This window comes from Hydra vulgaris, chromosome 01 (assembly GCF_038396675.1).
Source record: "Hydra vulgaris chromosome 01, alternate assembly HydraT2T_AEP".
Taxonomy (NCBI): Eukaryota; Metazoa; Cnidaria; class Hydrozoa; order Anthoathecata; family Hydridae; genus Hydra; species Hydra vulgaris.
Window position 1 is genome coordinate 71,602,501 of NC_088920.1, and position 59,171 is coordinate 71,661,671.

General features: G+C 28.3%; 3 protein-coding genes and 2 long non-coding RNA genes across 5 annotated transcripts in view; 4 read left to right on the top strand and 1 right to left on the bottom strand.

Annotated features, from left to right (window-relative positions):
* The window catches only part of LOC136075577 (uncharacterized), a 24,952-nt gene extending 11,031 nt beyond the window's left edge, over window positions 1–13,921 (top strand). Inside the window, exons 5-6 of the long non-coding RNA XR_010636025.1 lie at window positions 6,645–6,692; window positions 13,630–13,921. This is a non-coding gene — a long non-coding RNA (uncharacterized LOC136075577). The remainder of the gene's footprint in view (window positions 1–6,644; window positions 6,693–13,629) is intronic.
* LOC136075068 (uncharacterized) lies at window positions 9,147–12,057 on the top strand. Its single transcript, XM_065787304.1, has 6 exons — window positions 9,147–9,439; window positions 9,578–9,720; window positions 9,970–10,179; window positions 10,300–10,523; window positions 10,735–10,899; window positions 10,973–12,057. Exons 1-6 carry the CDS (start codon window positions 9,147–9,149, stop codon window positions 11,777–11,779), a joined length of 1,842 nt encoding a protein of 613 aa, XP_065643376.1. The 3' UTR covers window positions 11,780–12,057.
* A 37,996-nt stretch (window positions 13,922–51,917) lies between the features above and the next one.
* Window positions 51,918–52,893, top strand: LOC136074973 (uncharacterized). The gene is made up of 2 exons (XR_010635619.1): window positions 51,918–52,098; window positions 52,749–52,893. It is a non-coding gene; the product is annotated as an uncharacterized LOC136074973 (long non-coding RNA).
* A 2,050-nt stretch (window positions 52,894–54,943) lies between these two features.
* LOC136074693 (zinc finger MYM-type protein 1-like) lies at window positions 54,944–56,407 on the top strand. Its single transcript, XM_065787034.1, has one exon. It carries the CDS (start codon window positions 54,944–54,946, stop codon window positions 56,405–56,407), a length of 1,464 nt encoding a protein of 487 aa, XP_065643106.1.
* A 2,092-nt stretch (window positions 56,408–58,499) lies between these two features.
* Window positions 58,500–58,910, bottom strand: LOC136074694 (uncharacterized). The gene has a single exon (XM_065787035.1). It carries the CDS (start codon window positions 58,908–58,910, stop codon window positions 58,500–58,502), a length of 411 nt encoding a protein of 136 aa, XP_065643107.1.
* Between the last annotated feature and the right edge of the window lie 261 nt (window positions 58,911–59,171).

Sequence of the window (59,171 nt, forward strand, 5' to 3'; positions counted from 1 at the left end):
AGCAAAAACTAAAATATTAGGGTTCAATTTTATATTATTAATGTCTAATTTTAATTGTTTTTGGAATTCATTATTTATGTTTTGGAATTTTATAGTTTTAATTAAGTGTAATAAATCATTTTCAAAATTTTCCAGGTCAGAAATAAATGGTGGGGTATTAAGCTCCAAGTTTATACTTGTTGAGCACTCTTTAATTGTATTTTACCTAACCTAAACATGGAAACTAACAATTTCACTTACTCTCTCAAAAATATCCCGATCCCAGACAAAAAAAGTTATACTATTTCATTAATAGACAAAGTAGAACACTTTATTAAAAGAATTCGTTGGAAAGCCCATTTTTTCTTAAATTTTTTTCACCATCGCTGGATCATCAGGAAGAGTTACTAAATCTCAAAAAAAATTCAATTTATAGAAAAAAATATCTGAAAAATCTGAATTAATTTCTAAATGTAGGCACGAAAATAAATACCTCTTAAAAAATTATAAAAACAAATGACCAAATTAAACTATCCCCATTCCAAAGAAAATTATTTCATAATTACTTTCTGTAACTTCCCGTTAACAAAAAAATATAGTAATTAAAAATTTTTTATAATAATTTATAACTTCCTGTAAAATATTTTTTTCTATAAATTGAATTTTTTTTTGAGATTTAGTAACTCTTCCTGATGATCCAGCGATGGTGAAACTCCGAGTCGAAGATAAAAGTTAGATAAGTGTTTTTTACTAATTATTGCTCTGTTCTTTAAGAACATTGAGCACTCTATTTGTAAAATACACTAACATAATTTACATATATATATATATATATATATATTATTAATGGATCAGAAAAAATAATCTCCAATATTTTTAAAAATTTGAATATTTAACGAAATAAGTTTTGTCAATGAATCATAAAATATTTTTTCCAATTTAAAAAGGAGTTAAATTTTATTTGGTAATTTTACACAAAAGCTTTTTGATATTGTCTTTATGTTGCAAAATGCGTGTAGAGAAAAAACATTTTTTATTTGAAGACTGAGGTATTGTAATATTAGCACATTTGTAATGATACCATTTGACTGGACAATGAAAATTAATACACTCTGTCAAAGGAAAAAATTTTGAACATTTACACATGCAGAATAGCTGTAGTTGATTTGGATTCAATTTTCTTGTTACAATTTTTGTCAATGTAACTTTTTCAAAAACTGTTTTAAGTTTATCTTTAATCATATAACAGAATTTCTCAGATACAGAGTTTATCATTTGTCATGTTTCCATTACTCCAACAGACAATATTTTGTTTTGGTTACCATCATTTGTTGTTGTATTTGATAGTAATACTAGTGATTAGTTTCAATTAGACCATCTTTATTAAGTGGATAATTTTGGTCATCTTTCTACAACTCTAAGCTGTTTCTATATTTATAGAGAATTTCATTTAAAAAATACCCATTTCATGAAAATTTTTTTTTTTAATTCCATCTAAACTTGCTCTTAGAATAATCAACATCAATGTACAAACCCGAGACAGAAATGGAAAGATTTATTTGTTGTAGAGACATTGCATTCAAAAGTTTATATTTTGCAATACTTTCCATTTTAAGAATAATCTGTTGGAATATAGAAAACAATTTCAGATTATTACATTATTTGATTTATAAAGACTCGTGAGGGGTTATCAACATTTACATTGTACCCCATTTTATGAACAGATTCAGTATTTTATAAACAGATGCAGTGTTTTTCCTTTAAGTTTTAGAAAATATTTCCATAGTATTAAGTTGATTTTGATGAGATTTTATAAACAATTTTTGTAAAACTTTTGATTTTTCTGTAATTTTATCTTGGCTTTTGTTAATAAGCAATGGCTCATAATGAGCAGTAATTGGTTTAGCCTGATATATATATATATATATATATATACACTACCGTGCAAAAGTCTCCGCTCATGTGTAATATTTGCAAGGAACAGTAAATGCAATACATTTTAGGATGATTTTAAATATATAAAAAGAATAAAATGTTAACATAAAAAGTTGATGAGGCCAAATTATAATTTTGCATACTTTTTCCTTTTCTTTTTGTTTACCTTTGTTTTGTTGAGTTCTGCTGCTAAAAACATGGCAGAAATTTTTCTATATGAATAACCTTTTTCACGTAAAATACATATAAAGTTCTTCAGTATTCTTAATTAAATTTAAAACTGCACAAGGTTATTCATATAGAAAAATTGCTTCCAGGTTAAAAATATCCGAATCAGGTGTGAGATATGCTCTACAACGATTGCATGATATTGGTTCCAACAGTGACAGATCACGTTCTGGAAGACCAAGAGTTACATCACGGCAAGAAGATACGTTTATTGTTGTGTCCAGCAAAAGAAATAGAAAAATTCCAGCCACAATTTTAACAGCAGAACTCAACAAAACAAGGGTAAAGCCAGTATCAACTGATACTGTAAAAAGAAGACTAAGATCAGTCAACTTAATTGTACGCGTTGCTGCACGTAAACCTTTGTTGAGGGCAGTAAATAAGGAGAAAAGATTGGAATGGGCAAAAATGCATAAAAATTGGGGATTAGAAGATTGGAAGAAAGTTCTATGGACAGACGAGAGTAGGTTCGAACTTTTTGGTACCCGATGTCGCGTGCATGTTAGTCGTTTACCTAATGAAAGAGTGCTTCCTCAATGTATACAAAGTACTGTAAAACATGGAGGTGGTAATATTATGCTTTGGGGATGTTTTGGCAATGGGTTAACTAGAGATTTAGTTAAAATCACATCTACCATGGATAAACACATGTACCATAATATTTTGGTTAAGCACGCGATTCCATCTGGTATTTGTATAATTGGGAAAGGATTAATCATGGAGCAGGACAACGATCCAAAACATGCATCTGGATAATGCAAAAATTATTTGAAACTAAAAGAAAGGGGAAAAGTTTGCAAAATTATGACATGGCCTCCTCAATCACCAGATCTATCACCCATAGAAAAGTTGTGGGATGAACAGGATCGGAAGATCAGAGAAGCAGGTGAAACATCTTTTATTAATCAGCAAATGCTATGGGAACGTTTGCAAAAAGCTTGGAATGAGATAACAGCGGAAACCATGAATAAATTATTAGCCCGAATGCCAAGATTATGTGCTGCTGTTATACGCTCCAAGGGGCCTCATATTGATGAAAAAAAAATTTAACATTTACAACTTTGTATATTAACATTTTATTGATTTTATATATTTAAAATCATCCTAAAATGTATTGTATTTACTGTCTAATTCATTGTTTAATAAACAATTAAAAATAAACGCAATTTTCTTGCAAACTTTTGTTACTTTATTGAAATATTACAAATGAGCGGAGACTTTTGCACGGTAGTGTATATATATATATATATATATATATATATAATTCTAAAAAAATTAATATATATATATATATATATATATATATATATATATATATATATATATATATATATATATACAGCTGCGGACAAAACTACGTGAACGATTGCAAATAGTTTTTTTTAATGAAATTTTCAATGTCTTAAAATAAGTTTATAGTTTAATACTATATATGGTTGGATAGAGCGTTTTTTGCTCTATAAGACTGTGTAAAGTGTATTCTCTAATAATTTGTTTAAAATTAAACATATCTAAATGTTCAAAAAGCATCAAATATTTTGCGCGACAAAACCACGTGAACGATTATACAAACGTAAAAGAATAATTTTACTAACATCAACAAATAATAGATTCTAAAAAAAAAAAAACATTAATATTTAGTTGCATAGCCTTTAGAATCGATAACGGCCTTGCACCGTCTTGGCATAGATTCTACAAGAGTTTCTAGTAACTGTTTTGGTAATGCCTCCCATTCATACTGTACGGCTCGAAAAAGTTCATCCGGTTTTTGAAATTTGCGACCTCCCAAGCGTCGCTCAACTTTAATCCATAAATTTTCAATTAGATTTAAGTCGGGAGATTGGGCAGGCCACTTCAAAACCGTTATGCTATTATTTATGAGCCAATTTTTTACAGTCAAAGCTGTATGTTTAGGGTCATTATCATGTTGATAAACCCAATTGTGAGGCATTTTTTCTAAAGCGTGTGGCAACATTTGATTAGATAATATTTCACTGTACTGTAGTTGGTCCATTATACCGTTTACACAGTACAACGGACCAATTCCAGCCCAGAACACCCCCAAACCATTATATTGCCACCCCCAAATTTTACAGTTCCTATTGTATACTCTTTTGCAAATCTTTTACCTACTGGACGCCTAACATAACCTCGACCGTCGCTGCAAACCATGTTAAATATACTTTCATCCGACCACAAAACTGTTTTCCAATTTTCAACCGTCCAGTTTAAGTGATCTTTAGCGAACTGTAGGCGATCTTTGACGTGCCTGGGCTTAAGGAATGGTTTCTTTGCAGGTCTGTGCCCATAAAGACCTCCTTCGTTTAAACGCCTTTGAATCGTTCGTGTGCTTACGTTTTCCATGCCTGTTTGCAGACGAATTTCAGGGGCTGTCAAATGTGGATTCTCAAGAGATTCTCGCACAATTTTTCGATCAGTACTAAAAAATAAAATGTTAAACATTAAAATTAACATTAACATTAATATTATTAAGATTAAATATTAAAAAAAATAAAATTAAAGGAATATTACCGCTTATCCGTAATACGTGGACGACCACCTTTCTTAACGATCTTTTTGCTCTTTTCTCGGTGTATAATTTTATGTATTCCACCTTTTGACATCTTCACATGAGCTGCAATTTGCCCAATGGACCATTTTTCTTCTTTGCGCAAACGCAAAACCAAGCTTTCAATTTTTGAATCAGTTTGACGAACCATTATAGTTTAATTTTTTTAATTTTTTGATGTTAAACAGAATAATCTTGAGAAATTTAAATGATTGTAAGTTCTTAGAATACCAAAACCACATGAACGATTTTTAAAAGCACTGATTTCGATGTGAATATAATATAATTTGCATCAAAAATGACGCTTTTATAAATCGTTCACGTGGTTTTGTCGCTCAAAATTTTCGAAATTATTTTAACGTTTATACATGTATGATTTTATACGTATTATTAAAGAATACACTTTACACAATCTTATAGAGCAAAAAACGCTCTATCCAATCATATATAGTATTAGAGAAAAAACTTTTTTTAAGGTGTTGAAACTTTTGTTTCAAAAAATCTGCAATCGTTCACGTAGTTTTGTCCGCAACTGTATATACACACATATACATATACATATACATATACATATACATATACATATACATATACATATACATATACATATATATATATATATATATATATATATATATATATATATATATATATATATATATATATATATATATATATATATATATATATATATATATATATATATACATACACAATAACTTAACTTACTGGATTCTAATTACTATTTTGAGTTATTTATATATGTATATATATATATATATATATATATATATATATATATATATATATTTATATATATATATATATATATATATATATATATATATATTTATATATATATATATATATATATATATATATATATATATATATATATATATATATATATATATATATTTAAATATTCCTTCAGATTTTGGTTGATAATATCAGTATTGTGGTTACTCATCACACTGGTACTCTCAAATATTGCAACATTAATATGAAGTAGTGCTTGTAACTAGATATTGGTGCTTGTAACCAGATAGTGTTGCTTGTAATTAGTTAGCGGTGCTTTTCTAAAAATCGTCTTGATTTTGCTTCTTATTTCAAAAAAAAAAGTGTATTAAATTTACGTAAACTTTTTTGTTTTTGTTTTTCTCAACGTTTTTTTTTTTTTTAAATTAATTTAAATGCTTGTATTTATTTGAAAGTTTATTTAGAATAAAAATTAATAATGTTAAATTTTTAGAATAAAAATTATTAATGGTAAATTATTTTTCAGTTTTTTTATTTTAAAAAAAATCAAGCAATCAAATTTTTATGCTTATTTAAAATATTGAACCCTAGTGATGAATCCAAATGATGGGTTGTATACTAATATATTATATAATGTACAAATATTGAACCCATTTGATGTCTTAATGAACTCAAGGGATGTATTAGTTTATTATATAACAAATATGGTATTGGTGTAGTGGTAGAGCGCTCGCTTCATAAGCGAGAGGTTCCGAGTTCACGTCCCTGGTAGTTTGGCGCTTAACTTGTTTCTCCGCCGTGGCCTTGTTCGTCAAGGTTTGTGTTTCAGAGTTATAGAGTTAAGAGAGGGCTATAACCACAAGTAGCCTCCTTATCTGTAGTGGCCTTCTCGGCCTTGGGGAGGTGAATTACAAAAAGAAAATTAAAATAAATAATGAACTTAGCCATTATCACTTGGGTTTTGATTTGAACAAAATATAAAGTTTATTCATGTTGTTTATGTAATTATATTGAATATTCATTTTTATTAAGATTTTTAACTAATAATTTTTAGGTATATTAGATTTATTATTTGCAGTTATTAACTTAGGAAAATACTCTAGCATGTTAGTTTAAATTATTTTTTTCTGTTTTATAAATTAAAAATAATTTGATGTTTTTTATGAATTTATAGCTGCCTATAACAATATATGAGTCTATGTTGGATATTGTAAATGAACAGGTGAGATATAACATTATATGACTTTTATAACATTATATGAATCTATATTTTATATTGTAAATTAACAGGTGACTTATATAACAATATATGAATGCATGGTGGATGAAATGAACAAGTGATATTCTCTTGGTTATCAAATAGAACAAATAGAAACCGTGTAAATGTTCGTTACTTTGGATCAAGTTTCTTAGTCATACAACACACCAAGACTTACCATGACAACACACCAAGACTTATTTACAAATTTTAAGGATGTTGTTAAAAATTTGGATACAACAATGATATACCAAATATCAATGGACAGTCTATTTTTGTCTGACTTGAACTATTTTACATTTTCTTATTAATGTTGGAGCTTGCATATTGCCCATAGCAGTTTAAATTCTTTTAGAGTCTGTCACCTGTCACAAAAGAGAGACACAAAAGAAAATGGAATCTAAAAAATGTTTTGAATGTTGCTTATTCTATTTTACATGATGTTTGCTTATTATATAAATTTTCTCAACCAGTAACAGAAAATTGAGAAAATTTATCTACCCTCCTAACTTCTTTAAAACTTCTGCTTAGCAAGGTAACTTCTACTTTAGTACTAGCTCCATTTAAAGTTCACAAGCAATGATGAAGAAGGATCAAGTTTTTTACGTGACAATAAGTTACTGGCAATTACAGTTAGACAGACAACATTCTTTGTGAACCATCTGACTTGCTGATTGATATAAAAGTATTGACAAGAGAACCAATATGAATAGATATGATTCAAAATGTTTCTAAATGGTTCTTGATTTCTATTTTAGGCGGTTTAAAAACAAAAAAGTGTTTACCTTTTTTCTTTTTTTTTCTCAACATCTTTGCTTCCAACAAGGCTGCAAGCAACCACTATTAGAGTTGGAAGTTACTGGAAGAGAAAAAATGAAATTTGTAGAGCAAGATAACGATTGACAGACAACTTAAAAGATTGCAAATTATATGAATCAGGAAAGCAAGATGAAGGAAGTGAATTCCAAAGAACTGATGTTCGAGGAAAAAAACTGTGCGAATAAGAGTTTTAGGATCAGTCACAGAAAAAAAATGAGACTTTAATGAATGATGAGTAGCACGAGAATGAGTTTTAGTAGATGGCACAAGAGACGCTAGCTCTTTAGAGCAGTGTCCATTATAGTATTTATAAGAAAGAAAGAGAAGCAACACTAGAACGATGTGACAATGGTTGAAGGCTGGCTGCAAGAGCAGGTCCAACTATGTTTAAAATGGAAAAATTTGGATTTTATCTAAATTAAAGTTCACCAGCCACTGTGAGTCCCATGCTGTAGCAGAAGTGAGATCCATTTCAAGCTCAAAACCCCCCACGAAGAGAGTGTTGGCTTCTTATCATGACTAGAATAAATAGTAGTATCATCAGCGAACGCCACCTAGATGTGAGAATTTCTTAAGGATCGTTAATGTAAGTTAAAAAGAGTATAGGGCTGAGGACAGAACCTTGAAGAACCCCTGAAGTAACAGGATATGAAGGAGGGTGCTGTCTGTCGGGTACAACTTTTATGCTGTGATTGAAAAGAAAGAATTCAATAATCTTAAAGATGTTACCAGATACAACATAAGAAGAAAGCTTATGGAGAAGATCAGCATGCCAAACTTTATCAAAAGCTTTAGAAATGTCAAGAGCAATAGCCATTAAAAAAAAAAAAACTTCAAGATCATTTAATTGCTTCTTAAGTTATATTTCCTTGCTATTTTAAATATATTTGAACCTTTTCTGAACAAATACCTTACAGTCTATCCAACAATTCCATTTACTTTGATGTAAAGAAATGATAATAAAGTTGCTTTAAGTTATTGCAAAACTAGTTGTCCTGGAAAAATGCAGAAATGCTGGAAAATGTTGAAATCTCCACCAAAATAAAAACCACACACATATGTGTGTGTGCAAGTGTATATATATATATATATATATATATATATATATACATATATATATATATATATATATATATATATATATATATATATATATATATATATATATATATATATATATATATATATATATATATATATATATTTGGGTGGGGCATAAAACACCAAAGTCATTAAAAAAAATACCATAATAATTTTTCTGGTTCCTTTTGATATGTGTATTAAAAAAATGTAACTTTTTTTTTTTTTATGGGTACCCCTATGGTTGGTCCCAGCAGTCCAAAAATTAGAAAATTTATAATTTTTGTAAATAATAAGGGGGCAGGGTCACTTACAAATATTTTAAAGATATCTTAAGTGTTATTTTTGTAGCCTGATATATCTATTTTTAGATTATGTTTTATTTTATTGCAAAAGATGATGGAAATGGTCAGCCTACCCATTAAAATACATGATGTTTATATTTGGGAGGTAGGGGGGAGGGTTAATTACAAAAAATTGGTAATTTTTAAAATGTTTATCTTAGTGTAAATAAAAATAATGCAAACAAGCAATAGTTATGGAAAAATATCTCATCGTGAAGTTTTTCTTGTTGGAAAAAGAATTGGAACAATATTGCAATATTACCATTACAGAAATCTTATGCTAAGAGCTGATTTTCCAAACATTTCCTCAGTTAGTATAGCTTCATGTCCTCTTGGTGATTTCTTTATTGCGCAATGTGCTGAATTAGGCAGTTGTCTCCAAAAATGTTTACCATGCGTTGTTTATGAGGTGAAGAAAATATGGCAAAAAGCAGGAATTCATTTTATTAATACTGACAAGCATATCAGGTTTTTATAAATTTAAAATTTTTAGTTTAATCCAATTTCAAATTTATGTTATATAAGTAGCAATTATAAAGTCATACAATTTTATATACTTATAATAAATTACATTAATTTTAATGCATTCTTCTACATTTGTTTTAGAGACAAGATTGTTGACTTAGAAAAGAAGAGAAAAGATTTAAACAAACACAGGAACCGTTTAAGTACAAATTTAGTTTTAAAAAGAGAACAGTTTTCAAGAATGCTAGAGAAGGTATTTGATGTAAGTCAAAAGAATTGTGAAGGTATTATTATGAAAGATAAAACTAAAAATATAAAAACTAGAAGAGAAGATGCAGATTTTCTTAACGACCAGAAAGGAGCGCTTGTTTAGAAAATGTTGGGTAAAGATAAAGTTTCACAAAAATTTGTAAAAAACAAAACAAAAAGAGAAATGAAAATAAGAAATTAAAGAACAAAAGAGTCCGTAAGAAAACAGAAAGAGTTGGTTACTGAGAAATATGAAAACACAACAAAAATTTTTAATACTTTAGATGATAACCAAGATGAAGAGTATCTACAGCCTTCTAGAAAAATTAGAAAATCTAATGTTGTTCCTCATATCATTCCAAAAAATATAGGAAAAGATTTAGCTCCAACAGCATCACGATATGGAATAAGTTCGACTGCACTGAGTGCAACTCTTGCTTCTCTTATAAATAATCGTTCTGGAACGACAGATGATTTTTCTATTTCTAAACAAAGTATTTTGAGGCAGAAAAAATTAAGTATAAGAAAAACTGCGTGTAATATTAAAGACAACTTTATTACATTGGCTAAGGGTAAAAGTCTTACTGTGCATTTTGACTCAAAAATTATGTAAGAAATGAAAGAACTTGGTAAAGAAAAAGTTAAAAGAGTAGCTGTACTAATCAGTTCACCAGATCTCTCAGAATCCCAACTTTTGGGTATTTTAATTGTGAAAGATGGCGCTGCTGAGTCTCTTGGGAAAGCAATCAAAAAAACTTTACAAGACTGGGAGCTATTTGACTATGTTGATTGTCTTTCTTTTGACACCACAGTTACAAATACTGGTTGGCTAAAAGGAGTCTGTACTCTTATTGAGCAGTGGAGAGGAAAAGCTTTAATTTGGATGGCTTGTCGTCATCACATTTAAGAATTACATATACAGGTAAGTATTGAAAAAATCATATAATATTTTTATATTTATTTATATATTTAATTATTAATATTTCTTGATGAATTAAATGCATTATTAATAAAATTTATTTAAATGATTTGAAATAAATATATTTTAGCACTTTTTAAATGTTCTTACTGGTGGTAAAACAAGTGGACCAAAGACTGAGTTATTTGATAGGCTGAAGGGTAATTGGAAATCGATTCTTGAAAAGAAGATAAATTATGATAACCTAAAGAGATTTGACTCAGAAAAAAAAATTATATCTTTTTTGGAAAAGCAGGTTGGTTTAATTATCCTATTTAGATTAATGTGTTTAATTATAAGTTTTAATAATTAAGTTTTTTGAAATTTAGGCTTCTGAATCATTAACATTCCTTCAAAATTGCCTAGATAATGATATATTTCCAAGAAATGACTACCAGTATTTTATACAATTAGCAGTTCTTTGGTTAGGTGGCAAAGTAACAAAATTTCAGTTTAGATTTCCAATGGCTTCGCATCATGCCAGGTTTATGGTACAGGGAGTTTATTATTTAACATATGATCTTCTTCAGCCACATTTCAGTAACTTATGTCTTAACATAATATCATTGCAAGAGGGAAAGCTGATTTATGAAATTGCTTCATTTACAGCACTATTTTATGTTCCATGGTTTGTTAAAGCTCCTATCCCTGCCATAGCACCTTCTTTAGATCTAAAAGCTATTAACGAAATGATACAATATTCTGAATTCAGTTTCAAACCAGCAGAAGCTGTACTGATATCACTTAAAAAGCACAATTGGTATTTAAATGAAAGATTTGTGGTTATGTGTCTTGCTGATAAATGTTTACCTGTAGATCAGCTACAAAAATTAGCTCTTAAGTTAGCTCAAACAGCGAAGCCCACCAGTTATAAGATGGGAAAACTGAATTCCGAAATTTTTACTGACAATGAAAAAAAAATAACTAAAAATATTAAAGATTTTATTGGTCCTGAAAGCTGGTTTTTATTTGATTTAATAAAAATGACATTACATGAGACAGAATGGCATAAAATCAGTTCATCAAACTGTGAAAAATTTTCGGGTTACATTAGATTTAAAAATGATGTCACTGGTCGCCTTGTTGTTAATGATAGTGCACAACGTGCTATTAAATTTAAGTCAAGACTTTATTGAAACTTTCAGAAACGAAGAAGATAGCCAAGCTAATTTATTAGTTGTTGCAGATCATCAGGTAAAATTTCAGACAACAGAAAAAAAATCTTCATTAAAAACTTTAAAATAATCTTTCTTTAAAAAATAAATGCAAATGTAAAAATATTTTTTATTTAAAATATGTAGGAAAAAATATATATGCCCCCCCCCCCCTACCTCTCAAATATAAACATCATGTATTTTAATAGGTAGGGCTGACCATTTCCATCATCTTTTGCAATAAAACAAAACATAATCTAAAAATAGATATATCAGGCTGCAAAAATAACACTTAAGATATCTTTAAAATATTTGTAAGTGACCCTGCCCCCCTTATTATTTACAAAAATTATAAATTTTCTAATTTTTGGACTGCTGGGACCAACCATAGGGGTACTCATAAAAAAAAAAAAAATTACATTTTTTTAATACACATATCAAAAGGAACCAGAAAAATTATTATGGTATTTTTTTTAATGACTTTGGTGTTTTATGCCCCACCCTAATATATATATATATATATATATATATATATATATATATATATATATATATATATATATATATATATATATATATATATATATATATATATATATATGTATATATATATAACAAAATATTTTGTAATATAATTATTACATTTTTAAAAGATTTAATTGTTCAATAAAGTTTTTTAACAAACATTGAAATAAAAGACTTAACTTAGAAATATTAACAAACAAAATATACATAATAAATCGTTAAAAATGACTTTATAAAAAACCAAAATCAAAATAGAATAAACTAGCAGTTTAATTAGAGAGATAAATGTAACATAAGTATAATGAGTTTATTATGTGATGGATTTTTTATTTTAATATGGACTCTTTTACCTTTTATTTTTGTTTGGTTGGAGCAAAATGTAAAAAACCTCAAAAGAATTACCGTTAGGCAGATTTTTGCAATTAATTAATTGATTCAAGTTATTAATTGATGCATTTATATACAAGTTATTAATTGATGTTGATAGAATTTTTTTTTATCAGTTTTAAGATAATTTATAACACAGATTTACAATGACAAAAAAAAAAGATTTTTTTTGTCTTTTAAATCCCAGCCAAGTATTTTTGCTCAATTAACCAAACAACATTTACGACCAAGTTATATATAGAGTTAATCGTAAAAAAAAAAAATTGATTATAGCAAGAGGGAACAAAACTAAAACGTTTTGTAAAAGACTTGGATTAGTCTTTTATAATAAGCTAATGTCAAAAAGGAACTGGATTTTTTAATAACCACATCTGAAAAAAGGAAATCTGGTTCTTTTTTAATTGTAACTTTCAAATTTTATGTTTTTAATGAAGATGATTTAAAAGTTCTTGGGATACATTCAGAATCAAAGATAACAATTATGTCATGCACATATTGTTTTTAAAAAAAATGTACAAACAAACATAAATTAAAGGTAAAAGAAGCGCTTCACATTAAATGAGAAAATCCTTTACCTAATAACTTTTATTTAATTAAACTGCCAGTTTAGTTTATTTTGATTTTTTTTATATCGATTGGTTATTTACCAAGTCTTTTTTGTAATAATTTTTATTAGTTTGGTATGAATATATTTTGTCTGTTAATGTTTCTCTGTAAAATCTTCTATTTTTAATATCCAGAGTTTTTATTTAAGATTAAGTCTTTTGAAAATGTAATAGTTATGTTAAAAAAATGTCAAGAATAAAAAATATTGTGTTATTTTTAAGTATATGAGTGTTTATATAATTATTTTTGTAAATAGTTTGAATGAAATTTTATTTGTGTATCAAGTGTCTGTTTTTATTATATTTTTATTATAGCCTCGAACGTCATTCATTGAAATAAGTTACACTTTGGCATCTGAAGAAGCAGAAAGAATCGGTGTTGATCATGTTGCTAGGCTATCATCAACTGGTCACTCAGATGTATCTCAAGGTTCTAATAAAATATATATATATTTTGATTTGTCATGCTAAATTAAACAAACTTAGCGTGAGAATTGATATGCAAGACTTACATTATAGAGGAATAAGTATGCAGTTAGATAAATAGAAACATGATATTAGACATGAGAATTGTCCTGAGATAAGAAGATTTCATTCTGTTTGTGAATTACTGTCCCTATTTTTATTTTTTACTGTCAGTTGTGTAACCTCCAGTTTTTTCCTGGTCGCCCTTTGGGTCACTGAAATAATGTCTTGAGTCATTCTTGAGTCTGATTTTTTGGTAGTTTATCTTAAATACGGGGAAAAAATTAAAAAAAAAAGTTAAAATAAAAGCCTACTAAAATACACCTAATATAATAAAATATAACTAATAAGAAACTGTCAAATTAAAAACAAATTAATTATATTTATTTTAATTATATATATTAATTGTTTAATAGTATTGCAATGGAAAAAGCTATGTGTAATGTTCTTACTTTTATTTATTTTTTGTCATAATTGATATCTGTTTTTTTTCTAGTTTTTATTTTGTCATTGACAAAATAAAAACTAGAAAAAAAATTGGGAATTGTTTTTATTTAAAACTCAATGTGTTAGTTTTTGGTTTATGTTTGGTGTTTGCAATATTTATATTTAAGGAAAAAATTATGTAAATTAAATAAATAAAATTTTATACTTGTATCATACATTTTTGTTTTTATTTCTCTATAAATTTCAATATACCGATGGAAATCATCTATTTGTAACAACAATCTAATGTTGTATATAATGTTAGGCTGATATACAACATTTGTTGTTGAAATTTATTATATAGCTGATTTATAATAATATTTGCCTAACGTTTTATACAATATTGACCCAATGTTACAAACAATATTAGGCCAATGTTGTATACAATGTTGGGCCAACGATGGGTAAATGCTGTATACAACAGTGGGCCAATATTGTACACAACGTTGGACCAATGCCTAAACAATGATCAAAGCTTAAAATTTTGTCAATGATCAGAGCTTTTACGGTGAGATCGAGACCGGTGATCTTTTTAGAAAAAGACCGAGAGCTTTTTAGAAAATGAATAAAATTTTACTACATTTTGTTTAATCTTCAATCACTGAATCATTTTACTTTAATATGCAAAAACTTCTTTTTTAGTAAAAAATTTCCATGTGCTTCATTAATAATGCTCAAACTTTTGTTTGACAAAGTTTAAATAAAAATTTATTTTAACTATGGCAAACAAAAGTTTAAGCATAATTAATGATTTATGTGCCCATTATCATGATTTAAAATGCAATGATAACATTTAAAAAAATGAGTTGTTAGCGCTTTTAAATTTAAAGAAAATGTTATTTTGAAACACAATTTGAATTGAAAAGAAAATGTGCTTCAAATTTCGACTACAAGATTTAAAAAATTATAGTCACATTTTGAAGCATTCTAAATCGCACGCATGTCTAATCTAATTCAGCTTATTTTTTTTACAAATTATAATTTGTGCAATTAATGCAACTTGGTATTCAGTACCTACTATTTATTATTAAATAATCTTTTATAAGTAAGAATTGTCTAATCGCCCTGTCTGGCTACTTGCTGGTATTTTTTCTAAATTTCAGTTGCCCTTGCGAGTTGTCCCGTACTGCCTGATGACCATGACATCTCTGCCTGTTGCATAACTTTTTGCTACTTTCATCCCCCTGCTACTGGAAATATGTACTCTAGCACAGCCTGCCACATGCCCTACTGCATTGTAGGACATGATTATTTGAGTAAAACTTAAAAGAAATTAACTCTGACTTAAAATGCTTTCCTTCTAGCTTATGGTTGAGTAAAATGTTGAAAATTTCGATTAAAATTTAGATAATCTTTAAATAATGTGATCATCGTTAAAACAATCAAGTTATAATATATAAGATCATCTTTAAAATGGTTTCTTGAATTGGAATAGTTTCTTAGAATAGAATTTTTTAAATCTTGTATTTTTACATTTTGTGTCACTTTATAAAAAATATTATAATTTGGTTTCAAAAAAAATATGCTTTACTCGAATATTTTAAAAATGTATTTAATTTTAAAATTTTTTATTTTATTTTTTTAAAAATTATTAAAATATGTTTTTTAACTTTGATAAAAAAATATTTAAATACATTATGTAATATAAAAGTAATCGCAATTTTTTTAAATTAATTAATTAATAAAAATTGTGAACTAAATTTTTAAAATAACCACTTAGATTTATAAATTAAACCGAATATTTTTGTAACAGAAAAATATGCAAATTCATGAGCTCATAATTCATAGGCTTATCATCATCAATAAATTCATAGGCTCATAACCGAAAATCTGAATAATTAATTTTTTTTGAATGTTCAAAGTTTTCTTATATTTATTTTTTTATTACTTTTTATTTTTTTATATTTATTTATAAAATAAGGACAACTTTTTTCGGCACTTAAAATTCTTTTTGTTAAAAAGTAACTAAAACATTCATGACTTAATTATTTAATTGTAATTATAAGAGGAGCTTTTACTAAAATAATAAAATGCAAAACAAAAGTATATTTAATTATTTATATAAGTAATTACATTTTTATTTACAATCAGCAAAACGTCAATTGTTAAGAAAAAGGAACATAATATATAGCTCTTTGCACTGTGACCAGACTGACCGCCAGGTTTGAAGTCTTCCCACATCCAATTTTTTGTTATTAAGAAATAAAACAGTAGTTAAATTAAGTAAGGGTACTGAGAACCTTCATAGAAATTCGTAAGCAAGAGGTCTCGAGTTCAATCCCCACCACATACCTGGTAGTACCGTGCTCATCTTGTTTCTCTGCGCAGCGGCCTTGATTGTCAAGGTTTGTGTTTCAGAGTTATAGAGTTAGGAGAGAGGATTATAACCACAATTAAGTAGCCTCCTTGTCTGTAGTGGCCTTCTCGGCCTTGGGGAGGTGAATTTAAAAAAAATGGTTAAAATAAAAATTTTACACATTTTGACTTTTGATTTAAAGGGGAGGGGCAGTACATAGGTAATATTATTTAAGTTCATGTATTTCATGTAATTTTAGGAAAAATAAAATTTATCACATGCCTTAACCTAATTTTACTCTATACTTGTTTATACTTATATTATAAAGCATTAAAAAGTGTTTGAACATATATTCTCTAAAAGATAACATAGCAAAAAAGTTTAAGTAAAAAATAATAACAAAATACAATAAATGGATTTAATGTGAACAAATATCTTGACTAAGCTTTAGAATTACATAAATAGTATTAAATTTTATTGATACTTAATCTTACATGCTATTGAAATACTTAGGAAGCAACACTTTTTGATTGTGGGTCAACAATATATTAACTTAAAATATAAACATGTTAACTATTTATTAAATGTTGAAAATTTGACAACACTTGACTTCAATCATTTAGCATAATCAGAGTGGTTTTGTCGTGTCTTATACTTAGACCATGTTTTTTTATACTCGTAATGAACAGATTCACCTGCTTGTTCTGAGTAAATTCCAAGCCCATTATCAGTATTGGTACTTTTTAGAAATGGTACAATATGTTTAATTGCAATTTGAACTTTTCATGTTATATTTAAAAAAATATTCTCTAAGTAATGATTAATATACTCCATTAAATTAGCATACGCTGTCTTAAATTCCATAACAGCAGATTCCATATCACCAATAATTTTTTCTTCAAAGGTAGCTTTACTGCTTTAACCTTTCTTAAACATTCAATAACTGGAAATAAATTAAGTTTTCCTTGATCAGCAATATCAAGAGCAAGAACATCTAATTTATCTAAAAGTCGGTTGGCATTATTGCCATCAAACCCAATGCCATGGTAACTTCTAAAAATATATATAATTTGAGTTTAACCATTGTTCAAAGCCAGACCATAGTTTTGATAAAAACTTTCCAAACGTTGTGACTATTCCAATTAATATATGCAACTCAGGTACTGGAACTAAATTTTCTATAAATGTGTCTGGATCTTCTTCAAGATATAAAACTCTTAGATTAATTACATTTTTATAATCAGCCATCTTTGGTTTTGGTTTTCCAGCTTCTAAGTATTTACTGCATTGATAATCAAGAGAACCAAGAGTTCGTTTTACTCTACAATCCAAAAGACTTTCCTTCACACTATGGATAACTATATTTTCCAGCATGGCTTGTAATGCCAAACATTGAGTTGGCACACTTTAAATCGAATGCAACAGAATACTTAATATTTTGAAGATTAAGAGGATCAACTAATTTCCTAGAATTTCCATTGTGTTTTAAGGTATTCATTGTACAATAGAAAATAATAAAACAGCGCTTCACTCCAGCATCATCAAGGTCAGGTTGGTTGCTAGTTTTATCATGCAGATTAAAAACATTCATTGTGACTTTTAAAAAACCTTGACCCAAATCCACAGCAACTCTTATAATTGTTAAAAGAGGGCAATATTTCTTTCAGTGATTATAACATGAATAAATTCATCAATATCCTTTATATAAATTCTTCAATAGCTTTGGTTATTTTATGAAGCTTTGATGACTTTTTACCAAAGGTTTTAAAACAAACAGCACATATATTGCTGGCGTCTGTTTAATCACACTTTAAGTCGTTGTGCACCAGAGAATGTTTAAAAACAAAATCGCTGACAAATTAAAGTTATTTTGTTGAAAATGGCGGATAATTATATAATTAAAAAGTATTAATTTTTTGATTTTCATGCATTTTTCCACTCAACTGGAGGTTTTAAGTAAACAATTATTATTCTATATGTAACTAAGTATATATAAAATAAAATCTGATGTGGGGAGATTTCAAACCTGACTGTTACTTTGGTTTACAGTGTTTGAAAAACTTTGTTTACAATAAACTAAACATAAATTGTTAACAAATAGGAACACAATTATTTTCAACAAAATTTAGTTACAATTAAATATTTACATTAATTTAACATTTAAAATTATTGAATAGTATATAATTTCCTTCTGAGTTGTTTTCCAGACTAACCAAGTCATTTACTTTTGCTCCTTGATTAGTTTCTTGTCTCTGATCCTAATTTTTGTTCAGTTTCATTATGTGGATGTATTTAACTAATTTTAAATTTTCCAGAACTTTGCAGAGTATCTACAAAAACAACATATCAAGCTATGAGACTTTCATAACTATGACAAAGTTGAAATTGGGTCACCAGCTTCCTTAATAATTTTAGAAATTAGGGGAATGGTTAATGCTTTAGTGTTCTTCTTATTTCTGTTCATTTTCATTGTATTGATTTTAAAATAATATCAACCAACAAGGCAATAAACTGATCAATTATTTTTGAGAGGTTTTATTCAGCTTTGTACCAAAGTTTTTTTCAAAAGGTTTTATCAAATCAATTTTTTTAGTTTTGGAAAGTAACTAATTTAATTTATGTAAAAATAATGAAGTATGTTTTAAAAAAATAACAAGATTCAGCAGCAACAAATGAGTAATAGTAAGATCCCTTCTCTTTATAAAACGAATCTTTCTAGACTAGAATCTTTCTAGATACATTTCATAATATAACAGTCACGTGGCAGGTGCACAGTTAATCCTCTCATCTGTACAAACTACGAAACACACTTTCATCCTACATACATTCACTTGTTAGCTTTCAAATTTCTATATAATTCTGGATTAAATGGTTTAAGGGGGAAATTTATTAGTATTTTCTGTTTGCATACTTTAGTTGCTTTAGTTTTGTTCTGGTGTTTTTATTAGAATTTTAATTTATTGTGCTTAGTGTTTTCTACCGGTGGTATGGTTAGTGATTTATGTCGTTATTGTTATGTATATTGTACAGTAGATCTACACTTTACATATCATATCATAAAAAAAATATTAGTGTTTTACAAATTTGGGTGTGGTTGGGTTTTGGCTATTTGTAGTGAGTCCTTTTTTACTGCAGTATGGAATAGGCGTAAGTCGCGGGGTAAAGCATAATTGGCGATGACGTTTGTCTGACGGGATAAACTAGTTATTAGTGCTGATCCTCATCGAAACGCCAGTAATAATAGAGGCGACTTTGAGGAGATGTTTATTACTTTATCACTGCACAAAATATGTTTACACATCAGCATTAATGGTTTTCTTTTATTCTGAGGCCTTTCATTGTTGAATGCATACTTTTTAATCTATTTTTTGTTTTATAAGTTTTTGTTTGCTGATATATTCGTTGTATATTCTCGTTAACAGTGTCTATAAATAAATTTATTTTTTATTATTGTAAGTACTGTTTAGGTGTATTGTCTTTCTTATTTATTTTTAAATATTCCTCTATTAATCTTTATTTTTGTCTTGACAACTGTCAAAATATGCTTTGTTTGAATAATAATTCTCCTTTATTCTAATGTACTTCATTAGAATAAAGGCGTTCACTGCTCGTGTGTGACCTTTTGGCAAATTTATATGCCAAAGCTTTTAAATATTATTATTGTTGTTATTTATATATTTATACAATAATGCTTTACTAATAATAACAGGAGTTGCATCTCAGTTGCTACTCAATTTCGAGATTTTTTAAAATATATTTATATATATATATATATTACAACAATAAATAGCATGCTATATTTTTTACATTTGTAAACAATTTACATTTTTAAAATACATTTTTTGATTAAAGAAATTAACAAATACTTATCGTACAGTTTATATGGACAAAAAATAAAACTAATCATGAAGTAAAAAACTTTTTTTGTCTTAAGTTTTGCAAGGTGTTTCAAAAATAAAGCGGTTTTAATTGTACTCAGAACCTGATGTACAATTGCTAATGTGGCCATCCACATCCAAATCCACAAGACCACATCCATAAGTGTTCTTGAAAAATGGGCAATCGAACGTATTTTTTGATAATCTTTACTTTAAATCCAGTTTTTGAAATGTAATTCTATTTTAATTTTCGAGATTATTTAGTTGTAAAAGTTTTTTTGTTATGTTGCATGTTATTTGACTACTAGTAATCACGTCTAGCTTACTTTATACCAGTTTAAATGACTTTCAACCTATTTCGTAACTCATACTAATAAGACAAGCTACTACAGTATGCACACACATGTACACTACATTGAGAGTACTTAGAACAAGTTTAGAGTTAAGAACTTAAAGCAGTTCACAACTCTCACTGACCCTCGTTTTCCTGCAACAAATCACTGCACTTACTGTTGCTAATGTCAAAAAATTACTTACAATTGTATGCAAATTGAACTGAACGCCACTAAGTGTCCTCTGGTCTCAATGTCAATGCAGAGGTTTGTGGCAATTGTCCTGATAGGATACCCTGAAAATATTCCTTTTGGGATAACACAAAGGGATACTCTAACAAAAAGATACCCTAGTGTAAACCCAGAGTGGAACTTCTTATGGGATACCAGTCTCGGATGAAAGTCTTCTTATGTTCATACAGTACTACAGGTACTACAGGTATTTTTCAATGTATGAAACTAAAATTGAACTTTGATGTTCTTCATCAAAATTGAAGTTCTTCCTTGCCCTAGAAATAGTCCGGATCTTAATCCGATTGAAAATTTGCGGAAATAGATAATCTTGATAGAACCAAACGTACATCTACAGAATCCTTGAAGGATGAAATCAGACGAGTTTAGTGTCTGGAAGCTAATAAAGATCAGTGTTCAAAGTTGGTTGAAAGTATGCCTAGAAGATTTCATCTGGTGATTAAAAACAAAGGATATCCATGTAAATATTGATATAAATATTTACATTGCTTTGTTTTAATGTATTTATTAAAAAGTTTAAATGTTTAAAATGTATTTATTTTCATTTGAATTCGATACATTTGTGTGTGTTTGTTTATTGATCTCTTAATGTGTATGCAATTGAATGCGGTGTAAATTCCTTTAGGTTTTTTATTAAAGCATGTCATATATAGATATTATTTATCATCAAAGTTCAATATTAGTTTCATACATTGAAAAAATAATGAAATTACGCAAAATTGTTAAGTGGTTCTAAACTTTTTTCGGTACCTGTATAAGACGCGAATCCATTCCATTATGGAGACGCCCATAAAACACATATACTTATAATGTATCACCCTAATAATACAGACCACATGGTAACTACTTATAAAACGAATAATTCTGCTCCATCACTGACACTGTCTATACATCACATTTACGCTCGACACTAACAACTTTTTAGGAGCACAACAATTAAGGACTCTAACTTTCCTTAACTATTGTTTATTGTTCCTGTTTATATTTACTCCATTTTACTTAGATCAATTTTTAGTATTTTTCTATTAAGAGGTTCTTTGTTTTCCACTGGACATCTGTTCTTTTGTTCTTTTATCTCACTCTGCTATACTCTTTTTAACTTATTAGCATCTTTACGAAAAAAGTTCAATGCGAAATTCGTTATTTTTAAGCAATACAACGATGTTTCATTGATGTCATATTTTGCTGTTATTACTAAAGGATGTAACATTTCTAACGAGGTTCTATTTTTCAGCATATTACTTTATTGTTATTGTGCAGTAACTAAAAATAACTTATAATTTTTATTTTTACTTGCTATTTTTAGAGGATTGCAAAATTGAATGCATTACCTGACCGTCATGGAGTTGGAAGAAGAGTTCGAGGTTTATTGTTTTAAAAAGTTTCGAAGAATAAAGTGGATTCGACATTTAAGACTCATCCGGATAAAAAAGACAATTAATCCGGATAAAAAAGACTTTGTGAATAAGCTTTAAAAGCAAGCCTTAAAGTTTATGCAGTTGTATTTTAAATTATCTAATTTGATATTTTAATAATAGTAATTAACTATCTTAATTGTCCTAAAATTGAAATATTGTAAAAGGTAAGACGCTTAACATTGGTGCAACAACCTAGGTTATTCTTTGGTTAGAGCTTGGTGGTATAAACTTGTCAAATTTTATACCACTAAATAAAAAAACTTAAATTTATGAAAATGAGGTAAAAACGGAAGTTGAAAATGAGCCCTAAAAGTAATTTTTCCGGATTTCTTTGGAATTTATTTACTTTTTATGTAACGTTTTACGCTGCATGCTGTTTTTATATGCAGCTTTGATAACTTTTTATGTCAACATAAAAGGTTAAAGTCCTTATAGTTAAAAAAAACATTTTTTATAATAAACATTAACGTATATCCGTTCTGCAAAATAAAATCAAAAAATGTGTTAATTTAATTTTAATTCATAAGTAATCAACTCGGAAATCTCATTGATAAAATTAGCTTGCTTATTCATTAAGGGTGAAGTACCTCATAAGTTAAGTAAAAATTTCTGTTTCCAAAGTAAAATTTATTGTAGAATACAGTTGAGATTTTGTAACTAATGTCCGGAAAGTTAAGTAATTTTATTTTTTTGAGTCATTTATCAAGTTTTACCCTAGCAACGCACATGACAGCAATAGAGTTTTTTCTATTCTGCTCTCATGAAGTTAAAAATCTTCTTGTTAAAAAAAAAAGGCTTTATCTACTTGTTTTTACTTTAGTTACCTACTCTGATTAAATTTAACTTTTTTAACTGTTCTAGAATGTAAGTATTTACTTTGTTTATATATGAGTTGCAAAGGGAAAGAAGAACATATTTTAATAAAAAATTCTTAATTATGGGAAGAAAAGATAGAGTCAAGCAAAGAACTAAAGTTACTGGAAAGAAAAGTTTTTTTGGTAGTCAACTCACTTTATCATCACTACCATCAATAAAAAACTCCAAAAAATATTTAGACATTTATACTAATATATTAAAAGTTCCAAATAAAAATGATGAAATACTAAAATTGAATCTTTATGTTGTCCACAGCGTATTAGTGATAATAGCTTGGTATTGATAGAAAACTTAGTGAAAAAAAAGCTTCAAATTGAATAGGTTGCAGAAAAGATATACGTCTAAAGTTAGTGATCACTTTCACGATATTATTCTTCGTATTGTAAATAGCATGAAATCAATTGGGTAAGGGTATTCATGACTTGAAAAGTTGTATTGGCTCAGCAAGAAGTATGAAAGGGTGCACCCAAACGAATACTTAGTAGGTCTAAAAAACTTTTGTGGCCATGAAAAGTTAACAGTCTTATTGATAAGCTTCAGAATTAATATGGAATTGCGGTAAAATGTAATAAAGCTAAATAAATCTTCAAGGCATGAAGAATACCATTCATGCTACACTTTATTGTTACTTCATCAAAAGAAGATAACTCAAGTGTCAAAACACTGCAAGGCGGTGTGATATGGTTTAAAGACATTAGTACAATCAGAAGAAAATCAGGAAGTGGAAGAAAAAAAGTTTTTGTTTGACGAGGTCTTGTTTAAAAAGTGAATGATGTCTTAGACAGATACCCGGAGGTTTCTGTTCAAACTTTAGCAAATAATTTTCTGACATGGGATTTCCACTATTTTTTATTTATTTATTTTTTTGCCGTTTCATATATTTACAATAAAGACCTATTGCATTTAAAAAAATTGGCCGGAGCAAGTAGAAGACATTGACCGTCTTATCACCGAGCCCCGTTTACATATTGTCCGAGTTTATAAACAAAAATAAAATACACAAAAAACGTTATAAAATACATAACTTTTTTCAAATAGTAAAATGACTTTTATATTGATTTAAAAATAAAGAAAGTTTTGTATATACTAATACAAATATATATGAGATATATGTTTGACAATATATATATTTAGTGCTAATAGAAAGGTTTTTTCTATTTTAAAATCACCTTTTAAAAAAAATATTGTAAGTCTATTGTATTAAAATCTAATTGAAGTTAGATTTTTTTAGAAACTGTTTTAAATTTTTCTAGTGAGTAGTGTTCTTGATTGAACATTTTAATAAAACTTTTCCATAAAAAAGGTCCTCGATATTGAATTCGATAAGAACTTATTTCTAAATTAATCCTCGGAACAATAAAGTTTTTCTCTGAAAACTTTGTTGGATTCTTATGAGATATTTCACTAAAATAAGATTAAAATCTAAGTGGAGATATTCCATGCGTTATTTTAAACATCAAAAGTAATATTTGGCAATTGTTTAGTTTATAAATATTTAAGGCCTTGAGACTATTTAATAGTGGTTCGCAATACATATTTCTATTTGCCCCAAATAAAATCCTTCAAGAATAAAGGAAAATTCAAAAAGTTTTTTGAATTTTCCGTAATTCGTACTTCTCCATGCCATGTTGCAGTAAAAAAGATAGCTGTGAATAAATGAAAAATAAATTTTCATTAGAGCTCTAGTATTTAAAATGGTTTTGTTTTATAAGGTACGGAAATATTATAAGAAATTTTACTTTCAATAAATTGGATGTGAAACTTCAATCACAAGTTTCCATCAAGAATTACTCCTAAAAAGTTTTATCTGCAGTTAGTGAAAGGCGGTTACTTATAAACCATTCATTTACTTTAGATAATTCTTCATTAAAAATTTTTAAAAGATTTTGTATATCTTTGTGTGAATAAAACAGATTGGAGTCGTCAGCAAACAATATATGATATAATTTTTTAGATGCTCAAAATAAGTCATTTATATACACTAGAAACAATGATGGTCCTAAGATAGATCATTGGGGAACCCCGCAACTTATAAATTTTTTTTTGGTTTCATTTGTTTTTTAGGTTATACATTGTTTCCTGTTAGTCAAGAATTCTTTAAACCAATGCAAGCTTAAGTTGTTTGCTCTTTAAAGTTCTACTTTTTTTTTATAAGGATTTCATAATTGGCAGTATAAAATGCTTTAGATAAATCGATGGAAACTGCTTGGGTAAAATAATCTTCATTAAAAGCATCCGATATATGGTTTACAAGTTCAATTACCACGCGATCTGTAGAGTGATTTATTTTTAAACCCAAATTGTTTGTTGTCCAGAATATTATTTAATACTAAATGATTATAAAGCCTATTGTACATAATGCGTTCTAGTAGTTTAGAGAAACAAGGTAAGACAGAAATAGGTCTGTAGTTTGAAACATTTGTTTTTTCACCAGACTTAAAAACTGGTGTGATTCAGGCTATTTTAAGTTTATCTGGTACAATACCAGACGTTAATGAGAGATTAAAAATGTGAAACAATAAGGGTTCAATAATATCAAAGACTGATTTTACTACATTGACGCTAGCTTTATCTATGCCTGCACCTTTGTTATTTTTCAGAGTGGTAAAAGCATTACGCAACTCACTTATATTTAAATTTAGTTATGTCATAATATTATTTGCCGTTTTGAGGTAAGTTTCAAATTTTATGGTTCTTAATGGAATTTTAGCCTCAAGATTTGGACCAATCTCAAGAAAAATCGTTAAGTTTTTCAGCTATGGTTTCTTTATCATAAACAAGTTTTTCATCAATTAACAGTTTTGTGGCAAATTGTTTTTAATTGATATATTTTAACCAAATATTTCTCTGATGATATTCCAAGTTTTTTTTTTGTATTTCCATTCGTTTTTTTCCAATAGTTTTTCATAATAAGATTTTTTGAAAACTTTTTGGTTTATTCAAACAAATTTTTGTAGTTTTTGCATATTATTTCATTATGATATATTTTATGTCTTAGGTATTTTTCATATAGCTTTTGTTTTTTCTTTGATGATTTGATTAAACTTTTCGTCATCCACGGATTCAAAATAGACTTAAAATTTAAATTTTGTTTGATTAAAGTGAATGCTTTATTATATTGTTTACTGAAAAACGCGAGAAATAATTCGTAAGCACTATTTGCATTTTGTGTTTTACTAGAATTTTTTAAGAGATGCCGAAAATGTGCTAAGGAGTTTTCATTGATTTGACGTACCAATATTTTTGATTTAAGAGCCATTTTCTGAGAAAACCAGGCGATGCTCAAAAGTGATATCTTTCAATCATTCTCAATTTTACATATTGCGTTGTTTGTAATATTAAAAAGAAGCCTGTATATATATTTTTTTTAATATTTCTAGTTCCTGAGTTATGGTCGGTCAAACTTTTGCCCTTTTAATACTTGGAAAGTCACTTTTGGGGTTTATGATTTTTAAACTAAGATTAAAAGCAATGAGACCACTGCACCCTAAGTTTCTTTTCATATTATGGAAGCATAGGTAGAACTTAAAAAAAAAAATCAAAAAACCTGAGGACAACCCTTCCTTTATCTGAAAATCATAAGCTGAAATCACACAATTTTGAATTTGGTGAAAAAGTGCCTGCGACTCATCTTATTCTTTTTTGAAAAAGTATCTCATTGTTATTTGAATGGTTTAAAGAAACTGAGAGGATATTGTTTACAAAAATGCTTATGAGTCATCAAAGTGTCAAAAAATGTTTTAATTAGCGTTAAAATATCAGCCATTTTGGGAAATGGGAAAGGTCCCAAAATTGAATTTATAAATTTTCTATTACTCCTTATTACAATCTTTTTAATGCAAAAAAAAAAAAGACTTAAGGGGTAATATTACATTGTTGAAATAACTTTACGTCAAAATGATGCTAAATCTGTTTTGTTTTGTTTTTCATTTATACCATTGTGGACTTAATAAAAAATTTTTTCCAGTTAATATTTTTAACTTGATGTTTATTGAACATTTACTTCTGAATTCAGAGGAAGAGGTTGTTGTTGAAAATGTTTGCAAAGTTAATGATGTCAAGTGTGGACCATATCCTCGTTTCAATGAAAAAAGGTTATTCAACTTGAATAACCTTATAATAATTTCAAGATACAAGATCTGACTTTGGATGTCAAAGCACACTTTGTAAAAATTAAAGTAAGAAATGCTCTTAGAAGTTGTAAAAAAAAACCCGTTAGCATCATATAGTAGTGTAAAACGATTGTTGTTTAATTCCCTCAGTTTACATTGCATAATATCTAAGTTTTATGTTTTTAGTTTTTAAAGGCGCACCAAGAGACAGAATGGACAGAAAAGTCTCTTATAGAAAACTGAGGGTGCATATCACTTTCTGATAACGACTATATATGTCCTTACCATAGATTTAACTTTGGTAAGAATTTGTTTACAACCGTATTTCAATAACAACAAAATTTAATTACTAAACCTTTAAAATAAATATTTCAAATTTTCATTTTTGTTAAAATTTAAGGTATTGGCTGGGTTCCTCCGAGAAGATATTGTCATCCAATGCATGAACTAAGTGTTGGTAAAAAATCACCAGCTGTTAGAAGTGTTTCAATAAATATGTCAACAAATGTTTCAAAAATTTACAACAAAATGTTCCTGTAGGTTCCGTATTTTGTCACAATCACCTTAAGTCAGAGCGCATTCTTATTCAAACTAAAACAAATACTGCCACTAACGAAGAGTTAGTTGAGGACACAACTGATTTTGATTTTAAACCTAAAGAAATTTTATTATCTGGAGAAAAGGTTGAAGGTGCTACATCTACTAGTAACAACCTATCAGAAGCACTCCACATCAGCCCTTTTCAGTTTCAGATAAAGAATAAAATGATAGCTGATCTCAGCAATGGAACCAAAAATAATTTACGAAGAAAATTTGAAAGAGCCAAGGTACAGCTTGCAAAGAGGTTCGCTGAAGCTGTTGCCCCAGATCAGAGTGAAGACTTTGTCTCAATTGTTTTAAATAGATCTTTGGAAACTTCAGACAATGATGCAGTACCTGATGATCTGAAAAAATTTGTTAAAATTTATGAAGAAAGTGACTCTATGGGTAAACATATTGTTCTGTGTTTAATTGAACATGAAAAATTTACTAAGAAGTTACTTATGAAAGTTTTCGGGTGCTCCAAATACAAGATAGACCAGGCACGAAAAATGAAGAATGCTAACTTAGGTATAGCTATTCCTGTCGAAAGGAAATTACGCGTAATCAACTAGACTGAAAAAAAGCTGAACATTTTCTCGATTTCATACCTAACAGCAACCTTCTTCAAGATGTTGCATATGGAGTCACAAAAATTAAATTTGACTCAAATGATGTAAATAAAATATCTCGTGCAGTTTTGACAGCTAAAATGAGTCATACAATTGCATTTTATAATGAAGTTTGCAGAGGTGAGAACTACTCTCCTTTATCGGAAAGCAGTTTGTGGCGAATACTTCATGCTGTAAACCATCTCAACGAAAATGTTTAGCGGGACTGGATGATATTACTGCTGCAGCAATGAATGGTTTCTCTATGTTGCAAGATTTATCTTTGAAGTACCAGAATAGAGAGCTGTGTAATTTATTTGAACACAGCAAACGATATTACAAAACTAATTTCCAGTTTAACTGCATTGCGACCTACCCTAATTCTATCTCCCACTGCCCAATATTTGCTTTGAGTGATTTAACCGACAAGCAATTGTAATAGATTTCAATAGCACCTAATGATGAGATTTGTTATGAAAGTGAAAATTTAAACAAATCTATAGTTGAGATAAAAAGATTAGCATCATATAATTCTGCCTACGAGGATACTATTTATGATATTGAAATTGCTGAAAAAGATATCATTGATTATAAAAAACATTTAATGCGTGATTGTCAACAGAAAAAAGCCAAAGTTTTTGCTTTTGAAAGTCTTAATGAAGAAACTGGATTTTGGTTGAAAGACTATTGCCAAAAAGTTCTACCATCCAAATTCAGGGAAGGTCAAAAATAATATTTTGGAAAAAAGGGGATGTCACTGCATGTAGACATTTTCTTCCCTAAGAAAAACAACATTTTACATAAAAAGGTGTATTTTACAGCTCTTTATAGGAGTGAGCAAGGTTTATCGGAAACGCTATCAATTGCCCAATTAGTTCTTCCGAAGTTTGAGCATGACCATTCAGGTGTTAATAAACTCTTTGCAAAATCTTACAATGCTTCATCGTACCATGGCAACTTTATAATGGAAGCTCTTTTTATGTTGAACAAAAATAACCAAATACAGCTTAAGCGCTACGATTATAACGAACCTTGTCGTGGCAAGGATCAGTGCGACTGAGAAGCTGCCGGAGCAAAGTCATTGATTCATAGCTTTGTTGATGCTGGTAACAATTTGATGTGAGTTGAGGACATTTATACTGCTTTACATTACGGACATGAGCTGAAAAATTCTGCTGTTGGTGTTGCCACTATAAAGGGCAAAAGTAAGTTGAGTGGAACAAAAATAACTAAAATAAGTCAGTATCATTCGTTTGAGTTCTTTCATAACTATATGACAATGTGGCGGTACTATGCAGTTGGCGATGGAGTTAAACAAGAATATTCTAATGTTAATTTTGATCTGCAAATGTTTTTAACACACCCATATAGTGATACTGACAAGAAAACAAGAGTTTTTAAAAGCAATATGAAGGAAAAGTTTCGCAAAGATAGATTACTAAATTTGTTTCACTTTTGCTCTGAGCCAATTTGTAATGGATCATTCCATACATCAGAAGAACTAGAAGAACACATGATATCGTTAAGACACAATATCAGCACTTTAAAAATCAGGAATTGAAACTTACATAGTTATAAAACAAACTCACAACAGGAGGTATTTGAAAACGAATGTTCTGACATTAGCAAATATGTTAAAGGTTGGGCTTTCCCTACACGCAGTACCTTCCGGTATAGTATGAGACAAAAAGATATATTATATAAACTCTTTATGGAAGGTGAAGTATCTGGAAAAAAGTCTATCCCGGAGCAGGTGCACCTTTTGATAAGAAAAGAGCTTCAAGTTTCAGAATACGTAACAACTCAGCAAATAAGATCACTATTTTCACGTTGGAGCAGGCTAAAAAAAGACAACATTAAATTAAATGAACCAATTGATATTGGTAGTACTAATGCGGATAACGAAGAAGAAGAAGAGACAGCAGATCAAGGTAATAATTTTTATATCTACTCTCATTAATATATATTTTAATATTATTTTGAAATTATAAATATTTGTACAAGTGTTTGTACAAATATTTATAAATATTCTTGATCTACAAATAGAAAAATATAAATATTTATATTTTTCTATTTGTAGATCAAGAAGAATTAGCAAATCAAGAATTTGAAAAGGAATTTATAAGCATTGCCATTGATTTATCTGGTGCATGGCATGAAAACGATTGGATTGTTGTTATTTATATGGGCAATAGGTAACCCTGGATTATAAATGAGGTACTTCATTTTTATTCAATGTTTAAAATAAATGTTTTTCATTTAAATAAAAACATTTTTTTTTTAAACATTATTTGATCATATTGAATGTGTCACTAAATTTAAACGAAGTTTTACTTTTGTCAAATGAGAATCAGATTTTTAAAACTATTTTTCAAATTAGAAAAATCATTACTCATATTAGGTTCTCAGTGATGGTTACAATGTGAGCTGTATGAAGTATGCTTCTGCAATCAAGAAACTTTTTAAATGGCCAGCTTTTCCTGATGTTATAAAGTACAAAGACAGTAAAATCATTTGTGGAATTCTACCACCTTTACCGTTAGAACAGTCTGGAGACTATAAGCTTATGGATGATCAATTTGAAAAAGCCTAAAAGGCATTTCAACCAACAATGCATTAAAATCAAAGATATAGAATAAGTAAAACTGATTTATGACGCAAACAATGACATAATAAAATAAGGACATCTTATAATTGAGCAGCCGTGGCGCAGTGGTTAGAGTTCTGGCACAGAACTCAGAGGTCCGAGGTTCGATGCCAGCTCTAGCCAAACAAGCGACATTGGTACGGAAGGAGGCGTGAACTTCTGGTTAAATGCTCTCCCGCGGTGCTCTGTGATAAGACCGTAAGGACTTCTGGGAGCACCTAAAATAACTATAAAAAAAAAAAAAAAAATAATATATTGAATAATTCTGCTGCTACATTCGGGTTTTTTTTTAAATATATAAAATATTTAACTTTTAGTGGTGGAGTTATTTTAACAATGAAATATTACCCCCTAAGTTTTTTTTTCGCTTTAAAAAAATTGTAATATGAAGTAATATAAAATCTGTATCTTCAATTTTGGGACCTTTCTCATTTTCCATAATGGCTGATATTTGAAAGCTAATTAAAACATTTTTTGACACTTTGATGACTCAAAATGAATCAAAAAAGCTGAGGTTGACCTCAGCTTTTTTGATTTTTTTTTTGAAGTTCTACCTATCCTTCCATAATATGAAAAGAAACTTAGGGTGCAGTGGTCTCATTGCTTTTAATCTTAGTTTAAAAATCATGAAACCCCAAAAGTGACTTTCCAAGTATTAAAAGGGCAAAAGTTTGACCGACCATAACTCAGGAACTAGAAATATTAAAAAAAAAAAAAATTTACAGGCTTCTTTTTTACCCTATTAGCATTACTGTATATAAAATTGATCGCGATTAAAGGATATCACTTTTGAGCCGACAGTACTTTTGCTTGATTTTATCAGAAAATGGCTCTTAAGGGAGTTATTTTTTAATGTTATTTTTTTTAGGGGTTAGAAAGATAGGAAAATGATTACTTATGTCGGTTTTAATTATGTCTATTCTACCGCAGCAATTGTGAAAATTGTTTGTTACTAAATTATCGATTAATGTTGACGATGTCTTTGTTATTCTTGTTGCCTTATTTATTTTTGGAATAAAATTATGTTGTAAAATATACAAAGAGTGAAGAGAAATTGTTGCTATAAATCTTATAAATAGAAAAAGGTTCCTCGTCGTTAATAGAAGCAAAAAAAATTTTGCAACTCATCGCTCAAAGCTACGCTATAAAAAAATTATGAGCTAATAAATGTTGTTTGATTATTGATGAAACTTGTGCTGCATATTTCCAATTTTTTCCAGGACACCAATATTAAATAGTAATTAATCGCAAGAAACTGAATTCCAAATATATATGCGTTGGAATGCAAAAATTTGCTAAAAAAAACTCTTGGTTTGACAAGCAATATGTGAGTATGGTGTGAGAACATCTTGTTTTGTGACTACGGTAACAATTAACACCAAAATATATATCAAAGAATGCCTCAAGAAGCACATTTTGCCTGTTTTAAGATCTCATACGGGTAATCCGAACATAAAGTTGATTTCGTTAAAAAACACTGCAATTCACCAATTTCAAAAGATATTGGGCTATTGTCTAAGAAAAGCTAAGGTTCAATGTAAAGCGTGTGCCGAAATAAATGTGAAAGAGTAAATGTGTCATTTTTTGATTGGCTATATTAACATACTTTTAATTATGTTTGCATTTTGAAGGCAACATGTAACGATTTCAGAGAAATGTTTTAAAATGTTTTAAAAGAAATGTTTTCCAATTTAACTTGAGATAAGTTTTAAAAATGACAAAAGAAGAAGACGTTAGAAAAAATATTTTGCACAAATATTTGGAAAATGCGAATAAAAGCTACAATTCAATACCAAAAAAGTTGCGAATACATCCCTACACTGTTAATCATATTATTTATTGTTTTTCCCAAGCAAAATTGATCAAACACAAATCTAGTAATGGAAGTAAGGAAGTTTTTCAAGATATAAAGCTGGTTAAAAAATTGGTTAACAGTTTTATGAACAGCCCAATCCTCTCACTAAATGAACACGCAAAAAGATAAGTACTTTCTCATAGTTTTGATGTAAAAGTTAAAAAAAAACATGTTTTTCAAGTTTTCAAACCACAAAAATTGTCTAACTGTTCTGAAATTACAAAAAAAAGTGTAAGTACCTGCTTAAGAAAGTAACACGACAATTACATTTCTGGAAATCTCTGAATCATTGAAGATGATGAAATCTATATGAAGTACGATCATCAGCAAACTCCTGGTGGTGTCTATTTTAATACCAAATATAGAGGTAAAGCATTCAAGAAATTTAAATTATTTTTGCATTATAAACTGGCTATGGGATGATATAAACAAAATGACTTGAAAGTTGTGACGTGTAAAATAGCAAATCCTCCAAACTGTCCAGAATTGAAAATTAATGCAGAGTACTGGGTAATTATTAAACAAAAAATTGAAAAAAAAAAAAATTATGCAGAAATATTAAAGATTTGAAAACGTGATTTAAACAACATCAGATAGTTTCGATTGTTGCTCTGTGCGCAAGCTTATGTGAACCGCCAAAACAAAAGTTTAAAATTTTGTTAGATGAATAATTAAAAAAATTAATTTTTTATTTTTTTTTTATTTTAGAAATTAATTTCTTTGAAATACTTTATTTTCTTACAATTATTTTTAAAACTAATTAGTTCTAAATAAAAGTTGATGAGTACCTTTTTTAAGTTGTTTTTCTACTTTCACACTTATTGCTTTAAAATAAGCTAAATACATCTACGACTTCAAAAATAAATGTACTAGAGCTACCAAGAAAATCGAAGACCTTACAAAAGCTGCGCACAGAGCAACTGAGTGTAAAACCCAGAGTGTTTCTTACGTACACAACTTCATAAACATACTTAAATGAAATTTAATAATAATAATATCGAAATACAATATTTAAAAAAATATCTGTTAAAATATCCGCACATATTTTTTCTGGCACATAATGGAGTTATATACCAGTCACATTACTTATTAAAAAAACTATTCAAACAAATCTACTATAGCTTTGTTCAAAGATACCTAAACTACGGTAATATAGCATGGGGTGGTACCAATACAGCTAAACTAGAACCTTTCAATCGTAAACAGATACATGCTGTACGTGTGATTAATTTAAATTCAAAACCTCTTTTAAAACAAATGTCTTTATTAACATTGTTTGAATTTAATGCATATAATGTTCTAATTCATATGTATAATCGCAAAAAAGTCCTTCAATTTTCTGTAGTCTTTATAAATAAAAACCAGAGTACAAATATTTATTGCGTACAAATAGTATCCTGTTAGAGCCTTCATGCAAAAATAAATTTGAACAATTCAAAATGGCTGATCGTGGACCTCATACCTAGAATAAGTTTTTACTAATTAATTTAAACAATATTGATTTAAAAAACTTAAATTGTTTTTAAAAAACTATTAAAAAGAGTATTTTTAAGTAAAAAAATTTAGTTATAAATTTTTTCTAAATTTATTCTCTGCAAGCTTTTGTGCAGCCGTGGCGCAGTGGATAGAGCGCTTGCATTATAAGCAAGAGATCGAGGTTCGAAACGAGCCTTGGATATATTTACGCGTCACGGTAATGAAGGAGGCGTGAACTTTCTGGTTAAATGCACTTCCGCGGTGCTCTGTGACAAGACTGTTAGGTCTTCTTGGGGCACCTAAAAACAGTATATAAAAATATATATATATAATTTCTTACTTTTTATAATATAAAAATATATATCAACATTACATTAGTAATATTTGTGTAAAGATTTAAAAAAAAAAAAAAGACGATAAATATATTTGCATATTTGTTATCTGACATTTGAATTCGATTTTAATGTAATGATTTTATGTATAAATTTATGAATATGTTTCTATATTTACGGCGGTTATTGAAGACCATGCAAGTCTTATGCAAGTTTTCCACGTTCTTTTTACAGTGTTAGAGTGAATTTATTACTTTTGTAAAACCACTTTGCAATATTTTGTTTTTATTTATATATTATAACATGTGATTCCAAAAAATCTGGACAAACTTCCCGCCATTTTTTCTCCGCGTAAATTTATCAATTTTGATTGGCTCGCACGCCATTTTGTAGCGAATTAAATTCTCTACAAAACTCATTGATTTTATACTGAGCAACAAATTTGAAATGATGAAAAAAGTTACTTTGAAACAAGATGACGTAAGAAAGCGAGTGTACGAGTTTATTGAAATTAACCCAGAACTTTCCAAAAACGCAATTGTAAAACATTTTATGGTGGAAAGTATTCCAAGATCTATGCTCTACAATATTCTAAAACGAAAAGACAACAACATATTACCCGAACGACAAGTTGGAAGCGGTAGGAAAGCAGTTAAGATAACAAAAAAGAAGATCAAACAATTGGGGAAAAAAAATCGACCATTAACATGGAATCAGTCAACGTTCTCTTGCTAAAAAATTCAATGTCAATCAATCATACATATGCAAAACGATAAAGCAGAAGACAATCATTCACTATCATAAAAAAATTAAGGCTCCAAAAAGAACTCCTGAACAACAATCTCTTGTTCATCCAAAGTGCTCTAAAAAAACAGGTGATCATTGACGATGAATCATATTTTGGATTAAGTAATTGTAATATTTCAGGAAACAGTGGATTTTATTCATCAGATGTTACTACGACACCAAATGATGTTAAATTAAAAAGAAAATCAAAATTTGAACAAAAATTATTGGTTTGGGTTGCAATTTTCGGGGTCCAAAAATGTCGAATGTGTGCCCAGAAGTCAAAATATTGCAAACGTACCAGAATTGCGACCTATTGAAGATTTTTGGAATGAAATCAAGAGAGCAGTATATGCTAATTGTTCGGAAGCTAAAAATTTGATCCAACTGAGGAATCGTATCAACTACTGCTTCAAACATGTCGACATTGAGCGCGTACATCGACTTGGTAAGGAGAGTTTTACAAGAGTTGATACAGTTCGCAGACAAGGAGTGGAAAATTTGTAATTTTTTGTAATATTACTCTATGAACAATGCTCTTTTTGAAACATCGTTCAAAACTTGAAAAATAAGTCATCTTTCTAAAAATATTTTAGAATTTAATTTGTCCAGATTTTTTGGAATCACATGTTATACCGATAACGAATCTTTATTATAAAATTACGAGCTTGTAATATTAAGGAACAAAAAATTAACTCAAAATAAAATAAATAAATTGTCGCATTTTACTGCCCCTTATTTTACCGACAAAAAATAATTTAAAATTTAAATTTACCATAAAAATTAAAGAATGCGTATTTCTAAATTTTTTTGTTCGAAACCTAAAAACAAATTTTTGTGTTTTTATTAATCACATTGCCTCTCTTACGCTTTTTGTTCCTTATCTCTGGAGCAAAATATTTTCAGCAATTTGTGATCTTTCTTTTAATAAAAAATTTTTAATAAAAATACTTTTTAATTCTTCTTTTAACCTTTTTTTGTTTTTGTTTTTGTTTAACAATTTATATTAATTAGTTTTTTAAATTTTATATATCGAAATGATATAATATGGAAAAGATGCGTTAGTTCACTACAAACAATTGCAAATCTTAAAACAATAGATTTAAAAAAAAACAAATGGAGAAGACAAAATTTAGTCACTTAACAAATGTTTAAAAAACCATTTTGAAAATGTATTAATGCAATCAAAGGGTTGATTGCATTAATAACGTAAACGGAGGTCGATTAATACCAGAAAACTGATTAAATACATTTGAACGAGTTCGGATAAAGTTCGAACCTGTTTTAACTTTTTTCATATTTTTTTTTAACTACTTAAAAAAGCGTAATAAAAGGGACTTTAGAATTAATGATTATTATTGTATTATTATTATATTATTTATTTTAGAATTAAGACAAAACTGTTAATTTATACTTTGTTTTCTTTTTTACTGCATTTTAATTTGAAAAAATCTTTTTATTTGAGAACAAATAATATCAACCAAAATTCTTACTTGTTTAAATTATTCATATTTATTGATAAATATGTTATGAAATAATTTATATGTATTTTTTAAAGTATTAGTTTTATTGTATTTATTAGTAGTTTTTTTTTACATTTATAAATTATAAATTAGGATTTTTATTTTTGCAATAATGGACAGATAATATCTGAGTGGAAATTTAAAACACAATCAGCAAAAAAAAAATCTTGCAGACAGCAAGTGACGAAACTTAAGTTACTGCTCTCTGAACTATTTTTTTTTTAAGTTGAAAAAATGGTGCATTTTTGAAAGAGAAATTTCTTTATTTACCACCTGCTGAAAAAAGATTTTTTCTTCTTCTTGTTTTTACTAGATTCAGATGACAACTTCGCAATTGGATTCGGCGACATATTGATGGTCACATGGACAACATTCTATTCATAGGCATGAGCAAAGCAAATATCACACTGATGCAGTCCAGTCCTATTTTGGAAAAGTCACAATAAAATGAAAAAATTGATATTCATTTAAACTGAAGTTGAATGATGAAAAGCGTTATTGGAGGGATGTTCTGAGAAAAATATTTCTTCAGTTTTGTAATTTTAAAGTTTTCAGTAATCTTTAAAGTTTGTGTGCAGTCAAGGTCAAGCTCTTAGAGGCCTCATAATAAATAGACAATTTTAGTACTGAAAACTATCACTGGGCTTTGGAGTTCTACTCAAAATTAGCCCCAGTCGTTGCTAAAACTTAAAAAATTGAATAAAGTTATTTACCGCACATCCATCTTTATTCAAAGCAAGCTTTAGGCCCTTTTCGTGACATCAGTAAGGAAAGAGGTGTGAACTTCTTAGTTAGATGCTTAAAAGGTAGTTAAACATCTTAGTTAAAAAATTTTAAATGACAGTACACCACAGACAGTAATGAAACGATTAATTATTACAACTAAACATAAAATCAAATGAGTAAAGTTATACTAATAATAATAGATTTTCTTGAACACCACTAAACTATCAACATTCTTATGCTAGTCAGTCATTGTTAAATATGTGCAATAAAAAAATGTTTTATTACATATAATAACAAAACATTTTCTTTACCACCACTAAGCTGTGAATAATTTTATGTCATTGTTAAATATTTGCAAAGCATGTAATACTTAAACATCTGATTCTCTTGCCAAAAAACTTTACTCATTGAACCATGACCATGAAGCAACTAGCCAATCAAAACAATCAATTTAACAAATTAAAGGTTTTTTGGTGGAAAAAAGTACTTTTTTTACTATTCTTAAAAAAGTCTTCTACATGTAGAATTTTCTACAATAAAATCCTTTAGAAAAAAAGTAGAGGACTTTAGAAAGGAAGTGGAGGCCGGCGACACCGGGGGTCCCAACCCCCCGGTGTCGTCGGCCCTGGTTTGAGCACATGTAAGCGCGTTTTGCTTCGTCTCTCTTACTCTCATGTAATATTAATCTCTTACACTTTGTTCATTTCACTTCATGTAATTGGCGTGATCCAAGACACTATTAATCCAATTGAGTTATTTTACTGAAACATATAGGTAGTTATCTAATCAGAGTATTTATTCTATAGTTTAAACTCCCTGAACTCCATATAGCCCACAGACTAAACTCTTCATTCATAATAATAAGATTGCAGAATGATTCGGAATTTCTTCTTCGAATTCTAATAATTCTAATAATATGTACAAAACTAATGAAACTTATAAGCAGTAGTAGCGCGCTTTTTTTAGCAGCCCACAGTGGGCCAGAATGCACTTTTACTGGACAAAATTCATAACTAATTTAATATTAGAGCTATGTTCACTAAAATTAGTATGAGTACTAAAATGATGTCTGCGCTTTTTATGAAGGTAATATTTTTTTATTTCGTTGCTATGGATACCTTTATTTTGCTTAGCAACAACCTACTTTTGTTATCTGCAGATATTTTATAAGTGCTATATTCACTAAATTTGGCATGAGTACCAATATGAGATCACACTTCTTACAAAAGTGATAATTTTTTAAATTTAGTTGTTATGGATACTTATATTGCTTAGTTACCGGATACTTTCCTTAGTTACAAAGTGGTAAATTGATATTTGAATATCTTATCGGATTTTTGACCCACCTATATTGAATAAAAATTGAGTATTTAGGTAAATAATGTTTTAGGAATAATAAAAGCAAAAAATAGTGCAAGAAAACGTTATCAATTTTAAATTACATCAAAAAATTATAAAACAATAATATCGTTTGAAGATTGATTAAGTAATTGTAAAACATCTGAAAGAAAATGCTTTATGATTTGTTTGGTGTGATGTTGATTTACGCAATGATGAAATAACAGGATCACTGGAAACTAGGAGTCTATTGATAAGATCAGTATTTGTTGCTTTTCAGGATGTTTATCGGCTGAAATTTTCGCGATAAGATTTAAAGTCTTTATTTCTAGCCTCTTGAGCTTCCTCTGACATAAGTCCGATGGGTAATGTAAGGCTTTTAATTATGTCATGTCCATGTATCAATACTTTGTGAACTGATTGAGCCATGTAATACCATGGATAAAGGGACACATATAGTCTAAAAGTGTCAAAACAATAATCCTTGAACTTTAAGCAGTCTATTTCATATCCTGAAGAGAGCGTTACCAAGATAATGTAAAATCTGAATATAAGGTTTTGGTCAATACCCAGAATTTCAGCTGTTTGTTCATATGCTGCAAAAGCACGCCTTGAGGTATTGCCATCATTACTTGTTCCAGAACCACCACTTTTAGGGAAATCAACAACAAGTCCCATTTTGTTCATAAAATCAGTCTGAATCTTTTGTTTAGCTACAGATGCCTTTTCTTTGTGTTCTTTAGATCTTGCTTGCCACTTTCTTGTTTCTTTTTTATATGCAATGTGCAATAACATCTCAAAAAATCGAATCCATGCATGAAGACTGGAAAGACCATATTTGAACTCTCTGTTAGTATAATCTATATTAAGGATATCAAGACTATTCATATTTTTGGAGAGACACCACACACTGAACAGCATTGGTATGAGTTATTTTTTTCAGATAATATTGTTTGAACCTTCCCATCAATCATTGTAAGTTCAATAATACAATTCACTTCAATAGAAGATCCGCAAACCTCTAATAAAATCATACCCAAGCTCACTTTTAATGTACTGATCTTCTTCAATCACAGATTCCTTGGATTCCATTTTGTATGCAAATCTTATGGGTCTACAATAGGCTGTTGAGGACGACTTTTGATTTCTCCAAATAGGCACCTTTTCGTTGCTGTTGTTAAATCCACTCAAATCCAATGGGACAAGACAAGTAATAAATAATGATTCTTCACGCTTTAAATCTCTGTTAATGTCGGGTTCTGATAAAACTTGTTTATAAATGCTTTGGCCAGTAGCACCATCAAAACCAGCCTTACACGTTAGTGTCATTGTTTTTATTGCTTTGTCGTTCAATATCAAGTGCCTTAGCACAGGTTCCTGAACTGCACAGATTCTTTGCAAAGTATGAGTCATTAAATCTTTTAAAGGAACTGAAGCTGAATAGTCCTCCTCTGTTATGTTTGCAGGATAACATTTCAATTTTGCATCTCTGACATCATTGTAAGCGGGGTAGATGTTATATTCTTTCTCCAAGGCTCCGCTTCTAATCAATTGATAGGAAGCTTTTGTCAGACTTGCATCAATTATTAAAGCCAGAGCTTCGTCTGCTGAATATTTAGTTGCTTTATCTGTATTTGATATATTTAAAACATTCTTGGCAGCAATAACAACAGATTCATCTCTAAATTTTTTATTAGCAGCAAAAAATAATTCATTGGATGAATGAGATTCAATTAAACAAGATACACGCCGTTTTTTAGTTTTATTAGAACTATTATCAAATGCAACTGGTTTTCGACCACGTCTACTTGCAGTTGGTTCATTGTCTTTTTTTCTGACAATTAAATATTCATTAAGCCAGTTCACAAACTTCTTTTCAAAATTTTTCACAGTATAGTTTGCAGATTTCCACTTTTTTTTATACAAGTAAGCAAATCGTTGAACAGCATGTCTAAAATCAACGTCTTTAAAATCAGCAAATTTTGGCTGAATAAATTTTAATATATCTTCAGTAATATTTTGTTTTGAAATACTAAGATTGTTTTTTTGGAGAAAATTATGAATGTCTAAGTTTAACAAAACCATATCTAAATAATTATTGTAACAAATATTTTGTATTTAAAAGTAAAATGTTATAATATATATGCCGCCTGGACTACTAATACTTGTTAGTAATTAAGTTACTACAAGTGTTAGTAATTAAAATTAAAAGTAATTAAATTACTGTCAGTGTTAGTAATTAAATTACTAACAACTACCGAAAATATGTTGTTGCTATGTTATGCAAAGTAAGGTATCCATAGTAACCAAAAAAAGTTAACCTCATAAGAATTCTGAATCTCATTTTAATACATACCCCCAATATTGTGTATCATATCAATCAATCATTTTGTTTTGAAATTTAAAATTTTCAGTATTATACTCTTATGTAAATAAATAGATAACAAGAATAGACTTATTAATTACTATTAACTTGCCATTTTTAATTTACTTTTTTTTTTTCCAAACCTTTAAAAATTCCAAAAAAATAAAAAAAATAAAAAGATATTCGATAATATAACAAGCGTAAAAAGATTTTTAAAAATCAAAAATTTACTTAAAGTAAGTATAATCACTTGTTAGTGATCAAATTAGTTATGCATTTAATAATTTTTTTTTCAAGAATTTTAATTTTAATAAAAAAGACTTTTTTTAACAGGTTATTGTTCTGTCACCTACATAACTATTTCACTGGTTATTTCCATTACGCCATAGCTATAATTTCATAATGTATTATACACACAAAAAATCTTTGAATTTGCAAAAAAATCCTCTTAGCTTGCTGCTATCTCTCCAATGCGTGAGGTAGCCTAGCCACGGCTCTGCTCTCTCCTCCCCTTCTATTAATTATTATATATATGTGGTAATTTTCAAAGTCAAAAAGATTATTTTCTTTTAGATCGAACTTCATTTGTAGATTTAAAATAAATATAACATCCAGAAATGAAACAATTCTTTTAGTGTAGCATTGAAATATTGCAAGATTGCAACAAAAGAGTGCAACATTGTTGTTGTTGAATTATTGTAACAATTTGTGAATTTACGTTGCATCACATTTATCATTGTTTCAATTAGTTAAATAAAACTTAAATGAGTTGTCCACCCCATAAACATGATGGTGTCATTTAACAACAATTTGTACAAGACATTTGATCCTACTGTGTAAGCAAGATTTGTTAAACCCATTCCTACAGTAACAATTTCAGTAGTAATCATTGCTGCAGCAACTTGGTTACATGTTTGGCTTATTCATTTTTTAAAGTTTTTATAAAAATTGAAAACTTTTAAATCATGATAATCATTTATGTCATTGCTAACTAAATCAGACATGTTAAACATCAGTTAAAAATATCTGGATACAAAATAACTGGCAGATCTTTAACACTGTTCTCTTTAGGTAACTAATCATCTGTTAAGAGTTGCAAATCATCTAATTTATTATTGTTAATCAATTTTTTTTTGTTGATACTATTTTTCCACTGTTTCAATGGCATTAAGTATAGACTCCCTTTTACTAGTGTAGAAAACACACAAGCAACTAATTTCCTCGTTTTTTCCAGAAATACACAAAGTTGTCCAAATGCTTCAATTCATTTCATTAAGTAAGTTTAAATTTGAATTAATAATAGAATAATTAATCAAATAAAAGTAGATCTTAAAAAATTAGCTTAGGGTTTACTCAGAAAATCTCTTGTTCGTAAAAATTTATTTTTATTTTACCCACACAGTTTGAATCCAGGCCTCAAACTTTTGACGCGGTTTTTTTTGATTGGTTGAATAGATTTTTATTAGTAGGTTGAGTTTTTGAGAAAATTTTTATAATATATTATTAAGTATTAAGAAAAAAATCTAAGAATGCGTCTCCTATGGGTTCATTTTTCCTTCTATATCAATTAAAGCAGCTTTTATAGCTTCTTAATTTACTTTTCATTTAATGATATTTGAGCGTAAATAATTAAATAGTTTAAGTTTATTTTTTGTAAAACTTTATATGAAAAGTAACAGTAACATCGAAACCCAATAAATGAATTCCTTATTACGATTGAAGGAATTAAAATCAATATTTTTTTATCCGAAATTCTAGCTTAAACAAAAAAAAATTACATATCAAAATAAAAATTAAATTTAGTAAAAGATCGTTTTAAAACTACTGGAGATTTGGCTCTTTAAATTTTACGTCTTAACATTAAAAGTAAAAAACTTAAACATTCTGAAATTCCAAAAACTTTAAAAATCGTTAAAGCTTCTCAAGTTTTTGAATTTTAAATCGTAAAATTTCAAAGCAAAAGATAAGCAAGTTGAAAATTAGCATTTCAATTATTTCAACAAATTGCAATTGACAGTATAATTAGATTTGCGCTGTTATTTTTGTTATACAAATATTATATTTTCTTTTTTGTTTTAATGTTTCGATTTGTGATCGAAAAAACTGTGTGATCGGTGTACACCAGTTTTACTCAAAATAGCCTTTACATAAAAAAAATCAAGCAATCGCTTTATAAGTAAGCGCTTTTTATTAAATGCAAATAAAATACCAGACGGCAATTTAAAAAAGTTACACTACAAAAGTTACGGCCTAAAGATGGTTTTTTTGTGACGGGTTGCAATGTTAGGGACCCAAGATTTATACTAATAGAGTTTTTATGTACTAAAAGCAGTAGTATACTTTATTTTTTATATTTAATTATCTCATTATTGAAATAATGTTTTATTTTGCTTGGCATACCTTTTTCCATTAAATTGTTTATTATCAAATTGGTATATATATATATATATATATATATATATATATATATATATATATATATATATATATATATATATATATATATATATATATATATATATATATATATATATATACACCAACTTGATAATAAACAATATCGTGGAAAAAGGTATGCCAAGCAAAATAAAACAATAATTGAATTTTTGAAATTTGAAAAAAGATTTATTTCTATAAAATAAATATATATCATATAAATGATAATAAAGCACTAGAGGCCTTTCACTATTTTCATCAGTAGTGCTATTTTTAATGCTTTTATCAAGATTTTTATAACTGTAGAAAGTTAGATAATAGAAATATTTAATTGCTATATTGTAACTATGAGTTACCATTGCAACATTTTTTAAAAGGAAGTTTCAATTAAATGTGTCAGGTTTTTGTTTATGTAAATGACTTTCATATGACAACAAATATTTTTCGCTTTTTAATTCAAGGAAAACAAAGAGTTGGAAAAAAGTTTATATTGTTGTGCAATCTCTTGCATTCAAATACATGATTGCTAAATTGGTCTGTAGATTTTCCTGTTCTGCAACTGGAATATGGCCATTAGTACGGTTTCTTAATTTGTTTATTTTTCCACTGTAAGTAGATAAACCATTACACGATGAACACTTTAAATAATAAATAACATTTTTGCTATTACAAGTAATGCGACTTTTAATATTTCAAATAGTTCTATTGGATGTCTCAAACTTATCAACTTCTTGTAAATATAATTGGCAAATTTTACAACGAATATCTTTATATTTGAATAAACTCGTTTTTTTGATAAATGAAATAGAATGAAATTTTGAAGAAGTCAGTTGTCAAAGTTGGTGGTTGTTTGTAGGCAATTACTGGATGAATATTTGAAAAAATCTCCTTTACCCTTGCATTAGTAGATAGACTAAGTAAAAGGTTAGATTTTGTTAAAATAGGCTGGCAGTTTAAGTTGCTAAAATATTTAGTAACCAAAGGAAAAACTTCATTGGATTTTTTAAAGGTCCTTGTCCTTGTATTTTGGCATTATGAAATGCTTTTTCTATAGTATTATTTGGGTAAAGACATTCTTTTAACCATAATTTTAGTTCTGTTTAACATGGTTTTTCTGTAGCATAATCCGAGGTAAAAACAACTATTTTTTTAGCAAGATTATATGAGATATTCTTTTTTATGTGGAAAGGATGAAAACTATTGTAATTTAAATAGTCGTGGGTATTTGTTTCTTTGTAAAATATATCTGTTATGACTTGTTTATTGTTTTTAAGAATAACCGATAGATCTAAAAAATGAATGACATTGAAGATATTTCCGTTTTTATTGTATTGTATACCTAAATCCACCGTAAAACTAATTGAATTATGTAATTCTTCAAAAATACTTTTAAACTTGGCGATGTCTAGATTTTTTGGCCATATGTTGAAACCATCATCAACATATCTAAAATAAAACTGTTCAATATTTTTAACTTCTTCTTTTGAAAAGTATTTAGGTAAGATTTTTGAAAAAAGCATATTTTCTTCTAAAAATCCAATTGTAAGACATGCATAGTCTGGGGCAAAGTCTGTACCCATGGCTGTACCTGTAATCTGGTGGTATACTTGGTCGTCAAAAATAAAACTATTGTTTTCTAAAATGAAAGATGCCGATTCTAAGAGGAAATCGGGGGTGAATCGATCTGCTATAAAGTCTTTCTGTAGTTCAATCCAGAGTTGTAATGCTTTAAGACCTAGATTATGTGGAATACTTGTGTATAGATTGACAATGTCACATGTTAGTATTACACTGTCTGAATCAATATTTTTAGGGATTTTTCTTAAGAAACCCCTATCATTTTTTATATAAGTCTTTTCTTTTTTTACAATCAGAGATAATATTATGTGAAGAAATTGGCTTAAGTGTTGGTGAGTCTATTAAGGCAATAATAGGTTGAGCTTTTAAATCTTTTGGAGGTTTCACTTCTATAAACGGAGAACTAGATTCTTGAATTTTTTAAATTATTTCATTGCATTTATGAATTTTTGGAACAACGTAAAAAGTACTAGATTTCCATTCAAAATTTGTAATGAAGTCTATTTCGTTTTGTGTTAGACATTTATAATTGGCAATGTATATATACATAAAGTAGAAGAAAATCACTTAACAAAATATTTTTTTCCATTTAACACAGTGTTTATCATTACTTTTGCTTTTTCAAATGAATATTTTATATGAAGGAAGGGGGGGGGGATTAATTTAATTATTTTTGAGCTCACTTAGTTTTATAGTTTTTTAGAAAAAACTTATTTTCGGGCCTGCATTTAGAAATCAATTCTGATTTTTTGTTTAATAAACATTCTTGGTTTGCATGTGTAATAATTTCAAATTTTTCTTGAAGGCATAGTATGCATTTTTTAGAAATATTGTTAATATATAATAATATAATAGCGCTGTACACTTCAAAAGTGATGAATGCAAACAGCGAGGATTTTGTACTTCAACAGCTGTAATACAAAAAAATAATAAAAATTGGTATTCAAAATGTTCATCCAATTTGTTTTTGAAATGGTCGATACTAACTGCATCTATTGTTTCTTGTTTAAGTTTGTTCCAGTCATTTACCACTATTGGTGAAAATATCGTTTAATATTTCCCGTATATTGTCTTCTTAGTTTACTTTTGTGGCCTCTATAATTATGGTTTTTGTCTTGCATTTCGGGTTTTATGTGAAAGTTTATGATATCGTATCCTTTTAAATATTTATACATTTGTATCATATCATCTCTTCTTCTTCTAATCTCCAGCAATAGTAAACCCAACTTTTTTAATCTCTCTTCATAGCTATATCGTCTTAAACTTTCTATTGTAGTAGCTCTCTGTTGAACACTCTCTAGTTTATCTTTATCATACTGCCAATAAGAATTCCAAATGAGAGCTGCACATTCTAAATGTGGACGAACTAAGCCTAAAAGCAAGAGTTTCGTTATTTTTTCATCTAAGAATTTAAAAGTTTACTTGATCTGATCTTTTGATTTGCTTTATTGACTGCTTTATTTATATGGTGTTTCCATCCTAAATCGTCAGAAACGTACACACCTAAATCTTTTTCCATACTTAAGTACACTAAAGCCGTATTGTTCCTTAAAAATCTGTGTAGGTTATTTCCAATTATCATAATCTTACATTTTTGCTGGTTGAACTTCATCAACAACTAATTAGACCATTCCATTAATACGTCTGTTTCTTGTTGAAGTTCAATTAAATCATTATCATTGTTTATTGCTCTAAGGATTTTAGTGTCATCAGCAAAATGTTTGCAGCTTAATTTTATTTAATTGGAGATATCATTGATATAGGCTACAAGTAATAGTGGTCCTTGCACTGATCCTTGCGGTACTCCACTTACAGCTTCTTCCCATTTAGATTTATTATCTCCTATCACCACTCTTTGAAGTCTATTTTTTAAAAATCCTTGGCACCAGTCCAATGACTTTAATTTAAAACCAAGAGCATCCAGTTTTAACAATAATCTTTCCTGATCAACCGAATCAAACGCTTTGGCAAAATCTAAAAACAAAACCATCACATTCCAACCATTGTCTATTTGTGATGAAATCTAGAGACTCCAATAAGTTTGTCACACAACTTTTATAATTAACAAATCCATGTTGGTTTTTATTGGTTAGCTTGTTATCTACTAAATATTTCATCATTTTATCCTTAATTACCTTTCCATGACTTTACAAACTACAGATGTTAAAAATACAGGTCTATAGTTGCTAGGGTCTAATTTGTTACCGTTTTTAAACAGCGGAATGATATTAGCACATGATCATAACTTTGGGAGTTTACTTGTTTCAAAGGATTTAATAAACATTAATGTTATAAGCAGGTGCTGTTTTAAGAATGGACCAATTCAATATAAAATCAATTTTCTGTAGTTTTTTCATTAAGGATTCCTTTTATGTTTAACAAAGCATTATTGTGACTTTTTATAATTCTTTCCATATATTTAGTGCAACAGTAGCTAACTTTAATTATATTTCGATTAAAAATTTTATGCAATTCATTAGAGGCCTTAAAATGCTTTTTAACTAATTGAAACTAATTTGAAAGCATTTTTTCTATGTTAGTGGAAACATTTTTGCTATATGAGGGGTTGAACCTCTATTTTATATATTTATGAATATTATATATATCATAAATATGTAAATATATGTATTTTTTTTTTTTGGTTCATAACTTTATTAGTTATTTATAAATTTTCAGTTTTTATCTTATTTTGTAATTTATTTCTTAATTTATATTAGTGTTTCAGTAAAGTTTAGCGCATGTTTGCTAAATTATTTATGAAATGTATCACAGGGCTTGATGATAAGACAACTTGTCTTCTTCTTAATCCCGTCAAGTTTTGAGCTATTGTATCTTTTTTAATTTTGACAAAGAGCAAATAATTTAATTTTAGAAAATAATAATTTTAACAGACATAATTTTAATTAAACCTAAATACACTTGCCAACGTTTTACATTGACCTCCCCCTTCGCCTTTAATAGGATTTTATGGATTTTTGCAACAATATAATAATTGGTAATTATTTATTGGAAACTAATCTAAGATGGTCTTAACTTACAATTATATCCAAAAATGTTTGATTTATATAAATTATAAATAAATAAAGATATTTTATGCAACAAAAAGTTGCAAATTAATTTTGTCTGCAAAATGAAAAAAATATCTAAGTAACAGAAGAATATATAAAAATACCTGTCAAAAAATTAGTCTGAATTATGCATAACAACTAAGTGCCTCTCTTACTTCTAAGCAGCATAACGTTTATTTATTAAGTTCGAGCGCGTAAAACATTGCCTCAAAGGTAAAGTGTCTTTTAACACAATAGTTGTCGGGTTTTTTACATAGATATGAATATTTAAAAAAAATAGCATTAAACAATGCTTATTGAACTGATAAATATCTTTCACAAGTAAATAATCTCCATAAAAACAAAAAATGTTTAGGGTTTTACTATTGTGTCGTTACGTTTGAATTTTCTTTATATTCAGCTGTTTCTCGAATAAACAACCTAGGACACGAAAAATGAAAGATTTTGTTCACTGATGCCTTAATACCATGTATTTCTCATTTTTTTTTATTTTTTGTTATTTTTATTTTGTTATTTATCATTTACCATCTAAATAACCATACAATAACTTGATTGAAAAAAAAATCTGTGTGTATGTCTAGCCAATATATATTGCTTCTAAAATATGGTTGTATCAAGTTATCAAAGCTTATTTATACAACAACATAAACAAAAATATGAAAAAGCTAATGTGGGTGCATTTGAAACGACATAAATATTATTATTGGTATAATTCAGTTATTTAAATTTATGAAAAACTTAAATTGAAGCTAGGTACTTTACTTTAGCCGGTTACACTCTTATAAACAAGAAGTTAATAAAGAAATCATTATTTTGGACGAGTGAAAGTTTTGAGATTAAACCTAGTTTTTTATGATTTCAGCACATATCAAAAAGCGATAAGTCAAAAAAATTTGCAGGGAATACTATGAACCTGATAGCTTCCAAAATAACTTTTCAAAAAGTCAAATTTTTTTAGTTTGATTTTAAAAACATCACTTTGTTACGAATTTATTTTTTGTTTTGCGTTTTCCAAGACTTTGCATTTCAGGCACGCCGTAAAAAAATCTCAAAAACTATATATGTTACAATGATGAAATTTTTAGTGATTGTTCATTTTATTTTATTCATATAATATTTGTGATATGAGTGGAGTAGAATTTCTAATTAAACTTTAGACTTTGAGTTATCAAGTTTTTTGTATTATATTTTAAGCGTTTTTTTTATTAATCAATTTGTTTTTACATTTTTACAACAAAAACTAATTTTATTAAAAAATCGGCTTCACTCATATCACAGTTTTATATATTTAGAACAATTTTGCTAAGTTACAGTATCTCTCTTTTATTCATTCTTCCTCATTTTATTACAGCGAAAACCCAGTTTTCAATCTTTAATTTCAGTATAATATTTTCTGTTTGGAATTAGAGAAAGTTAGTTTATATGCGTTGTTTTAAAATTTGAGGGTAGTTGCCCCTTAATAAACTTTGTTATGGTCGATTGTGATAATAAAATTCTTTTAAAAGAATTTTTTTTCAAAGCTATCTTGATTTTTTATCAGAGCTTTACTTTATTTGAAAGAAACATTTAGAATCTAGCATATTGAGATCCATAAATAAGAACAACCGTTTAGATTCTTTTTTAAATCGGCCAAGAATGGTTTTCTTTTCATTTGTAATATCTGAAAATAAATTGTTTACATTAAATAACAGCATTTAGGCACCACTCCTAATTAGAAATTTCAGGCTGTCCCACTTCTCCTCACTCTCCCCTATACTTTTTCTTACAAACTAACTTTGTCTTTTGATGATAATTAAACATCAAACTTGACAAAAATTTTATTCAGGGTGTTTGTTAAAAAGAAGTGCAAAATTTATTTTTAACTAAATAATCGTATTGCTTTTTTTTTAAACTAATGAAAAAAAATATTTAAAAAATAAAGTTCTATATATCGAAGTCAATGTTGAGTAAATGCCAATGTTGAGTAAACGCCAATCGATTGAGCCATCAAAGTTTCGAATGCATAGTTTCAGACAAAGTTTTGATTTTTATTCGAAAAACAAAGAAAACTTAAAAAAATAAAAAGTCCAAGATATTGAGTTAGCCAAGAACTTATTGTAAGACAAATTATATAAACAACAAAGTTATTCACTTAAACTCTGTAGATTAATTAAAAAAATCTTTTTAAAATAAGTTTGAAGTGCTGTTGGAGATAAGCCACGTTTTAAACTTAAATAGTATCACCAATTTTTTTTAATTTCAATTTACCTTCCCAAGGCCATGAAGACCACGACAATCTAAGAAACTCCTTTTAGTTGTCGTTACAAACCTCTTTCAACTCTATAACCTCGAAACACAAACCTTGACGAACTAGATCGCTGCGCACAGTGGGACAGAGTGTGCCAAAATACCAAAAAATCAATATCAGCATTGCACGGTGAAAATTTATCATAATGGTGAAGACATGTTCAATAGAGGAAATATCTAGTTAAAAAACATTAAATATTAATTTAAGCGTAATTTTATAAAGTTTGATGCATGCTCTTACCCAATTTCCTTCTTCACGTTTCAATCATGTATATTTTAGGTAACCTCGTCCAGGTTACAACTTAACTTGATTGAAGCATGAAAGTTACGTTACCAAAATATTGTGTATTTTGGAACTTTTTTTATTCTCAATAAAAACCTATGATTAGAAACTTGGAAAGATATTCTTTATTTTATTTACTATTTTTTTATAATTTAGTTTCAGGGATTATTTTTTTGGAGATATTCCTGGAATACCGGATATTTTTCTGAAATTTATCTTTTTCCAAATATCCGAAAAGTTTTCCATACATGCAAGTTAAAGTATATATTATTGTCATCTATTTGTTTTTATGTTGTTTTAGTCATCACTCATATATAATTTAAAAAAAGTTTTTAAAAAATTGAGAAACAACTTGGCTGAATGCAAAATTAAGGGAAAAATTAGGGGGAAAATATTCTGAATTTTTTTATGATATTTTCTGCAAACAATTTTCCAAATTTTCTAAATATAATGATTATATGAAATATGTAGTTTATATATTCATTATTGTAATTACTTTTTATTATACTTTTATAATAATATAATTATTTTGCATTGTAGTCTTATAATAAAAAAAAAGGTATCAGGGTATAAGATATCTTATAACATTGCAATGCATTGTTGACAAAAATAAAATGTCACATATATAATATTTTATCTAAACATATTATATTATTTTATATCTAAGTTTTATCAATTTAGGTTTAATAAATATATTACAAAGCTTAGTTCAAAATCGTGTAACGTTATGGCAGATAATTCTCATATTGCAACATGCAAAAGATCAAACCCTAATACAAGGTTTACTTTTTTTTCTACCCTATTATATAATATTTTAGACTGTCAAATTTGTCGATGTAATCAATTTAATAATAAATAAGTTATTATAACTTATTTAATACTAAATTTATTAAGCTACATGACAAATGATAAGTTCTGTATAAAATATTATTGACTAGGAAGATCCAATGGTATTGTTATGTTATTGCCTAGGAATATCATTCTGTAGTAAGACACAATAACCTTTTAACTTTTAAAGTTTGAGAAAATTCACTTTTCCCTCTCTTCGTCTTCTTTTGTGATCGCACCCTGTAGCAAGAATTTAATTTAGTTCATATCTTGTTGGAGAATGCAACTTGATTCTGAGTTGAATTTTCAGCACTCGGTATTTATTGGTGACCTAATTTGACAATACTTTATTATACATACTTTTAGTTTTATACTTAATATATTATATATAATTAGGGGTAGATGAGGCTCCTTAGCCCTGGTGAATGCTTCCACAGCAAAAGGAGCCTCAAGGTGAAAATCTCACCATGGGTAGGAAAATCATGATATAAAATCCCCACTATAATGTTGTGTGGTTATGTGGTAACTATTACATTTTTAAAATTTGTTATAATTTTTCTGTGCGCATTCTAAAATAACATTTAATGTTCAAAACTTTGTAGATTACTCATTTAAAGCAACTTCGTGGGCTGTCACCTTTGCATCTAGTGAGTTAATGTATGAACAAGTTAATACAGAAACAAGTGCAAATATAAGAAGATGGAAAACAAAGAAAACAAATTATTTAATCAGATGTTATCACATAAGGTGAGTACAAGTGTTTTTCTAATCACGCGCATCAGTTATTAACTTTATATATAGATATATATTTATCTATAGACAGATATTAGATATAGATATATATAGGTAAACAATATTTTTTTAGACTGTTATTTTTTATTTTGTACTTCTTTTTTTTATTTATCTGTCGACTTTTTTGTTATGTCTTTTTTTATTAAATCCTTATTTATTTTTTAGCAATAAGAGTATAAAATTGGAAGGCAAATGACTTTTTTTATTTTTCTACATCGTATGTAGTATTGTTTTCTTAAAATTATTTAATGATTTAAATAAAAGAAAACAACTAGAAAATCTTGTCGCCAAAATGGTTGGCAACTTACCAAGTAAGATTTGTTTTAAAAGTTTGTGATTTAAGATAATTATTAAATAATCATATTATTATTTAAGATTTTATTCGTTTCTTTTCAGCTAAATCTGATTCATTAGATAAAGTTTGATGCGTACTCTTATAGGAGAAAATATCGATTATGTTTAGATTATGGTTAGATTATGTTTAAAGCGTGCTTTTATGGGAGAATATATCAACTGATTCGTTAGATTAAGTTTGAAGTGCGCTCTTTGTGGATCGAAGCGTGCTCTTCGTAAGTTGCAGATCTATGACTTTGTACTTATTACTTATTGGATATAAGGAGGATATTTTAACAAAAGTGCAGCTTTTATTACAAATTCAAAATGTTTATGTCAAGAACTAATATACTGACTAATAAAACCATGTAATTTATTACGTATTAAATATTTGCTCGACGATGAGTTTTTTTTCTTTACACGAATCCAAACACTTCGTTTTTATAAAGCATAATTATTACTTAAATATTAGGTGCCGAAATTAACGTAAAAAGCACGTCTTTTAGACAGTTCATGGGGACCAAAAAGTTACCTAAATATCACGTGCCAAAAGTAACGTGAAAAACACGTCCATAAATCACGTGAATTGTCATTTCATGGGGACCAAAAAGTCACCTAAATGTCATGTGCCAAAATAACGTGAAATTCACGTTTTTGTCACGTCGCTGTGCCTACTGGGTAATAACCTCACAATCGGCTTGATCATTCCTAATATAAGTTATAATTCCAATTCCCCTTTTGTTAGTTTTTCTTTCAGATGATAATAATTTGTAGTTAGGAATTTCTAAACTTGAATTTATTCTGCATGATTCGTCAGAAACACCACGTTTCTGTTAGGCATATCATAATGAATAAATAATCGCACTCGATAAGAAAATGTTCTAGCTTATCCATGTTGCTATTTATACTTCTTATGTTAATGTGTATTACAGTAAAATTACACTTTAAGGTTTTTTGTTAACTTTTAAAAGTTATTATTTCAAAAAAGGATGAACTAAAATTGTTTTCGTTAAATTAATGCAAATCAGCGTCAGAAATATCATTAAGTAAAACAGCTGATTTGAAAACATTAAAGTGTAATTTTTTAAAATCTATTGTTAAGTTTGTCGTTATTTAAAATCGTTAAAATAGCGCTTCGCTTAATAAAACTTTGCGCGTTTACTTTCTAAATCTCTACAATAAATTTTATCAAATTTAATAACTGCAAATTTACCTTCGTTTTGTAACCGTTTAACTTCTTCCCAAAGCTTCTTTCTTTCTAACATTGTTTCTTTTGCATAATCTTCATTAATATAAATGCCGGTTCCTTTAAGTTTATTTACTGAGCTTAATATTTTATTTTTATCATGATAATTCAAAAGCTTTAAAACGATTGATCTTGGTGTTTTATTATCTTTAACTGCACCGACTCGGTGCGCTCGTTCCACAACTACTTCACTTAATATATTTAGTTTTGTTTTAAAGATTTCTTTTACAGCCTTCTCACAATCACTCCAGTCAGCGGCGGTTTTAAGCACAGGCAAAGCAGGCATTTGCCGGTGGCCTCGCGCTCAGGTGGCCTCGCATTTTTTTTTTCTTAGTACAAGTAAGTTGCTGTTGCTTAAGTTAAGGTTGCGTGAAGAATACTGAAAACTTATCTTCTGTACAGTCATCAAAATATTTTTCTGTTATCATGGATTGCACTCCTGATGTAAGTCATAAGCAACAGCTTTCAATTCTTTTGAGATGCGTTAAAATTAATCAGGAAGAAGTACAAATTGAAGAATTTTTGTGTGGTTTTTTTCACATAACTGATAGCACTGGTTCAGGTTTAGTTGAAACTTTTTTAAATTTATTAGCTGAGTATAATTTGGATCTAATGAATTGTCGTGGGCAATCGTATTATAATGGTGCTAACATGCGAGGGCAATACAAAGGGGTTCAAGCTTTAATCAAAGAAAAAAATCCCAGAGCTCTTTACGTTCCATGTGCTAACCACACATTTAATCTAATGGTATGTGATGCTGCGAAATCAGTATCAATTGCAATTAACTTTTTTGGAACTTTTCAACAAATTTTTACATTTTTTGCTGCATCAACCGTTCGATGGGACATACTGCAAAGTGTTTGTAAAATGACTGTTAAATCATTATCAGATACGCGTTGGGAAAGCCGTATAAATAGTATAAAAGTTGTAAAAGATAATTTAGTTCAAATTATAGAAACTTTATACAAAGTTGCAGATTCAAGTTCAATTGGAGTTGCTGTTTCTGAAGCTAACGGTCTTGCAAATGAGATATCCTCATATCAGTTTGTACTTTTACTTACAATTTGGCATGATTTATTGTTTGAAATTAACAAAGTAAGTAAAGTTATGCAGAATCCCTCGGCAGATATTTCTTTTATGATAAAATTGGTGGAAACTACGAAAATTTTTTTAGAATCATTTAGAAGTGATGAATCATTTGAAGCGATTATTAAAAAATCTGAAGAAATAGCTATAAAATTAGGTACTGAGCCAGTATTCCCTCAAGTGCGGCTTAGCCGAAAACGACGTTTTTTTGAATATGAAGGAACTGATACACCTCTAAATGGAAAGTCTAAAAACAAAGAAGATTTTTTTAATGCAATAATTGATGTTGCATTTGTAAGCTTAAATGAAAGATTCAAAATGCTGGATTCATACAACAAAGTATTAGGTTTTTTAACCCGTACCGAAAAAATGCGAAGTTTAGATGCAAATGAGTTGTTGAATGATTGTAAAAATTTAGAAATATCACTGAGAAATCCTAGTACAGAAGAATCGGACGTAAACCATGAAGAGTTATACTCGGAAATAAATACATTTTTAAGAATGGAAGCTTCGGCGGAATCGAAAGATGCACTGGAAATTTTAAAGTATATTACTGCAAATTCTTTAATCGAAATTTTTCCAAATTTATTTATTGCCCTGCGAATTTTACTAACTTCCCCTATTTCAGTGGCAAGCGCAGAGAGGTCATTTTCCAAATTAAAACTCATAAAAAACTATTTACGTTCCACTATGGGTCAAGACCGCTTATCTGCATTAGCTTTAATTTCCATTGAAAATAAAATAAGTCGGTCCTTGGACTGTTCTGATTTAATTGATGAGTTTGCGTCTTTAAAAGTCAGATAGGTTAAGTTTTAAGTCAATGTAATCGATCCTCCCAAAATCTGCGAAAAAAATAAATGGTATCGCAATTTGAGTAGTCTTATTAGTGCATCTTCATCCAAATAAAAAAAATACTTAATGTACATTTAAAACATATGTGCGTTTTTTGCTTCGTTACGTTCTAATAAATATCCAAAACACAATAGAACACAAGAATTAAAAACTCAACTAATATAATAGAAAACTTGCCTATGGCCTCGCATATGGTAAATCCGCCACCCACTCCAGTTTTCTTCAGGGATTTCTTTTATGCCATCAATACGTAAGTTATTATGTCTCGAGCGATTCTCTAAGTCAATAGATTTTTTTTTTCAAAATCAAAATTTCATTATCATATTTTGTTTTTATATGAATAAATTCATCCCTAGCTTTTTCTTCTTGGAACTTTAAGCTGACTTTTATTTCGTCAACTTCATTTTCAATTCTTCTGATATTTAACTTGTTATTGTTTATTTCAGCGTCCATTTTGTCTAACCTTGTTGTTATTATTTTGAAGTTCGAACTTATTATTGTAGTGAAGTTTTTTTCATGATCTTTGAGTAATCTCTCCGTTTCTGCTAGTACACCTTTTTTTTTGTTCTTCTAGTTTGCTTGTGATAATTTTTTCTATATTTTTAATATTTATTTCCATTTTTATTGTAAATAAAAATGGAAATTCTCAAAAAAAGAATACGTCTTACTCGTCTAGTGCCGCAAACGTAAAATGGTAGAAATGTATGTCATAAGAAATTTTCATTGTAAGGTGACATACCCATGTCCTCATATTGACAAACCTAAAATATTTTTATTTGAAAAATTAAAATTACTCACAATAAATTTCATTTAAAAAAATAGATTGATAATTTTTTTTAGTAAAACAAGGTAAAGCAGCATCCCTCTGCTGACTTAATTATCTACTGTATTATGTTTTTAATTTACTTAAAAAAAAACTCAATAATAAGCAACTTATTAGATATTTAAAAAAATTCATTTCATTCATGTTTAAACAAAGTAGAAAAAACAATTATTGCTTGTTGAGCAATTGTATTGCAAAGAACATGGAATAAAATTTCAATATATCAAAGAAAGTCTAAAAGATATAATTAACTTCACATAATTTGCATTCATAATAACGTTTCTTGCTGTTATTTTTACAATTACCACATATCCACCATTGACAAGTAAAATACTGAATCCAAGCAGGCCCAATGAAACTTTTCCAGTTGCATTTGCATACTTTGCAAGTATTTTGTTGTTCTTGGTTGATAAGCACATTTTTTACAGATGAATCAATTTAAAAATCTGCATTGGAGTCTTCTGTTTCTTTCATTTCTTTGAGGTCAATTTTGCTTTTTTATTTTTTTGTGTTACTTCTACCAGCTTCAAAACTTTTCCTCTTAATTATTATCTTCTCTGGAGTTTTAGTTAATATAGTACTTTTACCCTGATGTCTTCTTTTTCAAGTGTCTTTTCTAAAAAGGTGCTTTAGGTTAGGGCTGTGTGGTTTCTGGACTAACTATTTTAACAGATGATTTGGAAGAAACTTGTTATTTTTTTCATACAAATGTTGATTATTTATTTTTTGATTTTCTGGAAGAGGTCTGTCACCAACACTAGAAGATATAAAATCACATTCCCGAAATATTTGTCTATTGAGTGAATAACTCCCACATTTATTGGATTATTGAGTGGATATATCCCACATTTAACCCACTGCAATTATTTTTTATTGTGAACAACAGAGTATATGCAGCGCATGCTAACTGAGGTAAATTATATATGTTTATAATCCTCCCTGGATTGGAAGCCAACCATTCATTCTGAGCTATTCTAAAATAAGATTTAAAAGGCCCAAACACTAAAACATCAAAAGGCTGCAATCTATGACTACAGTGTGGTGGAAATGTTAGCAGAATCAAAGAGTTTTCTTTTGCAAATCTTATTGTTTCAAATGATATGTGGCTTTCATGTTTGTCCAATAATAACAGCACTGGATGCTCCACAGATGGCTTAGCATGGAAAACAAATTGCTTCATTGCAACTAAAAAAGTTTTCAATTGTCATTCAACCATTTTTGTTACACAACCCTAAGCTTCCAGTTGGTGCTCCATTTATCATAAACTTTGTAGTTTACTCTTGGAGATATAAATACAGGTGGAACTGTATTACCAATAGCATTCACAAAAGCCAACATAGTCACCAATGACCCTCTTTCTGCTAAAACAGCTTGACAAACCCTCTTAGTTCCACGAGTTGAAATAATCTTTGGAGGATCTGTTACTGTTAACAACCCTGTCTCATCCGCATTAAAAACAGATTCTGGTTTGAATTTATATTTTAATTGAACTTCTAACAAGTTATCAAAAAACATGGACACTGTATGTTGATTGAAGGCAGTTGCACAAGCAAGACTATTTTTTTCTGGCTTACATAGTGATAATTTTGGATGTCGTATCAAAAAACCATCCATCCATTGCTTTCCTGCCATTTTATTTAGATGCCATGACTCAGGAATATTTTTGGAATTCAAACCAACACCATACTTGTAAGTTAACTAGCTAGCTTGTAATTTAGTTAAACCGTAGCACATGTTTGAAGACATATGCAAATCTACAATAGCACTTTCATCAGAAGCATGAAAAGTTTTTCTATTTCCAATATTTGTGGCGTGTTTATAGTTTTCAGGCAGATTTTGACATCTTGCCACTTTAACAGCCCTACCTACTGCAGATTTTAATAAACTATATTT

Excerpts from the sequence above, each read along its gene's own strand:
- LOC136074694 (XM_065787035.1), bottom strand. The coding sequence starts at position 58,910 with ATGGCAGGAAAGCAATGGATGGATGGTTTTTTGATACGACATCCAAAA.
- LOC136075068 (XM_065787304.1), top strand. The coding sequence starts at position 9,147 with ATGCAAACAAGCAATAGTTATGGAAAAATATCTCATCGTGAAGTTTTT. Across the intron at positions 9,721-9,969 it reads AAGTCAAAAGAATTGTGAAG|ATGATAACCAAGATGAAGAG; the intron begins GTATTATTATGA and ends TTAATACTTTAG. Across the intron at positions 10,180-10,299 it reads TTTTTCTATTTCTAAACAAA|AAATGAAAGAACTTGGTAAA; the intron begins GTATTTTGAGGC and ends AAATTATGTAAG.
- LOC136074693 (XM_065787034.1), top strand. The coding sequence starts at position 54,944 with ATGGATTGCACTCCTGATGTAAGTCATAAGCAACAGCTTTCAATTCTT.